The 72,089-nt window shown below is 40.0% G+C and overlaps 2 protein-coding genes across 2 annotated transcripts; both read right to left on the minus strand.

The window, feature by feature from the left end:
* Positions 1-11,124: 11,124 nt before the first annotated feature.
* On the minus strand, positions 11,125-44,523 carry LOC121959144 (formin-2-like). The gene is made up of 20 exons (XM_042508339.1): positions 42,593-44,523; positions 36,804-37,033; positions 34,594-34,772; positions 33,684-33,837; positions 32,262-32,273; positions 31,040-31,092; positions 26,915-27,891; positions 25,414-25,558; positions 23,991-24,078; positions 23,235-23,296; positions 22,773-22,864; positions 22,493-22,622; positions 21,481-21,627; positions 19,655-19,714; positions 18,342-18,462; positions 17,032-17,124; positions 16,017-16,068; positions 13,749-13,898; positions 13,487-13,568; positions 11,125-12,609 (listed from the first exon to the last, which is right to left on the minus strand). Exons 1-20 carry the CDS (start codon positions 44,212-44,214, stop codon positions 12,583-12,585), a joined length of 4,476 nt encoding a protein of 1,491 aa, XP_042364273.1. The 5' UTR covers positions 44,215-44,523; the 3' UTR covers positions 11,125-12,582.
* Positions 44,524-50,264: 5,741 nt separating this feature from the next.
* Positions 50,265-62,509, minus strand: LOC121959123 (muscarinic acetylcholine receptor M1-like). The gene is made up of 6 exons (XM_042508308.1): positions 62,481-62,509; positions 55,751-55,872; positions 55,273-55,445; positions 53,576-53,871; positions 52,026-52,753; positions 50,265-50,782 (listed from the first exon to the last, which is right to left on the minus strand). Exons 1-6 carry the CDS (start codon positions 62,507-62,509, stop codon positions 50,265-50,267), a joined length of 1,866 nt encoding a protein of 621 aa, XP_042364242.1.
* Positions 62,510-72,089: the final 9,580 nt, after the last annotated feature.

The following is a 72,089-nucleotide window of genomic DNA, read 5'->3' on the forward strand; positions in this document are numbered from 1 at the left end:
ATATTTTCCGAAAAGGTTTGAAAGCTTCGAAAATGTTTTTACTTTGTTGTCATGTAACATTGTGGGAATGTTTTATAAAAGAACATTCTATGATCTCTAACCTCTCAACATCACCAAAACATCCTCAGAATGTTGAAATGATGTAAGCATTTAACCTTATAGGAACACTATTTGAAATGATAAACATCCTTAAAAGGTTCTTTGAAGATTAGATTGAAATGTTTTGCCGTGGAAACATTCTCTGCTATCTAGTGAGTAACTTAAATTTAACTTAATACAGCAGCTTATTATGTTACAAGATAAATGTAATTGTAATCAGTTGCAGTTACAAAAGAAGATATTCAGATGTAACCCCCTTGTAATCACCAACATTTTGATTAGTACTAGTCACTATAACTGATCACAGTTAACTGATTTACATAATTAGATAATAATGTTAACAAATAATACATAATTTAGTTACATGTGACTATCATCACTGACCACAAGGTCCATTTTATAGTCATTCTAGTCTTGATAATGCCACGTAATCTTCATCAGCAGATGGACTTTGTTCAAGTGTTGTGGAATTGCAGATACTAATTTCCAATTGTAAGTTTGGGAACTATAAGGAAATCTGCCACATTGGTTTAAAAGCTGGAAGACAATTAGCATTGTACAATCCCTTGTGCTGATGAAGACCATGTGGTCAGTGGTGTGGTGGACAGTATACTCAGATATACCGAATACTCACTTCTTCTTCTGGCTGTTTACAGTATACCCACCTATCAATCAAAAAGCCACTGAAATATGTAGCAAAGTTCACCTACATCCCTCCTCAGTAACCTATCATCGACCTAGAAGTACACCCACCTCATCCACTACCATTACACCAGTGGTAGCAGTATTTTCTCAATAGCTGTTTCCAAAGTCAAGAAAAAACTTTGAACCTCTAAATATGAATGGTTGGAAACATACTTGCCAGTGGATGACTCATACAGCCTGTAGATGAGTTTAAGGCGTGGCACATATGAAGCAACTTCCACATAATACAGGGATTACGCTGAAATTCTGTTCTGTGTTCCCCAGAACAACTTAAGCAGTACAGGAGTAAGCAGTCCTTTTCTGTTTTCCCACTTCGAGAGATTTAGATGGTTCCTATACATTGTGTTGACACCATACTTGGTATATGATTACCCAAAATACCAGGGACAATGCTTCTGAAAATTCATGCTTATGTTGAATTCTTCAGAACTTTAAGCAGAAGAGAAAAATCGCATTCACACCTGTTGTACTGGGGTAGCGGCATGACTATGCCAGAAATGTGGGAATACTGAGGACTGAAATTCAGGTCCTCCCAATAATACCTCTTTAAAGGAAAATTTGACCAGACACTAACGTCCTTTATAATTATTATTATTATTTGGATTGTCATTTCATGATATTAATACTATTTTAGAGATGTTTTTTTGGTCCACACATACCAAAGATTTGAAACTTTTGCACCTCTCTTCATTGCAGAACATTGTGATCTGTGACCTGTATCACACACTATACATGCAGCGAAAGTTCAACATAGTTTATGATCAGCAACAGCAGTCATTGACTGGAATGCACAGCAAAGATTCCTGTCATGTTGAATTGCTGAGTTGCTGTTGCACACACCTAAGGATCTGAGTCGCCTCAGGAAGAACAGTCTGTTCACTACCTTCCTGTAGAATGTGTCAGTGTTGTGTGCTCAGTCCACTTTTTTTAATTTAAATCGGACCCCAAAGTCCTTGTATATGTCCAACCTATCCATTTCCTCTCGCTGGATGATAAGCAGGAGAGAGCTTCCTCTTCCTCCAGTGCTCCACCACTCGCTCTTTGGTCTTGCTGATTTTGAATTTCAGGTGATTGTTTTGCACTATGCGACAAAGCTCTTTATGAGCCTGTTTGCACCTGGTATTAACATGCATTTTAGTGATCCAAACACAAGTAGACTACGAGACAGATCTACAGAACAACTCCTGTCAGGGCAAAAAAATAGACCAGCCGGTCCCGCACTGATGGCACAGTCCCTCTTGAGGATGCATCAAGATGTACTAGCATTTACACTACGAAAGTGTAAAAATGCAATCCTGACCACTTTGACCATAGGTTTGAGTGATTGGATAACAATGTGTCTTGAGCCTCAATTCCACTGCACGAAAACAAACAACAATAAGAAAGACAACACAACAAAAAACAACAACAACAAAAAAACATGCTAATATCTGCTAACATCTGGCTTTCTAATACAATTGAAATATTTACAATCAGTACTTGGTCAAATGACTCTGTGGCAGACATGAGTATTTATTACTCTGTCATTAAATAATCTCCACCTTAGCAGCTCTAGTTGAATCAAGTAAAGTTAGTTTTATTTATAAAGCCCATTACCACAAAACACAGTTTGCCTCAGAGGGCTTTACAGCATAAGACATCTCTCTGTCCTTAGACCCTCACATTGCCTAAAGAAAAACTGCCCCCAAAAAAACCCGTAACGGGGGTAAAAAATTGGAAGAAACCTCAGGAAGAGCAGGAGGAGGAGGAGGAGTCTGTCCTGTAAGAGGGATCCTCTTACAGGACAGACAGACGTGAAATAGATGTTGTAAATAACAATTAAATTACAATAATGACAAAACAGAAAGAGAAAGAGAGGCAGGAAGAGAGAGAGGAAGAGAGAAGGGGAGATATGCACAGCAATAATGGTAACAATAGCATGTCATATTACAATAGCGATTTGTGTAAAATTTCTAAATGCACTCTATGATAGCATGTGATGATACGTGCAAGTATTGTGTCTGTTGATAAGAGTCCCATGTGTATATTAATAGTAGAGGCATGACGCATAACACTTGCAGTAGAAGGTTGCGTCAAGCAAGATCATGGCATCGGCGCAACCAGGACCCACAACACAGTCACAGCTTCAGACAGGACCACAGCAATGGCAAAACCAAGACCTCCATCAAAGTGAGCCGGAGGTATAGTATCAGTGCAGCCACAGCACGAGCACGACCAAAGGCAGGATCACAGCATCAGAGCAGCCATCACCACGATCAGGCGCAGCCAAGATTGTAGCCAGGATCTGGGAAAACTATGAAACAAGGGAGCACACATGCTCTGGAGAGGCAACAGAGTTAGCGAAATGCAGTTAACAGTGTTTGCAGATGGAGGGAGCAAAAGAAGGAAAAAGGAGATCAGTGTATCTTAGAAAGTCTCCCAACAGATTAAACCTGTGTCAGCCTAACTATGGGCTGGTCCAGGCAACCTGAGCCAGCCGTAATTATACGCTTTATCATAGAGGAAGGTCTCAAGTCTACCCTTAAAAGTGGAAACGGTGTCTGCCTCCTGTTCTTTGGGAATCACATATAACCCTGCGTTTTCGAGTGCAGTGAACTTGAGGGTTGGTAGGGAACTATGAGCTGGGACAGATAAGATGGAGTGTAACCATTTAGAGCTTTGTAAGTAAGGAGGAGGACTTTAAATTCAATTCTGGATTTTACAGGGAGCCAGTGCAGAGAAGTTAAAACAGGAGAAATATGATCCCTTTTCTTGGTTCCCATTAGAACACGTGCAGCAGCATGCTGTACCAGTTGGAGAGACTTCCGAGATTTGTTGGATTACTGTAATGGGGAGTTACAGTAATCCAGCCTAGAAGTAACAAATGCATGTACTAATTTTTCGGCGTCTGTTTGCATGGCATGGTGGAGGGTCTTTCTATATGTTTTCAGACTGACTCTAAAACACTGATCCAAATTTGTCTGCACCGAGTTTGAAAGAGAGACTGAATAAGTGGGAGAAATATAAAGAGAAGTCACCACCATAAAGGCTTTACAAAACTTTGTCCATGCTGTTTTCTGCAGTTTACTTGTTCCTCAGCCTGTCCTGAGGTCGAGCAGACTCACTAAAACAATGCACACACACGCAGACTCGTCTGCTGCAGAGCTGTGCATGCTTGGCTCTACTGGCAATGAGAAAGCAGTCTCTCGCCTATTGTTAGCTGGCTTACCTGTGTTTAAATAACCCTCGTGCATGCACTCATTTTGGTGAAAATAGGGTATTGGTGGTCATTTACACTTGTACTAGCACCGTCCACTTGTGATTGGATCACCCAAGATACATGTCAATACCAAGTATTAACAGGATCCTTCAGTCTTCTGTACTCACACTTTCAACAGGTGACAAAAACCTAAGTTGATCTAGAGGTCTGAGGTGTATGTTGACAAGAGACTAGTACAGCTCCTGGAGGGGTGCATTTGTTGTTAATTACTCCCTTAAAGCAGTAAGTTGAGAGAACTGTTTGGGTTGTGGTGCAACACTATCCAGTGTCATGGAAATGTTCTATTTGGGAGAGCTGGGGTTGAGGGGGTACTTTCCTTAAAGTTTTGGGGGGGCTTAGTTCTTGATGTTTTCCACTGACAGAAGGAGAGTCCCCAGCAGAGGTGTGAATGGGCATAGGATGATAAACACTAAAAGAAGCCAAGATTGCAGTTAAAATTGAAGTGTTGTAAGAAGTTTTCAGAGTGAAAGGACTGAATGGACCTGAAGTGTCAATTTACATGTTAAGGCTGTACATCACAGACTGCCAATATTTACAGAGTAAAATGTCATCATGCAGCTTAGTACAGGGGCTTGTACCTTATCAGGAATTAATTTCTGCTTTCCATTTTTGATGTTTTATATTGTGTTAAAATAAAAAACGTTCATATTGAATGTGGTCAGAGTTTCAAATAATGAGCCAAATGTTTATAAAAGTAATCCCTGTGTGCAAAACCTATGGCTTCAAATTAGTCTGAATACAGTTTTCAACTGTTTTCTTGACTTTACAGTATGACAAGTAGGACTGTACCCAAAACAGAATTATGTCAGTCGAATCAGATTCGGTTGTTCAATATGCATATCAGTGATTTGTGGGGTTTTTATTTCTGTGTATGCTAACTGTGCTATGAGCTGTAAATTCACCACTTCTAAGCAGAAGAGAGACGATAATGTTATTTCTCTCTTCCTCTATGCTGCTGCATTGTGTCTGCTGCTGCCTGAAATTTGGGGACCAGAATGTCCCCATAATTCACTGCACAGGACACTGACAAGCAAAACAAAAACAAAAACAAACAAACAAACAAACAAAAAAAAAAAAACCAAAACAGACTTCTCAACTTAAAGCAGTCTCAGTCGCCTTAGGGGTCTCTGAATGATGATTCAAATTTCTGACTTTCAGGGGGCAGCCCCATTGAGTGTGCCAGATTCCTTAATATGGTCATCTGCACCAGGCATGCTACTGCAGGTGTTTACATTACATAGCCTACATTACTGTAGATAAAAAAGATGCACTATTTGTGACATGAAAGTGCCACATAGCAGCAACATGTGTTACCTCTTTGAACGTTAAAAAGCAGTGCACCCTGAAAGTTATAAAGATACTGGACAATAACAATGAGATACTTATAATACATTTGTAATACATTTGTTATTGATGGTCAGTATGTGCCATGTGATTATCCTCTAAGTGTCATACTGTTAAACAGTAAGTAACATTGGGAAAAAAACAACAATCCCAAAACATTCACCAGTTGTGAATTGCAGGGTTCCCCCGGTCATGGAAAACCTGGAAAAGTCTCATTTTCCAGGCCTAGAAAAGGATGGAATTATTAAAAATTGTTAAAAGCGTTTCAGCATCATGATTTCAATGCACAATAGTCACGCTTAAGGACATGATATGTCAAGTGTGGCAAAGCAACTCAAGCAATTTATTTGTTGCTTGATACAATGGAAAACACACACAGTTATCATTTTCCATATCTAACACCTGCTTCCCCTTTGAGACAGGTTACATGTAAAAGTGACGTAGTGTGGCAGTTTTTGTTTTGGCAAGCAGGACTCTCTGTGTGTATGTGTGTGTGTGTGTATGTGTATGGTGTGTGTGTGTGTGTGTGTGTGTGTGTGTGTGTGTGTGTGTTGTGCTTCAGACACAATGAAGTGCATGCTTTTCCAAAAGGGATATGTTATTATGACTCCTTGAAAAATCATGGAAAAGTTTTAAAAATGTCTGGAAGCCCTTGAATCAATTTCAAAGACAACATTACCTTTTGCATGTGTCATCAGTTTTTTTCATACCTAAATCACAGTTGAAAATCACACTCACAGGCACTTCTGATAAATGATAAAGATAATGTTTTTATCAGAGATTACTGAACTTTCTACTGTGTCTAAGTCCTTCAGTGCCCTCGCTGTGCTAATCTCAACATCACTGACTGGTGGTCATGTTAATGTTTTCATTTTTGCATTCCTAGAATCGGGCTCATAGATTGTGATCAGCTAATGATTGTGTAGAGCCACTAATGAGAAGGGAAAGTTCTCAGAGAGTGCAGCAACCAGTTGGAAATATACAGCAACAAGGAACATTCTGTATAGTCTTTTTCCTTTTCTTTCTATCCTGACTGATTAAGTTAGCAGAACTTCCCTGCTACATTAACAAGCCACAGAATCTCAGCCCTGCTGGGCATCAGCATGGTAATTTTGCATTGTTACACTTATCTCTGTATTTTAAACATCCATGTAAGTGTTGAATTTTTCCAGAAGGCTAACGCTGTAGTGGAAGTATGAACTTGAATTAAATGAACTTGTATGAAATTTAAAGTGGCAGAGAATTCAAACACTCAAGTGCCAGTACCTCAAAATCATACTAGAGTACTGTACTTGAATAAATGTACTGTGTTACACTCCATCACTGAATGTTGTTCATTCAAAAGTCTGAGCATGCATGTCCCAGTGTTGTGGCAATTCAGAAGATTACTGTTTTGTCATAGAGGTGATTAGATTGCCTCCAGTAACTGAAATAAATTCAAACAAGTTTTTTGTTTGTTTGTTGTTTTTTCAGTTTCTCCATTGTGTCTGTTGATATGCATTGCTGTCTTGAGTGAGCTGTGATTGCAGTTTTTGTGTGGCATTTTTGCCCAAGACAAATTTTCCTCCAGGGACAATAAAGTTTATATATCTCATCTCATCTCATCTCATCTCATCTCATCTCATCTCATCTCATCTCATCTCATCTCATCTCATCTCATCTCATCTCATCTCATCTCATCTCATCTCACCTCATCTCATCTCATCTCACCTCACCTCACCTCACCTCACCTCACCTCACCTCACCTCACCTCACCTCACCTCACCTCACCTCACCTCATCTGAAGTAACCATTATCATGTTCACTTATACACGTTTATATCATAACAAGTATGAAAATCAGTTCATTGAGTTACAGTCGATTTTGAAGGGAAATCTGCATCTCTACACATAAATACATGTGTACTGGCAGATCTTGACCTCCCCAATATGGCGCCTGTGCAGATGCATATCAAACCGGTATCTACATTTCTATAGCTATATTTCTGCAAACCATGGATACATTACAATAAAGCTTATTATTTTTATTATTTGGACATTATTATGTAGCAGACAGATTGAAACTTAACGATTCAAAACTGTGGTGGCAAACATGTCGTTTGGTTTAGGTACAAAACCATATGGTTATCATTAGGTAATGATTACATTTTTAGATTAAATATCCAATTTGAGAGGCACAATCACAGCTGAAAAGCAGAAATGTCTCAGTAAAAAACAATAGCTTTTCATGGCTGTATCCCTGATGGAAACACAGCATTGGGTTGCTACAAAACACCCATGTCTCCTGGCTGGAAAAACAGCACGGACAAGCTAGAACCACCATTTTTTGTTTGCTGGTCTTGAACAGTGGTCTGCAGTTTGGCAGGCGGCTCACATACATGTCATGTCATCCACCATCCATTCCACATTTTGATGACAAAGTCAGCTCATATAATGCTTCAATCTGGAAATGCTGATATGGTACATATGAAACATAAAGATGTAACATATCTGTGGTTGCAGAAAACATTTCTACTTGCAAATGTTCAAAATGTCACAACTGGATGCTCTGTTTGACATGGTTGCTCAGTCAGATGTATCCTTTGGACAAAAAAAAGTCATTATTTATCCAGAATTCATGGGTATTTTTTTCTATTAAAGATGGTAAAAACACGAGGGGTTTGATATTAGTGGCAGGGGCTGTGGTTGACTGACATTTATCTCAGACAATAGAAGGTAAATCCCAGGAACACAACTAACTGTCTCATAAAGACAGATGAAAGAAAGGCTCAAATGGAGGTTATATGGATACACCAGGAGCCAGATACATGAAACTCTGTGTAAACTCACGACTAAAACTGTAAACCCACAGACAGAAATATGCATATGCATTCTTTTTTTCAGATTTTAAGATGGGTACATCTAGCCCCAGCAACCCACATGAATGCTGTGTAGGTCAACGGCTCACAGTTGGCCTTAATGATTCTGAAACCCAGAGTCCACATGTGACCTTAATGACTGTTGCACAGACCTGTACCCCTTTCCCATCAAAATTAGTATCTGCACGTTTTTTTTTTAAATGTGGGTTAACCTGCTAAATATGAGCGATTTACTCAATTCCCACCGCCACTGAACTCACCGCTGGAGAGTAAGTCTGGCTTTCTGTCAGCTGGGGTGTGTGTGTTAGGTGTTATTTTGTTGGTGTGTCCATGTGACGTCACAGACAGTTAGGAGAACAGGTAAACAGTAGATGGTAGCAGGATCAGAGGTCTGTGAAAACTTTTCAGTTGTTTCTTCTTTTTAAATATCTCTTGCTTATTTAGTTTCCCTTTCAAACTTGTTGCACTCTGGTGCCTATGAAAACTGTAATCTGTAATTTCAATTTACTCCAACACTGTATAATTCACTAACACGTCTCTTTTTTTGTTTTCCCTTTTGTTTTTTTTCTTCTTTCTTCTTTCTTTCTTTTTTTGGGGGGTGGGGGGTAATTGTAAAGGAAAATGTCTGTTATTTGTAATTACTTGAAAATGATGTACTTGTCCTGCTTTCATGAATAAAAACAATTGGCAAACTCGATGCAGGTGTTTTTGGATCAGTGTTTTGGCTGCTTAGGAGGAAACGTATGGTAACCCGGGTGTTGTATTACCATCAATGCCGATCAGAGCCGGAGATGATAAAAACCCGTGTCTACTGTAGAGTCATGTGACTCGGGTGTCAATGCCAATCGTATGTATTCTCATTGCACTAAAAGCCAGTTGTTAGTGGGTGCTAGCAGTTTTTTTGTGCAGTAGGAATGAGGCTCTACACAGGGTTTAATGCCTATAACTCCCTTCCAGTTTGTTAGGACCGAAGAAGCTTCTTGGATGAGAGGTAAAACGTCTTCCATGAGCTGAAACAAGTTAAGTTGCAAAAGAAATAGCACTCATGGATACTATGACCTGGGTGACTGAGAACCTTCATCAACATACACGAGCAGGACCATTCCCATCTAAAGATGGCCTTAGTCACATCCCTAACTGCTTCAAAATGAAATACTGCATAAAAACATACTAATGCAGAATTCATTCTCTTTATTTTACATAAATTACACCGCTCCCAGACCCCATGCATCCTCCTCATACATATGTTTACACATGAACATTTATTGCACATGAAACTGTCCAAACTCGGTCAAGTTCCAGTTGAGTCCAGTATCATGCTGGCCAGCATAGAAGGACATCAATGAAAGAAACACAAAACATGTCTGACTGTACTTTTTTTGTTGAACAATTTATTACCTTACATTGATAAAGTCATTAATTCTGCAACAAAATTCAATAGCTGTAATTTAATGCACTATACACATCCTTCATCACAGCTTTCAACCACAGAGATGTAATCAGCCAGTGGATGAGAACAGTCATACACACAAACGCATGCACGCCCGCACACACACACACACACACACACACACACACACACACACACACACACACACTTTCTATGGTATATCTGATATGATATGGTATATCATTGAAGATACATTAAAATTACACATGTAAGTTTACAGTGACATTCTTCTCCTGCACATCAACACTGCTGTACAAACAAATACTGAGACTGATTTTCTACCGAGAGGCTAAATCTGATTGGACAATCAGGATGTTGAATCAAAAACAGCATTGTGGTAGTTTGTAAAAGTCTATGTGGCGGGTAGTGAAATCGAGGTGAGGCGGACAACTGAATTTAAAAGGATGTGTTAGTTCATGGCTGTTGTCTGGGATAATCAAGATTTGTGTCACTTTTCAACATAGTATTTTGAAGTTTTCAGTAATAGTCGCACAACATAACCAGATATCAGCGAGTGTCTACAAGTGCTGCTCATCAATGTGTCACACTAACAGTCACTCTCGTCCTCTCTCACTTCAGTTGCTGCTGAGGCCCGGCTCTGTGGATTTGCTGGGATTGTATCACACTCCCAGGTCAAGCTCCAAAGAAAAAATACTTAAACCTTTTACCGTCATGATTTCACCAAAGCTGCAAAATCTTCTAAAATAGATTTTAGTAATAAAAATGTGTGCAGAAATGTTTAGTTTTTCAAAATGTGACAGCCAAAAAAACAGTAATAAACATCATGCTGTTATCTGATGCTGACCTAATATCTTGGGGAGCAGCTAATTATTAGGACTTCATTTGACAATTTAACATGCGTCAGTATCATGGCAATTGAGATATATGCTACTGTAATGCCCACTTTTGATTGTTCTAGTCCATTCTCATTCTAACTCGTCACATGTTGCCACTTTGCAGTGGATCTCTGTGTCTACACATTACACTCTAGGCATCATTCTGCATCTTTTACATCCCGGAACGCTGCTGCAGTGATGTCAACACAAGCACATGTTGGGATGACGCTGCATTTGGTTATATTTGGACAACACAGGCACATGATAACCAACACTGAGATGTCAACAAATACACAAGCTGGCACAGATGGTTAGGATTAGGGAAGGAGGCACATGATAAGGTGTAGAAAAAAAGATCACATTCAAACGAGAAGCAAACACCAGACTCCCACATGAAAGTCTGGGGTTTGTAATACCCATCCACCACCTTTCCTGCCCGCCCTATAGGCGCCCTCATGCTCCTTATATTACGACATTTCAACCTGATGCCATTCTGGATGCAACAGGTGCCATCCGCCAGCATAAAATAACACGTCCTCATCCCAACTCGTCACATGGTGCTGCTCTGCCAGTGACCTTCTGTGTCTACTTATGACTTTTTAGGTATTCTTCTGCGTCAGCTGTTTATGTTCCGGGATGCTGTTACCGTGGTTGGATGATGCCGCACAGATCTTATGTTAACACAACTGCACCAACGCGACTGTCACGATGGTTAGGATTAGGCAACAAAGTCACAGATGGTTAGCTTTTAGCTTTAGGCAAAGAGGCGCATAGTAAGATGTGGGGAAAAAAACCCACACATCCACATAGGGAGCAAACTCTGGACAGTTGTTCCATCTGGCCGTGTTCTCAAGTGACGCCACCCATGCACGTTGCATGTGGACGCAACTAGTGCCAACTGGCCATCCCCTGGTGTGTAATAACGCCACCTGTTCTGTCCAAGCACATTCTCATCAGACGCTGTCCAGCCGCATTCTGGTTGTACACGAAAGGTGGCTTTCGGCGCCACGCTCAAACACTGAAAGCACAAAAGAGCAGAAATATTTGACGAGTTTGGAGTGAGAACGGGCTGAATATCACCACAACCACATCTGTCCGTCTTTGTTCTCACCTGAAGCCATCCAGCGGCTGGATGTGGCTTTTAGCATTGTGATCTTATGCCAAAAGCATTGTCAAAGCGGCGGTATTCTACAAGTTCAGAATGAGAACAGGCTGTTATTTCACCTATTTCTGTGACATTATGTTGGCCAAGAATTATCTATCAAGTTTATTACTAATGTTCCATGATGATGTACATAAAACAATCATTTTTGAAAGTATGTTAAATAGAAAAGTAAAATCAAAAGTGTGTTGCCTCAATTTAACATACAAGTGTAATGTAAAGACACAGTCAAGTGCATATTTATGCTCGGTTCCATCAGTGTTATTGCAGATGAAGACTGCTCCTGTACCTGCTGAGCTTTGCCTTGCAGCCTTACATCCTTCTGAGCCTTGTGCTGTTCCACTGTTCCCAAGCTGTTTTCACAAAAACAAGCTCTCACTTCTAGTGGATCTCAAAGCTTCGCAGTGTGAAGTTATGATCCTAAAGATTTTAATCATTGTTGGTGCTATTTATAACATGGTTTGTGAGGAACTGTTTATCTTAACCATTCCACTAAGAAATCTTAATCAGTGAGACATGTGGACTGTACAGACAGTATGTTATTATTCTAGCTGATGTATACTGCATTGTTTCTGAGCTGTGGTAATCCCAACAATGCATGATTCCAGGTGCCTGATAGCCGTGCAGCAGCATCCATCCATGACTGTGTTGGATTCAGTTATCAGACAGAAGAGCAACATAAGGCATCAAGCTGACAGAGCACGCAGAACGGATTCAAGTGGAAGAAGTAAATCAATGAAACAAGACGTCCAGAGTCGGCTCAGCTGCACATCGCCTCCTTTTTCTCCTCTTTCTTCTTCACATAGTTTTTTTCTATGACTCGCTGCTGGTGCCCAAAGTCAGGAAAACAAGCATTCCAAGTCCACTGACTCAAATCTTCATGCCAAGCTTGGCTTTCTGTGGAGAGGAGATGGGATCATAGAGGTTAGGTGCACTATCTTAAGTGTCCATCATCTTTCTAGAAGTAGTAGAAACAAGAGTAGTAAACTTAAAATGAAGATCTGTTTTACTCTATCAATTGATCAAACACATTTAAAAAAATAATAATAAAACACAGCACTGCTTTGTTTCCAGGCCATATGAGGTACTCTGTAGGCTAAAGTTGGCAACTGGTGCTCCTACCCTGCAAGTCTGCATATTAGAGAAGTATTAACAAGGGCAGAAACTTTTTACTGGAATTTCAAGCGTCATATGCTACCATAGCCACTACATTATATACATAGAGTACACTACATTTAGAATATTTTCAATCAATCAATCAATTAAAATATTTAATCGCGATTAATGGCAAGATTGTCCATAGTTAACCCGTGATTAATCACACATTTTGTATCTGTTCTAAATGTACCTTAAAAGGTTGTCTTTGAAGTTTTTGTACTCTTACCAATATGGGAGTGTACAAACATGCTTGCTTTATGCAAATGTACATATATTATTATTGCAACAATCCAGAACAATGATGGTTACACTCCAGAATATTCCCCAGAATAACCCCAAAGGTTCTGCATGCTAAAAATACATTGAAAGACTTATCAAAACTTTCTCTTTTTTAAGATTTTTTTGGGGATTTTTCCCTTTATGGATAGGACAGCTGTGGAATGACAGGCAATGTGGGAGAGAGAGGGGGAATGACATACAGCAAAGGACTACAGGCTGGAATCGAACCCAAGCCTCTGCAAAGGCCACTCTAGCAGGTGAGCTAGAGGCTGCCCCATGTATACGAGCACTTTTTCTAAACAGAGATAACAAAACTGAAGATGACAGATGAACTTACAATGCCAGAGGCGTGTTTGGGTTTGACGCTGTAGGAGGCCTTTTCCTTGGCCTGTCGGAAACACTCCTCTGCTGCTTTTAGCCTGCAGAAAAACAACATTAATGCAGTCCATATGTATATGCAAGAACCATCTCTGAAAAGTTCCACCAATGGTCCTAAAGAAGCTGTATATCTCAGACATCTTAAACGTTCTACTTTAATTTAAATTTTGAAAGACAGACAGAGCAAAGAGCAGGTTGTAGAGCAGCGTGTGTTGCCGTACCTCTCCTTCAGAATTACTTTGTTCTCCTTTTTCCACTGGTCCTTAAAGTCAGAGGAGAACTCGTGCCAGATGCAGAAGAAGGTGTTGGGTGAAGTCTCTTTCTCTCCTGCCTTGGCCTTCACTGAGAAGAACACGGTGAGCTCCAGGAACCTGAATGGACACATCACAACTTGAACCATTGACAGCCTTACAGCGATGATTTTTACTGACTGTGGAAATGTGTCACCTCTGTCATGTCCCAAACACACCTGAAAAGACTTTTGAGGCTGGAATCTGAGTTTATACTTGCAAGCATATTTAACTCTTACTGGAGCCAAAACATTCAAATCTATTTGGAGATTCTTTATTAGGAACAACCCTGTAAGATCTCATTTTCAAGGGTGTCCTAGTAAAGCGATGGAACTGAAGTGGGCAAGCAGCCACCACTGCAGATATGGTTCTAAAATACACTAATTACAGAGAGGTGGATATAGATAAGTAGTACTGCACTTAAGCACATTTTTTTGGAACTTATATTTCCATTTAATGCTGATTTACAGTATATCTTTTAGTCCATGTCATCTATCTGACAGCTGGAGTTACTGAGTATTTTCCAGATTAAGATTTTTCATAAAGAAATACATTTGCATGCACAGGAATGAATAGCCGCAATGTTTAGTCGGCTCTTTGGATATTATTAGGGTATTTTTTTTAGAGTCTATGCCATCAAATGGGGGAAATGTGACATGGAAATATGTCAAAATGTGAGACTTTCATGCAATCAGCAATAACGAACAAACTATGATGGTTAATTTAGTTTTTAAATAAGATTTTACATAAAGACATGTTTAAAATGCAGAGTTAAAGATAAACTTGTGGTTTCCAATCTTTAATGTGAGATTTACGTAAGTCCTAAAATCAACCATCTGTTGCAGCCACAGGTCCACCAAAAAGGTATTCCTCTCAAAACACTAAAAATGTATCTGTAATCATTTTCATTTGGCTTTTTGAAACCTGAGAAAACTGGCTTGATTTTTTTCAAACACATGAAAACAAGGTTATGAGCAATGAGCATCCTAATTGTGCCTGGTCAGAACTGATTATCTGCCCAAGTAACTGTTAGTGTAAGTGTGACGGGTTATCTACCTAATCTTAATGTTACCGACTGTGTCCGAGCTCCTCTGATCTCGAATCAGAAATGTCAAATATGTTTGATATTTATGATTGTTGGCTCCGACAGAATACTGATCAGACACCTGCAATAGTCAATGAGAGCGAGGAGACCAGGAAGCGTCACCAAACGGATATTGCGTACAAAAAACATGGTGGGCAACAACAGGACTTCTGTCTCCCGAGCCAGCCACTCACCTCTAACTCACACTGCAAAAAGTCTAATCCACGCTCACTCCATCTTCTCAGCCATGACTTGATCCATAACTTTTTTCTGTTTTGTTTTTCGCTGCAAAACAAGGTGTACAAAACTGCAGCCAGCTGACAGTGGCGATCCTCCTCCATATTTGTTTTTCTTCTAAAGTCATGTTTGATCACGCGAGATTCTATGAGATCCCAATTCTGTTGGATCACCACTGTGAAATCTTAACTACAAACGGCAAGTGTGTGGTCTCACGATCTGGCTGAATCATCTAGTGTGTGCGTTCTGACAATCTGTTATGATTGATTAAATGATTTTTAATTCTGTCCTTATGTCAGTGATCTCCCACGTTAAAATAATCAGTTAAGATTTGAAAATCCTCTAGTCTGTACCAGCCCTAACAGGAAGGATTCATTTAGATGAGTGATGAGAAGATTGCCACAGAGCTGCACTGTGAACAGGAAACTGTTCACCCTTTGGCCAATTAGAGCTGAGTTTCTCTGTTATCTTTGTCTTACATGTTTTACTACAACGTTACTGGTTAGGTACTGGTCATAAATCTTCTCAGGTCAAAGTACAAAGATGCAATCGTGTCCCAGGCCTCTTTGTTAAACTATGATGGCCAGAGAAGTGTTTTTGCAGAACAGTATGTTGTCACAGCAAGGGTGAGCTTTTGGATAATGTCATCAATTCATCATTTTATTCATTTGACATTTGTCCATTTGGACTTATATATATATAGTCAGAGACCCCTGGGTATCAGGGTCAGTAATTTCAGCATCCGTGTGGCTGCTGTGGGTTGGACTCTGTTGGGTTCAGGTAGAGAATCAGAGCTCTAACTGACCGGTACAAACACAGTGCTCTCTGTGATGGAGACAGATACAGGCTGCAGGTATGGTATTCAGTGTGTTTCTTACAGTTTGTGGGTGCTGCTGAGTTGAGCCTCCAACGTTTCCAGTTCACTTTTAGCTAAAAAAGAAAGAAGAATGCAAGAGGTCAATACAAAAACAAGAAAACTGAGAGGGTACTTTGGGTTAAGTTTCTGCAACTAAAGCACTTGGTTGTAGTTAGTTTAACCCTTAGGGACTATTTCGCGCTTTTCATTCTTCATATTTTGGCTGCGTTCATGCATATGGAATACATTTTGGTAAGATTGTGTAATTTTGTTTAATCTGTGAATTTCCAGCTCAGCTGCTACAGTAAGTCTAAAATACACAGTGGAAACTAAATCCTTACATTAACATGTTAAGTGCAAAAACTGCATCATTGAAACCCATTCAAACTGCAATTTTTGATCCCACAGCCATCAAAGCATAAAAAAACATGTATATGTAAACATCATATTTGGTATATGGAGAAAATACGTGCTATTTCCACTAGGTACTCTGTCACAATCAATGTTGCTGCTAATTATTGACATATCCCAGACTGTGACCTTAAAAAAACCTCTACTTTGCATGTAGTATATTAAAAAATAATTTATTTTTTTTGTTTTTATTTTTCATTTAAAAACATTGTGGCATCATGGCAAAAAAGGGTTAAAGTTCTGAAAATGAATGAATATTTTATATTTATGATTAGGACTGATGTTGGTTAAAAAAACTCAACGAAAGTAGAAAAAATATACTATGTAAAATACTTTTTTAAAGCTTGATTTTTAAAAGCACATTTTGTGGGCAGAGCGATACAAATGCGTGTGATATAAAGGCGGGCCCTGAGGATTAAAATTGTGCTTAGGATTTTAAAAAAAAGAAGCAAATATTAATTGCAAGTTTGTGGTGGAACATGAACCTCCTTAACCTCACTTTCTGTCTTGCTACATAAAGGACACAGTTTCCTCCATTGGCACTGAATCTGGCACTTGACATATCAGTCAGTACACGTGTTTAAACTGACAGTAATTCCTCAGGACAGTAGAGTTTTGTCAGTCACCTTGTGCCAGGAACTCCTCCATCTTGTCTTTAAAAGGCTGTAGGTTGTCCTCGTCTGAAACCTTGCACACCTTCTCCACTTCTGAAGTACACGCTGATTAAAAGACACAGACACAAATTACAGTCGAGCCAAAAGCATATTTCATGTAAAATACAAGCAGACAGATATAACAGTATGGTTAGTACTTAGGTACCAAGCGGGTTAGACGGTGAAAGTAAAATAGGCTTTTTTCAGTAGGCGGGTTTCCATTAACCCTCATTATGCCCTATATAAAATACGGCTGTTGGGAACACGGCAATTTTGAAAAAAAAAAAGTATTTATTTATTTATTTATTGCAAAAAAGTTTTTATGCTTGGATGAGGTGTTATTTCAGGTCATTTGCAAAAACCTATTTGCAATGAAAACACTTTTGTCTTTTCTAGGTCACATGATGGTATCGCTATGTGCTTGTCAATAGGAACTGTCTCCCTCATGATGCAGCAGGAGCTACAAGAGATGTTATTGCATCGCATAACTCTTCAAAAGTTGAGCAGATCATCTGGAGGTTTTGAATCCACAATTTCTCTATGAAATCGTGAACTATCACCTCCCAGAAATCCCTCAAACGTGGCTGCTCCCACGTACAAGAGACTCGCTCCATAATATGCCTACGTGTCCTTGGATTGGAAATAATGACGGCTAATGTGATGGCTGCAATAGAAATAAAGCTGTTAATGTTTTGAACATCCCTCACCATGCTTCTTGGAATGTTATCACCAGAGAAGTTGCAGAACATGTATGAAATTTAAGCTGCCCAAATAACAATAAACATTAATTTACAAGGACTGTTGTTTTTTTCACTCAAAGGAAACTGAGGATTGCCATGAGAAGTTATATTGAAGAGAAACCTTGTAGTTCACTCAGTTTGTGGAGGTAGGTTTAGCAAAAGTAATAGCTCCATGATTTGTCATGCAGGATGGGAGAATCCTTGCAGCTCATGTCAGTTTGTGGAAATAGTTTGTCAAAGGAAATTTGAATAGCCAGTGTCACATAAGAAGTCGTTCAAGACATAGAGTTGCTCAGAATATGGCAAAAATGAAATAACTTATATCTATTTTATTTTTCACAGCTTTACACATCATGTCACTTCAATTTCTGTACCAAATTACAGACAGTGGTATCAATGACAGCATAGATAACTACTGGTATCGATAAAATCTCCCAATCATACCTATCCTTAGACTGGATACTGTGTGTGTGTGTGTGTGTGTGTGTGTGTGTGTGTGTGTGTGTGTGTGTGTGTGTGTGTGTGTGCACGCATATGTGTTACCTCGCAGGTCCTTCCTGAGTCGAGCCAGGTCTTTCTGAAAGTCTTCAAACTTCATCTGTGAAGCCTGGAACAGGTCATGAGGCTCAGGGAGAGGGTACACACACGTCTCTCTACCAGCGTCCTGGGCACGGACAGACAGACAGAAAGATACACACACGCATATTAATATTGTGACATGAACATTTGGGGCATTTACTCATAAATGTTATTCTGTTTAAGAAACACCGTATACATTGTTTTTGATTTACTGGCAACTAATAAATCTGGGGCTGTATTCACAAAGTTTCCTTGTACAAAGAGTTGCTTCAGTGATTAAATGCTAAGAAAATTCTAAGAATTTCCCTTTAAAGTTAAGACTAGATCCTGGTAAAGGAGGTTAAAGTTATTGATAAACCAGTTTAGCCATTAAGAGAGCCCCTAAGGTGAAAAACCGTTAGGAGGAATGAGGAGGACTTTTAAGAATTTCTTCAGCAGAGGAGAAAATGGTTAAAGGACAAAGCGGTTGGAGAAATATTCTCCAAATGCTGAATGACAGTGAGTTTATGTGATGCCACAGATTGGATGATGATTAGAGGTGCAGGGAGAATGTTTGTGATTGATCTTACTAAATATGCACTCACATTTTCCACTCAATGCAATAACACTATAATGCCAGGAAAAAGATATTTGGCCTCTGGAAAAATGCTACAGTGCATCTGTGGCACAGAGGATATTTATTCTCTATTTACCCACCTGCTTTTATGTTATTATATATGTATGTGTACGTTTTTAATGTTAATAGTCCCCCCCCCCCCCCCGTCAGTTTAAATAATTGATATTTTTAAAAAATATGTTTACCCTGAGTCTGCTGTGATTCAAAGGTACAACACAGTGTGATCAAGACAAACAGCGCTTTCACAGTCTACTATGATGACTCAGTTCATTTCATTTCCACTGGGTAGGGTTCAGGGCAGGCTCACAAAAGGACATGTTGTCTGTGACCAGTCACACCTGTGAAAAGAATGCATCATACCTAGCAACATGGTGGACCACACCTCCTCACTAATATAAAGGTTTCTGTCCCTTCCTGCTCAGAGCTGCTCTAAGAATTTTCCTAAATCGCTCCTAAACTAGGACTCTATGCTAAAACATTTTTAGTCTAAAGTTGAAACTCAGAGTATTGTCAGAGGCTTTGAGAATACGCCCCTGAACTTTACAATCTATAATTTCCTTTATCGGGCCTCACAGCTCTGATAGGAGAGCATACAAAAAAAGCAATGTGCAAAAAGAAAGAAGAGAAAGTTAAAGTATGGGAGAAAGTATAATACACTTACCTCATCAAAGTGTCTGAGGTAGTATGAAACAATGTAAGACAGAAGACTTTTCATGCTGTCCTGCAGGTAGAGAAAATAAAAAACATTGTAAATATTCAGGAGTGGAGAAGTCAGATTTTTCTAGTGTTTCTCTGGGACTTTTCACTGTTTCTTTGGTTTGACAAAGTTAATAACACAGTGACTATCACCTGAGTTTAACAAAGGTGTTTGAGTTCTTTTTATACATAGATGGCGCTATAGAGCTGCTTGTTAGTAGGAGGGACTTAGTGGCAAAAAAACAGCAACACTGGCACTTGGATTTTGTTTTGCTGCATTCAGTTCCCTTTCACAGGTGTTTTGAGGACTCAAAAACATGAAAAAAGGTAAAATGCAGCTTTTATAAGTTGCTCATTGCCTTCTTCCCATTTTTCAAAGACATAAAGCTAATTTGTTATGGTTTCAAAGGGTTAACACAACAGCATCTGCCTCTAGTATGGCATGTGACACGTACATCTACAATGCTTTATAAAAAAATTATATTGCATTAGCATTGCAGTAAGAATTATTTCCCTATTTATGGGGAATTATCTCATCCTCTGCTTGGAGATGCTCCTGCATGTCATTTTTTCCCCAATTTTCAGACATTTACAGCTGCTGTTGTTCTCCTTTGAATTAGCCATGATCGTGCCTTTTACAGAACGTCCAGGCAATATAACTACACAATATTTCAGCCCATTCTCATTTCAAACTCGGAAAAGTACTGCTGCTTTGACAGTGCTTTTGGTGAGTGGGAGTCACGGTGGATTGGTCCAACAAACCCTAGATTTTCATGAGGGAGTCCAGTGTTCACCTCCCTTCTGAATGTGATGTTTATTTTCCACACCTTATTCTAATCATCGATGCCAACATGTGCATTTGTTGACATCTTTGCATTAGTTGCCATGTGCTGTTGTTGTCTAAACATAACCACGTGCAGCGTCATCCCACCATGTACTTGTGTTGACATCACGGTAATAATAATAATAATCATTATAATAACTTTATTTATATAGCACCTTTAAAAACAGTTGTTTACAAAGTGCTTTGATAGACAAAGCAAAAGCATAAACTCAGGGAATAATAAAAATAGACATTAGCAATCACGCCAAACACAGAAAGCAAAAAGGCCAGAACAAAATACACATACAAAGGTCAACAAGAGTAAAGCAAATTTTTTTTCTTTTTTAGAAAATATAAAAATAATTGCAGTAAAAGACGATAAAAATTATAAAAGAGGAAATCTAACAAGACGACAAGACAAGACGACAAGACCAGACAACATCAAGATCAGCATCCTGGAATATGAAGAACAGACACAGAAGGATGCCTAAAACGTAATATGTAGACGTGGAAGTCCACTGCAAGTGGCAATTTGTGACAAGTTAGGATGAGAATGTGTTGAATATTTCCACCTTGAACAGGCAGTGTGAATGGGGCTTGTGGTTTTGTCCCATGTGAGCAAATCCAGTCCCTAAGCAACTGACTCATCTTAGTACCACCCTTCAAGGAACATTCATGGAACTGCAGGTTTTGGCACTTCTGTGTTGGCTTCATTTTTTCCAGCCCGTGACATTGCTCCTTAGTGTGCATGTGTGCGTGTCAGGCCTACGTGTGTGTGTGTGTGTGTGTGTGTGTCTGTGTGTGTGTGTGTGTGTGTGTGTGTGTGTGTGTGTGTTTTTGCAAAATAACAAGGAGGTGAAAAAACAGATTTTTTAAATTTTTTTATCATGCAAGGCTGTAAGTAACGATGTCCAGAAAGCAGCATTTTAACACTTCTTATTGCAGTTTTTTTTAGCATCTTTACTCACGCTGCTCTTGACATCTTTGAGTTTGGGCAGGATGTCGAGGGTGAAGCCATCAGCTTGGCCTCTGGTTCGATTACCGCCATTCATGAAGTTACCAAAAGCCAGAACCAGACCTAGAACCTGCTTCACTGACTCACTGTCCTGCAGGGCCTGCAGAGACACAGAGAGAGAGACTGACATACACCTAATCTCTAGATTCTCTAGATTTTCATTTTAAACCTTTGAGCTCAGAGAAAATTGGTGTGATTTCTTTCAAAAACATTGTGAAAAACTTTTTTAAAGCTAGGTTAAAATGTCAGGGGTAAAAAAGGAAAAAAGCTAGGGAAAAAACTTCATTTAGAGGTAATTATCCATATCATAATATTATATATAATATAATTGTTATCATAATTACACATTTCAAATTATGTTACAGAATGAATATAATTTTCCATGTCATTTGCATTTTTAAAATTAATTTTATTCATTTATTTTTGACATATTTTCATGTAATTTTCTTGTACTTTTTTATCAAGCAGATCTTTGAGTTGGTTCTTCTTTTGTTGCTCATTGCTCTCCTCCAGTGTTTTTTAAATACTTAATTATTATCATTTAACAACTGAAAATTGCAAGGAGTGAAAATAGACTTTCTGATACCAATTTGTAGAAAACATTGTTTGACAAAATAAAATGCCCTAAAGGGAGAATTGTCATACATATTGAGCATCACAAACAGGTTTACAAAATATATTTTTTAAGAGAAAAACTTACATTATTTTTTTTCTAAGAAAAATAAAATAAAGAAAGAAAACAAAGAAAGAAAGAAATCATTTTTTCTTAAAAAAAGGAAAACAATTTTGTAATAGGAATCAAGCCAATTTGCTCAGGTGTTGAAGGGTTAACATGAAGCAATAATCTTTTTAGAGAGAGCACCGTGTGCTGCATTCAGCTAAAGAGCAGCTGGCTCAGAGCCAGCGCTGAGAGCTCGGCGTAACGCCAGTACTTCAGATTTGGTTAAAGTGAGAGTTGGACTTACCTTGCATACCCTCTGCAGTGTGTCCAGCTTCCTGGTGATGGACGACATGCACTCTGAGAAGGTGGACTGGAAGAGGATGCAGAAGACTCTGCTGGAGAAGTTTGGGATCAGGGAGAGCTGGTGGAGAAATCTGCAACACAAGAGGAGATGCCAGAGGCTTTGGATCCAGCTCATGTCTCCTGCCATCTTTCAGTTTCTCTTGTGCACTTTGCAATTTTTACACACTGAATCAACCGCGGCTCATTAGTGTCAAAGATTCAGAGGAACAACTCCAACTCACTGCTCGGGTTTGTCCAGAGGTTTGGCATTCTCCTTGTCTTTTGAGGACTTGATGTGCTTTTCGATCTTGTCCAGCTCCTCCTGTTGTGCCCTCTAAAGGGAGACATACAAGAGACTCACTCCAGCTGTGTCCACAGTTTAATACAATACAACAGTCTGACAATGTGAGGCCCTTCTTGGACAAAATTCAGCATGTGTGTTTGGTTGCAGTGTGCTTTAGTTGTCTAAACATTTTAGAAATTGTCTAAACATTCATCTTTATTTTCTCTCATAACCACATGCAGCAACCACATGATGCTGCATGTGGTTGCTGCATGTGGTTATGAGAGAAAATAAAGAACAGCATTTTAGGTCCCCCCCAAGGGTCCCAAACCTGTAAGGCCCCAAAAGCCCTCTGATTATTCAGATTCTCTTATAGTTGGAAAACAAAATAAACTGACTGAGGAGAATGAGTGTTGCTCACATTTTCATACAGAGCCTGCAGGGTCTCCAGGTCAACCACCGTGTTGTCCAGGTTCAGGACAGCTTAAAGAAAGACAGGAGAAGAGAGGTCTATTCAGCAGGAGTCAAGGATCAGCTCAGTTATAAGGTCATGAGTTAAGTCTATTTTTCCTTTAAAATATATAAATTTCTTAATTCATTAATAAAGATAATAAAATAAAACAAAAGAAAAGAAAAGAAAAGTAGACATGTCATCTCTCTGCTACAGTGATGTGATTACATGAAAAACAAAATATCAGAAAAGGCAGGAAATAATAATAAATACGTTTTGGAGGATCTTAAAAAATCCCGTCAGGTTGTGTTTGGGTTTAGTGCAGAGACTCATACTGCAAAATGTACAGTCATCAGATTTACGGCAATTCATATACATCTATTTACAAAACCAAATAACCTTAAAGTCAGTAGACGCACATGTGCACCAGATGTTACAACAACTGGTTTGGAAAAATGTAATTAATAGCTAAAACAAAATATCTATCAAAATATCATATCTATATTGGAAGGAAGATGGGTAAATTATAGCAAGATTATAGCTCCTGAGAGTTTCTCATATTTTTATCAGAATCATTCTCTCCACTGGCAATAATCGTCTGAATATGAGACTAAATGACTTGTTGAGATGGATCTTTTCCTCAGCGTACCATCTGTTTCTGTTTCATCAGGAATAAGCGCATGACTGTACATATATATCAAGCTAATACAGAAGTGACAGACTCACCGTGCTGGATGTCTTTCATGTCCAGATGCAGGGAGGACATGAGGATTCCTACTGCCTGAGAACGCTTATTACTGAGGAGTTTCATAACCTGAAAACACACAGATATGAGGTCAGTTTAAGGCTCAGCTGTGCTGGAGATCTGCCTCTGTCACATGAGCTGCTGCTGTGTTTGATGTTGCTGCATTTTGACCCAGTGGTTATGCTGTAAAAATGGCTGTCACACAAATAAAATTTGGCAGCAGGTGGTAAAGGATAAGTAATGCACACTAATGACAGCGCGGTATGAGGACGGGAAGTTACACTACACAATATTAAAGAGCAGGAAGGAAGTAATATGTTGAAACTTCTGCAAAAGAAAATGTCAGAGGTCACTGAAATGGTTAGAAATTATTCTCCTGGGAGTAAACGTATTTTTCTTAGCATGGTGAAGCTACGACTCGCCCTTCTCTCCCTCTGATTGGCTAGTACTCTTCCCTTCATTGATCGATTGATTAAAGAGCTAACGTTACCACCAGCCAGACAGCACCTGCAGCAGCCAGGTGAGAAGCAAATGAACATTGTCTTTTGAAAACGCAGCTGGACAGATCATGTTGCATCCATATGAAACGCAGCAGGACAGCATCAGGTTGAAATACTGCTGGTAATGACATAATATAAGAAGTGAAAGGGCACCTACAGGGTGGATGGGTCCAACAAACCCCAGACTTTCATGTAGGAGTCTGGTGCACACTTCCCATCTAAATGTGATGGTTTTTTTCTGCGCCTAATAATCCCTGTATGTGCCTCTCGGTGCACACACGGATGACATGGGGTGACAAAATGTGATGTTAAAATAGGGGTTAACACTCTGATCCTAAAAAATATCTCTGATTATGATCAAATACAAACTTTAACTGATGTTCATTCGAGGTGCTTTGTAGCAAGTAGTGGACACATAAAAGGCTTTGATGATGTAACTAAGGTAACGTTAAGCAAATGAACAACACTTCCATGGCGACTCGGCAATATATTTGCATGTTTGAATATGCACAGCAAATTTCATGACAATCTAGCCAATAGATGTTCATCATTTTAATATTTAAATGCATAATTTTATTCTTTGAACATGAAAATACTGCATGGTTAAATGTCTTTATGTTGTCTTACCTGGTTTAGGGCATTCTTTATACAAAATGATACAGCATGCGTGTATGTATGGGTTTTATACGCGGACATCCGCCATATATCATTCATCTTTTTATTTATAGAACTGAGTTTAGTGATTAAGACTTATTATAATGAGAGTTGCTAAGCAAAAGCAACATCATAAGCCATATCAAACTTAAATGTTTTAAAAAAGACATTAAAATCAACATGTTAAAAATCTATGATTGGCTGCTTTTGACTCTATAACTGTGATTACATGTAATATAAACACACAGACCTGTTTGGCCTTGGACTTGGTGATGGTGTCAGAGAGCGGCTGCTTCTTCTCCTTCACAGCTGTTTTGGAGAACAATTCTACAAACTCCTCAAAGTCCAAGTCGGGCTCCTCGATCGTCTCCCACACCGACGAAGAAGAAACCTCCCTGAGAAACACAAAAGCGAGCTTACAGATTTCAACAGTTAAGCATTGTTATCCCCCTGCTCTTACTGGCCTTAAAAAGTTTTGCTTAGATTTGCATTAAGTGTGAAGTGTGATCCGTAACATGACGTTGCATTTGTTAAAATCCATTCTAAGCATCTTTGGGTGTTGCACACTTTCACACAGCTTTAAAATTAACTTTGTATGTAGACTTTAACCCTTTAACCTACCAAAGAAGTAAAATAAAGTTCCAGAAAACTTATCATTCTAATTTAAAATATAATTTATTTTTACTATTAACAACGTCATGTTACGGATCACACTTCAATATAGGTCATTTCCTTTTTTTAATTAATTTGATTTTTTCTTTTTATGTGCTGAATTTCAGGACATTTTCTTGTATCTTTCATTTATTCCATGCTGATTTTTTGGGTCATTACTTTAAAAGTTGTTTAACGCCTTTTTCTTATGTTCTTGAAAGAAATCTGTCAATATGCTTGGGTCTCAAAGCGTTAATACCACTCTCTGTTCTGCCTATAACATTTATTATGGAACATTTCGAGAGCAGGGCTCGTATTTCGACAGGCCAGTGGTGAGCGGTGGCTTGAGGCTGTGTTGCTCATACATGCTGATCCCTCCTGGATGTTCCATTAAAGCCAGTCATTCATTATTTCACTTCATTAATTATGCATTAGTGCAAATATGTACATGTTTCTTCTGTTCATTATTATTGGTGTTGGACCCTCTGAAAAAACATAGTACCTCTGAGAAAACATCACTTTTGCTCTTCTCCTTATGACTGAATATGGTCTGGCATATTCAAATGATCTTTCATGGGTTAAATCATGGAGGAGAAAACAAAACAAAAAAAGAAATGCATCCATTAGTTGGGCAGTTTAAATGAAGTCTAGCAGACTCATTCAAAAGTCTACCACTGAACACACTAGCCTTTGACTTCCAAAACAGGACAACAACTCTGAAGTTCTCAGTAGAGCATCAAATGTGGATTGATCTGCTGCTGAAAATAGTCCCCAACAAATATTCAGTTTTCTCCTGGTTGAGTAATGTTTCGTTAAAGAATACAGCATTAAGCTGTTTTAAGGACTTACAGAGATTATTTTAATGAAAATTTAAACTATATGTTTGTGCTGAGAGCCACAGACAGGAAGGGAAGTGTAAACATCCTGAGAGACACATTGCTGGCTTTGGTCTGACCCTGCACATATGATTGGTTGAAAACAGGAAAAATATAGAATTGTGCCAATACTATCTTTTTGGTTCTTTCGGAGAACAAAAACAAAAATTTGAAGATTCAAACTGATGCATCATCTTGAGACTGTTTGTATTCAACCATATTTACTTTTTGGTGTTGAGCTGGATCCGGGTCCAGTAGAGGGGCTTCATGGGTCTGGGAGGCTCCACCAAGGCCTTCCTGGGCGGCTTCTCCTGGGTCAGACCCAGAGCATACAGCCCCAACGGCAGAGGAGGAGGCAGGGAGCCCAGAGCTCCTGGAGGAGCAGGTGGCACACAGATGGCTCCTGGTGGAGGAGGTGGTGGAGGAGGCCCACAGCCTGGAGGTGGTGGTGGAGGAGGTGGAACTCCTGTTCCTGGTAATGGAGGAGGTGGTGGAGCAATGCCGCCAGGAAGAGGAGGAGGAGGAGGTGGAGGTGGTGGCGGGGCAATGCCACCAGGAAGTGGAGGTGGAGGAGGTGGGGGTGGAGCAATGCCACCAGGGAGAGGAGGAGGTGGGGGTGGGGGTGGAGGTGGAGGAACTGCTGAACCAGGAGCTAATGGAGGTGGAGGTGGAGGTGGCGGTGGAGGCGCTGGCATTGAGCCTCCTGGTAATGGTGGAGGTGGAGGTGGTGGTGGAGGAGGTGCCACAATCTGTCCTTGTAAAGATTGAGGAGGTGCTGCTCCTCCTGGAAGAAGAGATGCAGGCGGAGGAGGAGGAGGCTGCAGCTGACATGAGCACTGGAAGGCGTCCTGTCTGGGAGGAGGCTGCAGGAGACTGCTGACTCCTCCCGGCTCGCTACAAGGCACTTTGAACTTAAAGCTGTCGTCCATGGGGGAGGTCTGCACAGACTTGGCCTCCAGGGGGCCCGCAGCAGGAGCTGCCTCAGTCTGCAGGTGAGCATCACACAGCACCCTCAGCAGGCCCTCCTCCCCTCCACACTCCCTGTCCGTGGTGGAGGTGGCGGGTTTCATGCTGTCCAGCAGAGGGGGCTGTCGCTCCAGCTCCGCTATCTTAGTCCTGAGATCCTCGATGGTTTGCTCCAGCTGCTGGATGACATTGACGTGTTTCTCCTTCAATTTGGCTGAAGGCAGCACACATTCCTCCTGCAGAGAGGAGAGCAAAGAGGTCAGACAAAAAAAAAAATAGCTCTCTCTTTAGTGACATCTGCAGCGGTGTAATGTAACAAAGCTTCATGCTGAAGTTGAACAAGCAAAGACTCTGCTATGCTGCATCATATTTGTTACCTGCTTTCTGGGACAGTCTATGTGTCCACCCCAGCCCAGGATTCCCTACAAATTTTATAGGCCGTTTGGACCAATTCCACTACACTTAATCATGTGAAAAAATGGAGTGGTGCAACGATTTGGCTTGAAAATATGACAAACACATTATGCTCACAATGCTTGCAAAAAGTTTTGTCAGACTTAATTCCCCTGGACATTGCAGAGAAAACTCTACAAATTCACAAAATGCATTAATGGAAACTCTGGCACAAACTGGACTATGAGTAAACTCAGAGCACTGTTGGAATGTATGGTTCAGTTATCCAAAACATTGTACTCTCAGAGTGGCAGAGTGCACTCTGGGCGCTCTGTCTCGTGAGACAAAGCAGCAGAACGTAGAATGGAGTGAATGCGTGATTTACGATACTGTTCGTTAATTCATGGAGAAATAGAACACTGTTTCTTGGAACAACAGCTCTCTCATTTTAGTGCAGAGCGTCAGATTAGATTTACAAACCATATGATTCATCATGCTGTACTATGGCACCACTGACATCAAAGCATTCTATGATATCAAAGCATTCTGTCACATTACAGCGCTCTATGAAAGCTGCGCCTCTGAACTCATGTTACGGCGTTAATCAAAACAGAATATGGGTCTCTTTCTTTGCCCTAATTACAATCTAACTGGAAATGCAACTACAGATTCATATACATATGTCCATTAGTGCCACAAGAAAATGCTGTGAAAATATTCCCAATCCAATTTCAGATAAAATATTGAATTATATAGAATATGTTCAGCTCAACAAAGTTCTATATCACCAGGATAGATTTCTGTTGAATGAGGCTGGAATAAATTTTGAGAAAAAATTGCTCCATAAAGTGTAAGAAGATTTTTTTCAGACAGCTGTTGGCTGACACAAACATGATTATTTTTGAAAATTTAGTTTTTTCCTCCTTTATTTACAAAAAAAATATTGTCCACACTCAAGCAGTTATTAAAAACTCTCCAAAATCAAGCAAACAGGTAGACTAAGGACACCATCAGTTTGGCTCTCAATACAGCCCTCTCCCACCTCAAAAGACACAACACCTACATCAGGATGCTCTTTGTGGACTACAGCAGAGGTGGAAGAAGCATTCAGATCCTTTACTTAAGTAAACGTACTAATACCACTCTCTTAAAATACTGTGACAAGTAGAAGTCCTGCATTAAAAATGTGACGTAAGTAAAAGTATCATCCCAAAACCTTAAATTCATAAAAAACACAAAAAACCCCCAAAACTTAAAAATGGAAGAAAAAAACATTAAAATTATAAAAAAAAATTGAAATACCCCCAAACTCATAATTATTAAAAAAAGAAGAAATAATCTATAAACTCAAAGTCATTAAAAGTGTTAGAGAAACTCAACTCCAAACCCAAACTCAAACGTACATATTAAAAATAAATAAATATAAAAAAAACCCCTAAATGTTTATCAAAAGAGTTGGCAATTATTTTTTGAGAGTCAAATGATTGATCAAACAACTCATCACTGCAGCTGTGCTTGTGTAAACTGTTTGGTAATTCAATAAAAAACAAAACAAAACACTATATTATAAAACTCCTGATTTTAATGCAAAAATCTTAATTTCTAAAGTAACCAAAGCTGTTTGATGTATGTGTGTATGTCGTGAAGTAACTATCTTAAATTTGTACTTAAATACAGTACTTGATATAATATACTTTATTGCATTTCACCACAGGTCTACAGTTGTGCATTTAATGTCATCATCCTGCATCCCCCATATCCAGTTGGATTCTAGATTTTCTCATCAACCACCCCTCACTGTCAGACTGGGCAAGCACATGTCCTCCGCCCTCACCCTGAGTCCTGGTGTCCCCCAGGGCTGTGTGTTGGGCCCCCTTTCTCTATGCACTCTTCACACACGACTGCCGACCCATTCACAGTTCAAACATCATAGTTAAGTTTGCAGACAACATGCAGCAACAACAACATGGTCTGAAAGACCCAAAAAAACCCCAAAACAAAACAGGAGATCATTGCGGATTTTAGCATAACGATGAAGCCCCTCCTCACAGCCAAAATAAAGCCAATTTGCATTGTTTAACATTGATTGTCAGAACAGTTAGCACCCACATGTGGGTTTTTGGAATTCTGAGGGTATTAAAAGAAATCAAAATACAACCATTTAAGGTTGAATGTCCCTCTCCTAAGCAAAAACAAAAAACATAACATAAACAAGACTAAGAATATCATTGTGGAATTCAGGAGCACGTGAAGATGAAACATGTCAACACAGAGGCACTGGAGAGTCACCAGCGTCAAGTTCCTGGGCTGGTCGATCACAGAGGATCTCTGTTGAACACCTCAGCAGTAGTGAGTAATGCACAACCTTTATTTTCTTAGAAGACTAAAGAGAACCAACCTACCCCAAAAACTGGTTGTCAGCTTCAGCATAGAGAATATCCTCACCAACTGCATGACAGCCTGATACATGATCTGCACTAAAGCTGGCAGAAAAGCCCCCCAGCATGTTGTGAAAACAGCACAGAACATTGTTGGCATTGAGGTTCCATCACTACAACATCTTTATAACACTCGCTGTGTGAGACGGGCAAAAATCAACCTCAAAGACATTATTACACACCCTGAACTCCATCTGTTCCAGCTCCTCCCATCAGGCAGCCACTACAGATCAATTTGCACATGCACAAACAGACTGGAAAAAAAGCTGTGACTTTACTAACCTCAGCCATTTCCTCAGTCCATCAGGAACAACCACCACTGGCCATGTGCAAAATTCATATCCATATTCACTTTCTATCAATCCACTCAATGATCATATGATGCTATTATTGCACTTTTATATATTTTTTACACTTAGTACTGGGAATATTTTGTATAGTATTGCTTGTATTTTGTACCTAGGATTTTAGATTTTAACCCTTTGAAGCCAAAGGTTTGATTTCTCTCTCAGCTTTAGCTGGAGGTAAACTCGAGAAGATGAAAGTGACTGACCTCATAGCTCTCCTTCTGTGGTTGTGTCAAACCCAAAATGGCTGCATGGTGTTCTGTACAAACAGACATATCAACAGTTAGTACTACACAGAACAACAGAGATAAATTAATATGATTGTCTGCCTTCTTTGAGTTAAGGTACAAGGTAGATTTGTCATTTTTTTAAACTATGTTTTAAAAAAAAGAAATCAAATAATTAATTAAATAGTTAATTAACAAACATCAGTCCTAATCGTAAATATCAAATATTCATCAATTTTCAGAATGTTAACCCTTTAAATACCAGTTTTTTTGCCATGATGCCACTATGTTTTACATTAAATGTATGGGTGTATGGGTGGGTTTTATTTTCAATATACTACAGGCAGAGTAATTTTTTCTTTTGATGATAACAGTCTGGGGTATATCAGTCATTAGCAGCATCAGTGCACCTAGTAGAAATAGCATGTATTTTCTTCATATGCCAAATGTGATAAAAAAAATCACATCATCAGGTGGAAAACAGTCAAAATGACAAATTCCAAGGCAAAAGCCCAGAATGACACCCAAAAATAATACAATGCATGTTTTTATGCTTTGACAACTGTGGGATCAAAAACTGCAAGTTAAATGGGTTTCAGTGGGGCATTTTTTGCACTTAACAGTCTGAATGTAACAATTTAGTTTCCACAGTGTATGTTAAAGTTATTGTAGAAGCTGTGTTGGAAATTCCAAGATTGAACAAAAATGCACAATCTTGCCAAAATGTATACCATGCGCATGAACATAGCCAAAATGATCAAAAGATTCAGAATTAAAAGTGTGTAAAATATGCCAAACTGTCCCTAATGGTTAAGTAATTAAAAAGTAAAAGAGCCAATATCAGCCTACATAAAAGGGATTTATATGATACTGGAGAAACCTAACCTTACTAACAAAAGAAAAGAAAAAAATTGAGCTTAGACTATTTGGACAAAGGCGAAAGCTCAAATACCAAAGTGGCCAAAGATGATACAAGTGTTATACTTTGTGAGCAGGTCAGTATTTATACATCCCCAACTGGGACTCTCCACCCACTATGGAGGGGTAGGCTTATTTCTAGTCGTGATATTATCAAACAGGCTGACAAATCTTCATCCGAGACTAAACAACAATGCCAATGTGTAAGCATTCTCTCAAATTCTCTCACTTCTCTGAGTAAACACAAAAATGCAGCCCACAACATACAGAAATGATGACTCACCTTGATTGTCTTCTGAAAAGCCAAAGCATGAAGACCAAAAATCCCATTTAAATGCCGACAGGAAAATGGAAAAAAGGGGAAAAGAAACATGAAGGTCAGAGTCCGTGAATAAAGCTGAATGCAGATAAAATCATCAGTGAGTTTTAAACACTTGGATGTCTTGGTTTTGACAGGAGTAGCAATGCTGTCCTCCTCCTGCTGGCCAGCACCCTGCCACTTTCACCTCCCTACGTTCTACTTTCTCTGTTGGAGGGTGACACAATACTGAAAGCAAGGTGACAATGTCTGAAAAAAATATGGATGACATACATCTGCAGTATTATACAACAAAATACAGACTATCTGAGAAAGCCCCCACCAAAAATCCCATAGAAATCTTACGGGTGATATTACTTTAACACAATTGTGTCAGGGGAGATATTTGCACAGTGTGGTTTTGAGTTTGAAAAAAGTAAATGACATTATTACAGGAATATTGCAAACAGTTTTTCATAAATGACTTGTGTCAAGATGTGTATGAGAGAAGCATTCAGTATATGTCCATATTTAATAATTAGTTCATCTAAGAGTGGTCAAATCATGCTGATTATTAAGCATCTTTCAAGCATAGAGTCTGTGTAGCCCTTATTTAAGAGTAACTAAACCCCAAACCACTGTCTTCAGTTCAAAAGCCTGTGCTGTTGATGCATTCTGGTCCAATGCTTGACATTTGAGTGCAAAGTATTAAAATTCCAAATATAGTGTAAAAATGTATTTAAATGTGCATAGTAACTGCCCTCTAAAGGTTGAAACCTGCCTATTGCAAATGAATGTTGCTATTGGCTGATCCTGGTAGCAGGAGCTGCCCTCATCACAAACCAAGGCCCATGTCGCTGCTCTCTCACCAATATACTACTCTGTGTGTGTACAGGGGCAGGGAGGTGCTGTGGATCGAGAGGTGGCACAATTGGGTGACTGGGTGTGTTTTAAAGTGCTATATATATACAGTATATATGTATTCATATTTGTATATTCTTAAATATGTTAAGATAACAGAACTTGCAGATGTCCTGACTTCATCAATAGCAAAATCCTCTTTGTCATCATCAAGTTCAGTCATGCTGCATGGGCTTACAGAAGTTGCTAACAGTTGAAAAGAACAAGGTCATTTTACTTGACATTTTTTTAAGTTGTGACAACTTCACAAAATTAAGTAAATACAGCTAAATTTCAAGTAACCATAACACTTTGATATAAAGTAAACATACATTTAGATTTATAGTTATACTTTAGTTTTCAAGGCAATCGGTTTTCAAGATTATTTTTAATAAGAATAATTTGTCAGATTTTACATTGCAGCAAAAAGAAGAGCTACAACAGACAAAGCAGCCAATGTGTGATGTATTTGTATATGTGCATACCATGAGTGAGTGTTGATCTTACCTGCCTCTGTGGATTTGAGTCCAGTACTGTTGTCTCCGCCTGGCTTGGCTGGGGGCCAGGGGCCCTTCAGCTGCCCTGGTAGAATTTTGCCTTCGAGAGGATCCAGAGAGTGAGGTGGCTGGTTAACTGCTGCCCATGTGTACAGCTGGTCATGCTGAGGGAACAAAACTCTTGTTAAATGCTAAATTTTTGGTGTAGGTAAAGAATTACAAGTACATTTTTGCAGTGCTGTTGTAGTGAGTATCAGCATGACAGTGATTTGGTCGTAGGAGTTTGACCAGGTTGCTTTTGTGCCACCACACTTCTTTGCTAATGCATGGATGGATGAGAGACAATCTACATATTTGGTTGGGATCTTGCAAGGCTACAACTACTAGCGGCCAAGCAAGAGAGTAACGTCCCTGTGGTGGGCTCTGCAATACAACTGATCACAGTAGAAAGCGGCATGCAAAAAAGGGCAGACAAAATTCAAAACATACTGAACGATGATGATGACGATGATAATGACTGCTATGACGAAAGTGACGATGATGGCAATGATGATGGTTATGATGACATTGATGATTATGATTATGACAATGATGATGTTGATGACGATGACGATGATGACTGTGACGTTGATGATGATGATCATGATGATCACGATGATGATGACGACAGCGATTGTTGCACAGTGATGACAAAGATGATTATGCTGATGATTGTGACTATGCCATTGGTGATGATGACTGTGATGACGATGATTATGACAATGGTGATGAATATGACTGACAAAAATTTTGATGCTGACGATGATGATGATGATGATGATGATAACAGACAATAATGACGATGATGAGATTTTACACTGAAAAATGATCAAAGCAAATGAACAGATTTAGGTGAAGGTGTGTGAAGTGTGACTGCATACATCGAACTTGGCTGCAGCTGTGGGGGTGATGTGGGCACTGCTGCCTCCCAGCTGCTCTCTGAAGCAGTCAGTGAACGGCAGCAGAAGACCCATGGCCAAGATCCTGGAGCAGAGCCTCTCAGCCTCCTCCGGCTCCTCCTGCTGCTGCTGCAGGAACAGCTTCTCCAGGAGAGTTCGACCTGCACAGCCAGTGAAGAAAACAAGGCTCATGTAAAAAACAGTGGCAGTCCCAAATCTATTATGAACAGTCAGTTTTGCTTATTTTTAGGAAAAGAAAAAACACTTGATTACTATCAGAGAAAAAAAAACTTGGTCATGTGAACAAACAGAACTTTGCTTTCACACACTACAGAAACAGCGTTCCCACATCCATATTTATTTCAGTCATCCACTGTCCCTCTGGCCCGCCCTACGCAGACATCCCCACTCTTTATACTTTTGTGCAATTACCACAACAAAAGATCCCTAGCAACTTTGCATTGACATTGTTTTTGTGTTGCAAGCATGTAATTTTAACACATTTTATGCCCCCCACCACATAATGCAGGCTGTTCTCATGCACTGTTTGTACATATCCACACAAAAAGTAATGCACAGCAACTCATATATATAACCCACATTATAGGGAAGGCTCATTTGACCATGTAGTAGTAGTAGTAATAGTATAAATACCAAAAGTCTGTGTGGGCAGGCAGGTTAGAGTAGTGGATGGGTCAAACAACACTGTACTTACCACCAGGAGAACAGTTTTTGGAACTGTGTGAAACCAAGTGAACCCTGAACTATTTTGACATATGTCACCACCATGATTCTTTTCCTAAACTGAATCTATTTAACCTTAACTGAATCTATTTAACTTGACTTGTCTAAACTTAAAGATGGCGAAACATATTTGTTGCAACCTGTTCTCATTATGAACTTATATAATACTGCCGCTTTGACAGTACTTTTGTAATAGGTTCGCCAAGCCAAAAAACACACACAAAAGCCACACATTTTGCGTGTGCATAAAATGCAGCTGGAATGCGTCAGATAAGAACGCCACCGGACAAACCGGGTTGCGGTTTTATTGTGCACCGCCATGCTTGCTTAATTTTAAGTAATTGTCTTTTCATATTTTAATAATTTCTTACTTTTTTGGTCCAGTTCTTCTTAAGTTGTTCATTGCTTCTTCTTGTGCTTTTAAAATAAATCAAGCTAATTTGCTCCAGCGTGACCAAATTGTTAATTTCTGAGAAAGGTAGAAAAGACAAAGGGTATTACTGTGAATTTAAGGAGAAGCACATGAGCAGACATAGAGCAATGAAAAACGGGTTGAGCTTGTCTCCAGTTAAAAATATCTCTCTATGCATTTATTGATGTCCAACTCTCTGACACAAATGCTAGCACTGTATGCCAAAGGTCAACATCTATTTTTAGGGGATTAACTGCATGCTTTTAATGTTGGCATTGGAGAGGTTATGTTTCATGTATTGATCTTTGATTGAATGATGTTTTCACTGACCTGCAGGTAAAGAAACATCAAAGTTATTGTAAAATTAATCTACAGGAGATTTCTCAGCTGTTTCAGAGCTACTGGGTCGGAGTAGTGTGTAAATCCTGCTGGAGATAATGGTGACTGGGTTTCTTATGCTGCAATCAGGCACCTTTCACATGTTTTTACATGTTTGGTTTAGGTTTGATTTCTTTCAAAAACATGAAAAAATGCAAACATGCAACTGGGCAAGAAATGTCCTGTAAACTGCAAGAAATGAGTAGATTTAGAAAATAATTTATTTTAAAAAGCTAGGGAAATATGTCCATAGAACTCTATTTATTTTATCATAATTAAATATTTAAAATGATTTCAAAGGATTACTATTATTTTTAAGCACCTTTTTGGGATAATTTCCTTGTTTTTCTTAAATGTATTAATTAACTTATTATTTTTGCTTTCCTGTTTTTTTTTGTTTTTGTTTGTTTGTTTTCTTTTTGCTCATTTTCAAGTAATTTATTTTACTTTTTACAATTTTCTTGCTAATTCTAGGTCGCTTCACAAGTTGCTCATTGCCTTCTTCCGGAGTCTCTGAAAGACGTTTCAAAGGGTTAATAGAACACAATCAGTGCTTGTTTGTCCTCAGAGTCATTGATGCACATTTGTTACATTTCGTCTCCTGCTTTCTTTATGCCCTCAGGAAACAGAAACAATCATGTGAACGCTCTGTGCGTACCTGTGAAGACGTCCTGGAAGCCGCAGGTAGAAACTTGTCCACAAGAGGATCTTCTGGTCGCACACAGGGGTTGGCTGCCACCTCCTTTGTAGCCCACTAGATATTCTCCTGAACCTCCTCCATCCTCCTCTCTGCTCCTCATCCTCCTCTCCAGCTCCTCCGTCCAGTCGGCTGAGCGACTGAGAGGCCCAGCGAGGCTTCGGGAGCGCTGCCTGCGTGCAGCCATCGTCCTGTCAACATTCACATTTCAGGTTAGCTGTGCTGTGAAAACACATAACTCAAACTGATAACACAGGGGACATTACAATGACGACATAAGAACCCGTGTTCTTGCATTTTTCAGTCTATTCGGTATGTATCTTGTTCTTTGAAAGCAGACTATTTATTTATTTTTATTGATTTAACCCTTCAAAACCTGGTGCAACAGCACACTTCCTGCGCTGCTTTCAGACGCCTTTCACAAGTATTTCAACCTTTCTACTATGAGCAAATTAATGTGAAATGTAAATTTCTTTCAAAAACAGCGAAAATAATACAATGAGCGTTGGTTTGAAATGACCCACTAACTTCAAGAAATTGGTAGATTTAGAAAATTATTTTCTAAATGGCTAGGGACAAATTTCTAGGGGAAAAAAAAAAGAAAAAAAGTAGGGAAACTATAAACTATAAAACTATATTCATAATTATCATAATTACAATATAAACTGCAAGTTTATATTAAAACTATATTAAAGTTTATGTTATAGAATTATTATAATATTTTTAAGCACTTTCTTCAAGTGTTTTTTGCCTTGTTTTTTGTTTTGTTTTGTTTCTTTCAAGCGTATTTTTAGGTTACTTTCCTGTAGTTTTTACTGATTTCTTGCCAATTTTTGGGTCATTTTGTTGCTTATTGCCTTCTTCCTATGTTTTTAAAAGAAATCAAGCCAGTTTGCTTTTCTATTTTTTATACAAAAATCTTAATCTGTAAAGTAACTAAAGCTGTTGGATAAATGCAGTGAAGTAAATTATCCTCTGAAATATAGTGGAGTAGAAGTATAAAGTGGCATTAAAAGAAAACATTCTCATGTACAGTACAATGATGAGTAATCATCATAATTAAATATTTAAATTTTGTCACTTTTTCCAAATCTTGTTTGCCTTGTTTTGTTTGTTTGTTTGTTTTTATTAATTTTCAGGCAATTTTCTTGTTCTTTTTACCAATTTCTTGCACATTTTTGGATCATTTCTTCTTTCGCTGCCTTTTCCCCATGTTTTTAAAAGAAATCTAACCAAAACGTTACAAACATTTTGTTTTTGTAACTTTCAGGTAGCCTAAAGTTCCAATTCATTTCCTTGGATGAAAGTCAACTTTTAAAACTCAAATGTCTGCTTTAGTCAGGTGACTCGTCTGAGCATGAATACAACTGAAAGGGACACTGATGTGCACTGCATTTTCACACAGTGATGTTACTTCAACAACAACAAAAGCAGGCATGATGCTAACTGCACAGCTCTGTATATCACCAGGGTGTTCTGTCAGAGCTGACTTCAGTACTATGTGGAGATTATGGGAAAGGATAAGTGGAAAAAGCAGGTTTACTGTCCAGACATGAAATACATCAACATCGCTGGCTCATCGGTCTGTTTAAGTGATGACCTTTGGTCATTTAGACAAAGGTGACTTTCACACCGATGTTCCTCACAGCTCTGACATGAGAGAGTATTTATGGAAATGAAGTGAAGTGACCATCAAGTGAAAGGGTGCATGTCTATAAGGGTCTTAAAGGGACAGTTCACCCCAAAATCAACAATACATATTTACTTCTACCTGTAGTGTTATTTATCAGTCTAGATAGTTTTGGTGTCAGTGCCTGAGAGTTGGAGATATCGTCTGCCTCCTCTCCAGTATAATGAAACTAGATGGCACTTGACTTCTGGGGAGTTTACTACGAAGCAAGATTAGTGCCTTAGTGAGATCTGTTGAGTCTAAAGCCATGGTTTCCTGTACTATGAAGACTGCTATCTTTTACCCTTGCTAGATCGCCATGGTAACTTATGTGTGAAACTGAACCTGGTGGGGAGCAGGTTATATTCTGAGTTTCCGCTTGAAATCAGTTAAAAAGCATCTTTCACAGCTTCTCTGAGGAGCGTCACTCTATAATCAGTGTCAGCATATGAGCCATACAGACTGTCAGCTGAGAAAACGTTTTAATCACACTTTGTACAACTTGTTGAACCATAATGTGACATGAATATCAACAAACGAAGCCGTGCATTAACAGTATTGCTATATGCATCATTTTTTTTTCTTTACAGAGGAAAGAAAGAAAAGCCAAACCTGAGCAAGAATACTGTTTACCTTAATCTTATTGTTGTGCATGTGTGTGTGGTGTTTTCTGGTCAATTTGTAAAGGAAGCTTCTTTAAAACCACAGATCGCTTTATGCATGAACAGGTCACTATATATTTTTAATCAGGATGATTTTATATTAAATGCAATATTATCCCTTCCAATCATACCATACTGTATTACCCCTTGTGTTTATATGCTTTTCACTGCTACTGTAGAGCTGATAGATTAGTCTGTTAGTATTAAACAGATTGCCTATATTAATTTGTGCATTCACTATATGTTATTTTCTGTCAGTGTCACTGTGCTGTAATAGTAAATTTAAATATTCTTCAAAGGGCAGAAGTAGGCAGCCCGTGAATTATTATTTTTAAGTGTCAAATGACTTGCTGACAGTCTGAAACAGAAAGCCTGAGTTAACAAAGAAAGTTGATAGACACCTTCATGGTTCCTGTTAGCTCTGACCGAGGCTGCAGGGTTTATTGAGCCAGCTTAGTTAAAGAGAGCCGGGCTCTGTTCAACTTGCTTCGTAGTTTAACCCCTGATGCTTGGAGACTCAACAGTAATGTCTCTTTCCAGAAATCTTTACATGGTTAATTCAGATTAATCTACCGTAGTTGTTGCTTGCAGTTTCATGCAGGAACTACAAACGAATCACCGTGCAGAAGGAAGAGTGCATCTGTAACAGGTGTGTTCAAGTAATAGATTTGTAATTCAACAAAAGTCCCTACTCAGTATCTATTTTCACGTTGTCATATCGTTATGTTTATTTATTTTACATATATTTGTATTTTATTTTGAAATGTGTTTTATTTTCGTTACTTCCTGTTATGACGTCACTTCCCCTACCTTCGCGCTACTCTTCTCAGTCACATTTATAATACATTATAATACATCCATGCAGTCACATCATGCCCTGCTGAGGAGAGGAAAGAGTTTGTAGTTGCTCCTGCTCACAGAGAGCTAAAACATGGTTTAAACTTTATATAGTGATTCAAATTTGTGTTGTTAGGCTCACAGATATTTTATGAACATTTATGAACATAAACATTTTATGAACACATTTTTGCATGCTAATTTACCAATCTCAAGCTAGGCTACAAGAGCATGCAGGTGGTTTCTCAAGCAGTCTGCTGTATTTCTTCTCTTTCTTTTAAAGGTGTGTATGTTGAAACCTAGTCATATGAAGCTGTTGTCCTGAATTTATTGCATGTTGCACAAGTATGCAAGTTCTTTTGTTTGTTTTCGTGTGTATTTATATTATCAACACAAATGATTTTGTATTTTTGATAATACATAGTATGTTATTGTGACATGTTTAAATTCATATTGTTCATTATAAAACGTTAAAAAAATTGCCACTGTTGAGTATAAAAAAAGGGCGGCATGATGGCCTCGTAGTTAGCACTGTTGCCTCACAGCAAGAGGGTGCGTGGTTCGTAACCTGGTTGGAACGGGGTTCGGTCCGTGGGCGGGGGCCCTTCTGTGTGGAGTTTGCATGTTCTCCCCGTGTCTGCGTGGGTTCTCTCTGGATTCTCCGGCTTCCTCCCACAGTCCAAAGACATGCAGGTCAGGTTGCCCTAATTCTAAATTGCCCTTAGCTGTGACTGTAAATATGTGTCGGCACTGCGATAGTCTGGCGACCTGCCCAGGGTGTACCCCGCCTCCTGCCCCATTGACAGCTGGGATTGGCTCCAGCCTCAACGCGACCCTTACGAGGACAAGCGGTTACAGAAAATGAATGAATAAATGACTGAGAAAAAAAAGTCTTTTAAAGGAACTTTACAGTCAGAATTTGTCAAAAGGGAATTTTACACTATCCGATCAGACAAATATTGAAATGTATTTTTCATAATGTTTTTGTGACATTATTGTATGAATGTTTTTAAACATGCATTAGTTCAGACAGCTGAGGAGAAGTGTGCATGTTGAACCCCAGTCATATGAAGAAGCTGTACTGAATTTATTTCATTTTGCACAGAGCTGGCATGCAAATAAATCCTGCTCCAGTGGCAAGAGAGCTATGGTCCCTGTTTCATCCTTCTAGACAACACAACGCAGAGAATAATCTACAGCTACACATCTACTCATGGATGAGAGGTAACTACTTACTCACCTGAGCTGGCTAATGTTACACCTCGCGTCTATGAGAAAATGTACGTTTCCATAGGTGATGCGGTTAGAAGGTTCAAAGAATGAGTTTCTATATGAAACTGCAAGTCACAAGCTCATTATCTTAAGTAACTGCTCCAGCCTTTTTTGGAACAAGACATTGCTGTTGATATTTTTGGCACTCCAAGGCTGAGTGCCATCTAGTTCCATTATATTGGAGTAAAAGTAGACATCTCTACGGTGAATAACTCCAACATTCAGCAACTCACACCAAAACTATCTAAACTGATAAAAAGCACCACAGGTAAGAGGAAAAATATTAACTTTTGATTTTAGGGTGAACTTTCTCTTTAGGTTTTTTTTGGTGAATGGACTAACTCGTGCAAAAAACGCTGTTATGATATTTCCATTACTTTTACAGTGGTATTGTGGAATATTAAAGTGATGTGTGGAAAATGCATTCTTGATATAATTTTTTCATTATTTGAATCCAAAAACTGCAATGTACGAAACTCGGAGTTTAGGAAGTTAGATCCATTTAGACCTCTCCAATAAGAAGCAATCATCCAATCCCAGTTTTGCAACATTAAGTACACCCAGCAGGCCTGTCGGTCTTTCTTCACACTCTTCACTGAAGTGTGTGCAGCTGCCTCTATTAAAAGCCACACTCAGTGCCCAAGCATGCTCAGGATGAAGATTTTGGATGTTTTTTTTTCTAAATTAGCTTTCAAAAACCAAAAATACAAGAGCAAAACTGCAACAAATGGGTTTACCCTTTGAAACCTGGGAAAATTGGTTTGATTTCTTTCACAAATATGGGAAGAAGGCAAGAACAACTTAACACACGGCCCAAAAATTACCCAAAAAGTGCAGAAAGAAATATTTTTTTTTTTGGAATCTGTGGGACATATCTTGCCAAGTTGTGCCAAGCCCCCCCCCCCCCCCCATTTTTTTTCTTTTTAAAGAAATTAAACTAATTGGTATATTTAGAAAGTTATTTAAGAAAGGCTATGAAAAAATATAGGGGGGAAAAAGAAAGACTAAGGAAAAACTATATTTCTAATGATCATAATTACTTATTTAAATTTATGTTATTATTTAAAGTTTGTTGTAATTTTTAAGCCCCTTTCTTAGAACTTTTTTCTTCTTTATTAATTTTCAGGTAATTTTCTTGAACTTCTTACAAACTTTTTGCCAGTTTTGGGGTTATTTTTTCTTTCGTTGCTTGTTTTTGAAAAAAATGAAAAAAAAAAAATAAAAAAGCCAATTTTCCCAGGGTTCAAAGGGTTAAAGAATAACAATCAATAACAATCATTACAATGAAGGTGTTGCAGGACCTAAGGTACCTGTGGAGGTGATGGTGGGCTCTGCGCGGGGACAGAGGGCTGTGGGACGGGGAGAGGGCTGGGGACTGTCCTGGGGAGCTGAGCTGTCTCGTGGTGGTCTTGATGTAGGAGGGGAAGATGGGGGGGTAGGGTTTCACCACAGGGCTAGAGGAGGTGGAGGAGTGGTTGGACCTGAGGAGTCGTTTGGCCAGTGTGGGACTCTCTTGGGGAGGCAGAAAGCTCACGCTGCTCCTCCTGACCTCCTCCTGGCTGGAGGGGGAGGCGCTTATGCCGGCAGCAGAAGAGTGGTGAGATCCAGTGCTCAGGCAGTCCTCTAGGGACTCTGCACTGGTACCTGAGCCCAAGTGACCCTCACCTTCTCCGAACATGGTCCCTGAACTGGGCCCCTCAGTGGCTTCAGGACTCCTACTGAGGCCATCTGCAGCTTGAGGACTGAAATTCACCTCCTCCTTCTCCTCTTCTCCTTCATCTCCTGCTTCCTCCTTGTCCCCTGGGCATTTCCCCAAACTGTCAAATGTGAGGTCAGGGAAGCTGTTACCACTGGTTGTCATGGCGATCGGGCTGCCTGCTGCCCCCCCTGCAGTAGCCATGACGACGGCTGCGTGAGGGGGCTGCTGCACCCAAGCATGCTGGTCTTTTGTGCCTGTGGCAACACAAAGAGAGGCTTCTCTCTCCCTCGGCTCCTTCCCATTTAGCTCCGGATGCTCCACCCCCTCCTCCTCCTTCTCTTCCCTCCTCTCCTGCACCTCTGTGTGGATGGGGAGGTGTGCTGCTGGAGGCTGCTCCGTGTGCTTCACAGAGCCGCACAGAGTTCCCGTCTCCAGGAACGACAGGGCGTCAGAGCCCAGCTCCAACTCTGGAGTCAGGTCAAGCTCCTCAGGAGGGGTTAATTTAACTCCCCCATTACTCTGCTTCCTCCTCCCCTCCCCTCCTGCCCAGCTGAGATCCCTTTCACCTCCCTGTGCTTCCACAATCGAGTTAACCCCCCCATGCTGCTGCTGGTGCTGCAGCCTGATAGCAAGCTGGATGTCTGCGAGTAAATCCTCGTGGTCGGCTGCTGAGTGGAAGCTGTAGATGTCCGTGTCCGACCCTGAGCTCCCTCCCTTCTGCCCTCCATCCTCTGCGGGAGATGTTGCTGCTGTGGAGGCTTTCCGCTGCACCTCCTGCTTCTGCTCTCCATCCTTTCTCCCTGGCTCTGCTCTCTTTTTCTTCTCGGCCTCGGTGTCCGACTGTCCCAGCTCATCTGCAGACATCTCAGGTGTTTTAGTGTCCAGTTCGTCATGTTGAGACACTAAAACGTCCTCCTTTGAGCCTGTCACTGAGGAGCACGCGTCTCCTTTCCCTTTCAGATTGCCCTTTCTCTTCCGGATGGAGAAAACGGAGGACTTGGACTCAGATTTGTTTTTCTTCTTTCCTGGTCCTGTGCCATGCATCCCCCCTCCTCCTCCTCCTCCTCCTCCACCGCTGCCTGCTCCTTTACCTCCATGCTTACCATGGAGTTTCTTTCCTCCTTTTTTTGTGGTGTCCCCTCCTCCCTCTCTCCATCCTTCATCCAGTGAAGGGTAGCTTCCATTACCCGACGCCGCTGCAGCTTTCCTCTGCTTCGCCTCCTGGTTGCCCATGTTGACAGAGAGCGTGCGATGGCCTTTCCTCTCAGGTCATGCCTGTCAGGGCTCCTCCTGGCTGGGGGAGCTGTAGATGCCTGTGCCTGGGGAGCGTAGAGGCGTTTCGGCCTAATCCGTGGATGCAAGTCTGGCAGAGGAGGAGGAGGAGGAGCTGCTGGTGCTGATGGTGCTTTTTTTCATTGCTGTGTTGTGCGACGATCTTCCTTGTTGTTTTGTGGTGACGAAGGCTGGCGTGGCAGTGATGTTGACGCTGATGCAGGAGAGACACACAGCTCCCTCTTCCTCCTCCCCTCCCTCTCTCTCACTCTGTCTTACCCTCCCCCTCCTCCTCCTCTCCATCTGCTGAGAGGAGTGACGCAGGCACTGCGTGCTCCATGGAGCAGACTGAGAGGCAGACTGGGAGAGATGCAGAGACACTGGGATGGGGACACAGAACTAGGCCTGCTGGGAAAAAAAGAAGAAAAAGACCTGTATGGAATAAAGATGCTGCTGGCAACTGGGACACTGTGCTGGGGCGGGGGGGGGGGGGGGGGGGGGTGGGGTGGAAATGCACACCCTCCTCTTGGCTGAGCATTCTCACAGTCTGTCACTGCAGCTAATCACACAGTTGCTCACTACATCTCCCATAATTCCCTGATTCCTGCCTACATTACCCACAGTGCTCCATGTGAGCTGGACTCCAGCACCAGGAGCTGGCACACAGCTCTCTGTCACTGAAGGATGCTGGTTCTCATGTCAATGATGAGCCTTCATACACAAACGACAATACTTGTACGTGTATAACGAGCGTGTATAACGCTCCCTATTCATTAATTTCCATTCTAAATCTTATTCAAGATTTATTTACTTTACTTTGATCAGTTTAGTTGAAAAAAAAGCAAAACAAAACTATGTTACCTCAAAATACCTGCAGCAGCTCTTGGAGGTTTTCATCTCATCACATCAGGAAAAGGATGCAGGTGTAATGATTGACACTTTTCTTTAATTTCACACGTACATTTCCAGAAAAATTAAAAAGGCAGACTCTATAATTGCAATATTCAGTCAGAGCTCCCTTCACTGAGAATGCTGCCTCTCAAATTTTAACAGGCACAAAAACATTTGAACACACTACTCCTGTTTTAGCAAATTTACACCATTATTTTCTTGCACTGATGTTACATTTTTGTTAATGATCACTTTTAAAGACATGCCCAAGCAACCACATGGAAATTTCATAGCAGCTGCTGATTTTGATCAACTCTGAAGATTTAGCAGGATCAAGGACAAATTACAATTTCATTTTTTAAACTATGTTTGAAAATTACTAATAAATCTACCCTCTACCTAATAAAGCATTATGCGGCCTTTCTCCAAATTAAATCAAGGATTTATTTAAAAAACAAACTCAAAACTACTTAAAAACAAAGGAAAAAAGAAAATTACTTGAATGTTTATTAATATACTTGACAAAGTATCCAATGCAGTTAAAAAGAGAACCCTCAAAACTATTTAAAAATAGAAAGAAAAAAAGACATGTTTATCAAAATATTTACCAATTAATTTTCTGTCAATCAGCTTTTTTTATGCGAAAAATCTTTATTTATAAATGAACTAACTAACTAACTTAAGATGTCAAATGAGTGTAGTGAAGTTAACAGTATTTCCCTTTGAAATGTAATGGAGTAAAAGTATTAAGTGGGATGAAAATAAAAGACTAAAGTGTAGTACTTGAGTAAATGTACTTAGTTATATTCCACCACTATATATGTTGCAAGATCTTCTATAAATGTCACATGCACAGCAGCTCCAGACAAAAAACAATTCAGCACTTCAAACTAGACGCCACATGATGGCGCTGTCGCACCATTGTTTTAGTGACACTGATCCACAGTTGCTGTCGGGAAACATGTCAGAATCTTTTTATCTTTACAAAATATTTTCAGCAATTATGGCTAAATTTACCAAAGGTTACATATTTCATCTTATTACTATTCAGCTTTTATATTCATGTGAACATTAGTGCAAAATTAAAATTGTGCAGAGAGTTGAGCTGCACACATTAAAAGGGTCCCTGTGGTAAACAAATTACAGTTATATTTACATATAGTGTGACTCACCAGAACTCATTTTGTAGCTTGTGCTCACATCACATGCCCAGCGCACTTACTTCCTAATGGCAAATTTGTAAAGCAGCATTTTAAACTACTTTAAATCAAACATGGTTAACATCCATTGTTCACTAGCTTGCAGTCTTCCTCTTCTCTTTTCCCTGACTTCTGTGGCACATGGCAGCACATCTCAGCATGTTACGGCTACGTGTTGCTCAGCAGAATAGTAACTATGTCCTTGTGTGTGTGTGTGTGTGTGTGTGTGTGTGTGTGTGTCTGTGTTAAGAGAAGAGGAAAAAAACTCCATAGACAACCTTCAACACACAAATAAACACAAGAGCATATTATTAACTTAACTGTTTATAAAAGTGTGTGTATAGCATCTCACAACAGCATTTCACTTGACAATATTTGTACATTTTTGTCACTGTGCAAATGGCAGAGGTGGATCAAAAAGGATGGTGTGTTCTGTAGTGTTTGATGTCAGCTGCTAAAACAAGGCTCATGGGTGTAGTTAGTGAGTGTGTAAGAGAGGGCTTGGGGGCTTTTAAATTAAACATGTGTTTAATCATCCAATAAATCTCAACAGAGCAATGAAGCTGAAAGGACTTCTTTTCTCTCAAAAGAAATGAAAACTGTGGATGGATCTGTGAATGTAAAAAACCTCAACTAACAGCTACTGCTACCACCACTACCACTATTTCTGAACACAGCTTAGACAGTCTTGTTTATCATTTTTTTGTAAATGTTTTGTCATAGTCAATTTGAAAAGCACATTCTCATTCCAAACTCGTAAAATATTGCTTCTTTTACAGTGCCTTTGGTGTAAGATCATGATGCCAAAAGCCAGCTTGAAGCACATGAAATGCCACTGGACAGCGTCAGGTAAAGCACGATCATTCAGAACCTGTCGCAGTGTTATTATATGCCGCCGGAAAGCAGGATGGCACCTGCCACGTCTGCATATTACTCATAAGGACCGTGTTATTTAAAACGCAGCTGGACGGAACCTGTCATGTCTGTATGAAATTTGACAGGACAGCATCAGGTTGAAATGCTGCCGATAACAACAAAATATAAAAACATGAGGGCGCCTTGAGGCTGGGCAGGAGGGGTGGTGGATGGGTCCAACAAACCCTGGACTTTCATGCAGGAGTCTGGTGTTTGCTTCCCATGCATGTATATTTGTTGTGGTCCTGGCATTGGTTGCCATGTGCTGTTGTTGCCAAAACATAACCACGTGCAGCATAATCCAGTCATGTGCTTGTGTACGTCACTGTAGCAGCATCTCAGAATGTAAAGAGCAAATGCAGAAGGATACCTGTGTAACATGTAGATGCAGAAGTCCACTGCAAAGTGGCAATATGTGACAACTTAGGATGAGAACATGTTGGTAATACATAATACAATGTCCCTTTTATAGACATCTAACAGTATTGAGTACATTCACAAAAGAAAGTAACAAGATATATTAAAAAAAAAGGCTCTCATGCAAAATTATCCAGCATTTCTGAATGTGCTGTATATGGAAAATGAAAATAAAGAAACTAATAATGGCAATTTTTGACTCACTATTTTTGAAGTTTTCCAATTTCAAAACAATAGTGGTCCGAGCATTACAAGTGGACCAACATATCTCTGCACCAAACATTTCATGTATGCTATGTCCCATATTTGTACCAACAGAACAGGGCACTGTCAGCTGTAGTTGTGCCCACATAAACCCCCTCTCAAAATGCACTTTGGTACACAGCTCTTCCAAAATCCATGGCAATTTTGCATGCTGGCATATGCTACAGTTGCTTTTCAAAATGTACAGTGGCCATGTATCTTTACATTATTACACTATTCTTTAGTATTTAGTATATACAATCAATCAAATGGAACAAGGATCAGTGTCACAGAGGGATATGTTTTTTAAGCAGGCAATACATTGCTGTGAGCAGCTTCATTCAGACACTACAAAACTGAAAAATAAGCAAACTGTTCCCCTGACTAAACAAAGGTATCAACAGGAATCCACTGTGTCGTTACTGGTGGCTCTATACTCAAAAAAATCTAATTCTGATTTTTAAAATTTCAGTAAGTGTCGAAACTATAGTCTCTGAAGAGGGTTCTGCAAAACAGATTTCTAAATGATGGCGGTGAAAACTAAATAAGTGTGCATTTGACAATTTTTTACCAGTTTATTTAGCCCATTCTCATTCTAAATTCTTAAAATAATGCTGCTCTGATAGTACTTTTGCTTCTACATGAAATGCTGCAGCAGCATCAGGTGAGAACACGGACGGTCAGAGCCATTTGCAATGATATTATATGCCAGCGGACATTAACTGCCACGTTGGCAGGATACTTGGACGGACTTTGTCACATGAGAATGCTGCCTGACAGAACCATCCACATGAAGCGTGGCAGGACGGCGTCAGGTTGAAACCCGTAATGATATATTTTAAGGAGCAGGAGGGTACATATAGGCTGTGTGGGAAGGGTGGTGGATGGGTTCAGTAAACTCATTTGGGAGTCCAGTGTTTGCTTCCCATCTGCATGTGATGTTTTTTTTTCTTCAGCTTATTTTGTGCGTCCTTCCTCTAATCCTTACCATCCATGCCAGCATGTATGCTTGTTGTGGTTCTGGCGTTGGTTGCCATGTGCTTTTGTTGATGAAACATAACCACAGGAATTGTAATCCCACCATGAGTTTATGTTGCCATTACAGTATTAGCATCCCAGAACATAAACAGTAGATGCAGAAGGATACTTAGAGTTTAATATATAGAAACATAAGTCCACCGCAAAGCAGCAATATGTGACAACTTGGAATGAGAACTTGTTGAGTTTATTAAGTACACCTGTCTAAAACTAATGAAGTTTTAAATCAAATCTGATGCACACCACTTCTACCAGTAAGGTTTGGGTGAATATTAGCAAAACCTCTCAAATAACACAATACATTTCAAAGAAGCACAAACTACAGCCTCTAAAATCACAATAAAGATGAAGGAACACTTCTTAGAAACAGTTTAAATAAATTAGCTGTGTGAACCAAATAAACTGGCAACTGACAATGCAGTCTGGCTAGTCATAGCGCACCATTGGCCAGATCCAAGGTCCAATAGCTACATGACCCATAGACTCCGATACAGTTGTTTCAGATTTTCTTTGTTTTTTCAGGCTGGTTTGCAAATTTCAAGTCAAATGTTGTGTCTAGGGCATGTGAAATAATACATTAGCAAGCTAATGATAAACTACAGCTACTAAAGGCGAATGTGGACGTTAACTTCTACATTGTGATCTGTGTGTTAGGCTTTAGCTGCTATCTTTTTAATCTGTTTTTGGTGAGGTTGACAGCCCGGATATATCCTTTTAAAACATATTTTAGACCTTTTAGACCTTTTTTCAGCTTCTCTGTGAAATTTCCTTTTCATTTTCCCCCTAAATTAGATAGCTTTCTTCAGGGAGTGCCATCAGTTATAGTGTGAGCTCCATGCTAGCTCAGACAGCTTGACGGGCCATCACAAAGGGGCAGGGCTTAACAAAGTGTCAGTTCTATTGGAATATTTCCATTTAGTATTGATAGCCTCAAAAGTTCATGGGTCCACCAAAAACATTGTAAATTATCCTCTGGGAACCAGGAATAGTATACATAATGAAATTCATGAATTAGTTTTCTGAGTAATGGGTAAAAATGCCAGTAAAAGTGAAAAAAATAGTTGAAGTGGTTACCAAATTATTGCCAATTATGCTCAAGGACCATGCAAAGTACCAAATATGGACAGACTAACAGAGCAGCCTTTGGCCCCACTTTTAGCTTGGCAAGACTTCCTGTAGAATCAGTTTTGGTTAGCAAAATTCTATTCAGCATCTGAAATAGAAGGCTTGTACGCAGCAATCCAAATCTGAATATAGATCTGGAAATACATCTTAAACACAAATGTATCAATTATTTGCTACTGGACCCTACATTGGGTCTTTTTTCTTGAAAGCCACAGCCTTCCTCTGATGAAAGTGAGGCTTGTTCTTCTTTTGATTCCACTGGCACATCAAAATGTCCCTGAAAGTTGTCCGGAAGGTCTTGTTACACAGGGCATAGCACATGGGGTTGACTGTGCTGTTAACATAACACAACCAGTAGCCCAGTGCCCAAAGAGTTGTTGGAATACAGTCCTGACAAAAAGTGTTGACCAACACCATGATATTGTACGGTAACCATGTTGTGATGAAGGCAAAGAGGATGGCACTAAGTGTCCGCGCTGCCTTCTTCTCGTTTGCCTTTTTTTCATTCTTGCGCTTGTTGATCTCTGTCTTGGCCTTGGAGGCGAAGCGTTTGGCCATCGCTGCGTCTTTCATGGTGATGGCTGCAGGTGATTGGTCAGTGGGCGATGAGGTGACAGGGCTGGATTGTGACCCTTTTCGACTTTTGTTGGATGATGATTGTTTGTCTTTGTTGTTTTTCCCCTTTTTAGATTTCTTTCCATCTAAACATAGATAGAAAGATAGATAGATAAATAGATAGATGGATAGATGATAGATAGATAGATAGATAGATAGATAGACAGACATTATCATCATCATTATTTGTATTACTTTTTTACATGCATATATATATATATATATATATATATATATATATATATATATCACGAACAGCCGTCAATCTGAACATGTAAAATACTGCCATTTTGACAGTGCTTTCTGGATAAGATTGTGACACCAAAAGCAACCTTTTGCACGCCCATGAAATGCCGTTGGATAGCGTCAGGTCTGAACGCAGCCAGACAGAATCGTTTGTGGTGGTATTATTTGCCAGCGGACGGCCAGATGGAACCTGTCGTGTCTGCATGAAATGCACCAGGATGGGTTGAAATGCTGCCAATAACATCGTTATAAAGGAGCACAAGGGTGCCTAGGAGTGGGCGGGGTCGTGGATGGATCCAACAAACCCTAGTCTTTCATGCGGTAGTCAGGTGTTTGTTTCTTTTCTATATGAGATTTTTTTTTTCCTGTACCTTACCATCTGTCTCTTTCCCCTAATACTAACCACCTTTGCCAGCATATGCAGTAGTTGACTTTCCACTGTTGGTTGCCATGTTCTGTTGTTGTCTGAACATAATCACGTACAGTGTAATCCCACCATGTGCTTGTGCTGACATCATGGTAGTGCCATCTCAAAACATAAACAGCAGACACAGAAGAATACCTAAAATGTAGACACGGAAGCAGCAACATGTGACAAGTTGGGAGGAGAACAAGTTGCATGTCCCCCTGTTTCATCTCCCTCAACATCATCATAGAGTGTAATTAATAATTTCACACCTTACCATTTTTGTAATATGACATGCATCTGTTCTATTATTGCCATGTCTCTCTCCCCCTCTCTCCCTCTCTCCCCCTCTCTCTTTCTCTTTCCTTTTTTGCCATGATTGTATTTCATTTGTTATTTACGACATCTATTACTCGTCTGTCCGTCCTGGAAGAGGGATCCCTCATCATCCTCTACCGCTCTTCCTGAGGTTTCTTCCTTTTTTTCCCCCTTCAGGGGTTCTTTTTTGTGAGTTTTTCCTTGGGTGATGTGAGGGTCTAAGGGCAGAGGGATGTCATACACTGTAAAGCCCTCTGAGGCAAACAATGTTTTGTGATAATGGGCTCTATAAATAAAACTGCATGCCAAGTCAAGTCAAGTCAAGTCAAACAAGACCACTTAGTATGGTTATGTCTAACCTGTTGGAGGCCTTGCTGGGTCTGCACCATCAGCTTCGTCCTCTGAACCTGACTGGTCCCCGGAGGCACCAACTTCGTTGTTGTTAAAGCTGTCACAGCTGCTCTGCTCTGCATCACCCATCGTGGTTGTTGTGGTGTTGACAGACCTCTTTGAGGCATGGCGACCTGGCAGCAGTGAAGCAAACCGGAAGCAGAATGTGCCACACCCCCCTCTGCTTCCCGTTCCAACAGCAATGCTGGCGTTGTCTTTGTTGTCTGTAGGTTGATTTAATTCATAGCTGCTGCAGCTTTGAGAACTCATCTGGCGCAGCATGGCTGACGAATCCTTTGGGCTGCTAGTTGCACTCTCTCCACCAGTTTTTCCACTACCACTGCCTTGGTTCTGAGCCTGGTTTGGGCTGTTGCCTGCACCAGAACCCTTGAGACCTTGTATATCTTTAGCACGCTTTTCTGTCTCCTGATAGATCTTCCAAAACAGGAATGACATAATAGTTACTGGCAAGTAGAACGCAGCAATAGCAGTGCAGAATGTTATGATGGGCTCGGACAGGAACTGGATGTAGCACTCGTTGGGCTGGACTGTCCGCTCACCCACAATGTACTGCCAGAACAGGATGGCTGGGGCCCACAGAATGAAAGAGATTGACCAGGCTAATCCGATCATGGTCATGGCTCGCTTGGTTGTACGCTTAGCCCGATAAGTCAAAGGTCTGGTAACAGAGAAATACCTAAGACAACACAGAAAAAAATTGGCAACTGTTCATATTTAGAGAAATTGTAACCGCTCTGTGCATCAGTGTCTACTGCATTGTCTTTCTTAATAGTATTAGTTAGAGTCACCAGCAAACATTTTTTTTTAATTCTTACACAACAGACTTTCAATATCCTTTTTAAGTCCTCATGAAGTCCTCACAAAGAAAGAAAAATATTCTAAAAATCTTTTCTTTGCATTATTTATGTCCTTGAGGTAATAATAACAAAAATCAATGCTTTGTTTGTCTGTTTGTTTGTTTGTTTGTTTTTAACAGACCCCATAGTTTTTTAAATGTGGGCCTCTTCCAAATTTTTGAGATGGGCTTTCATGGTAATAGTAAAACAGAAGGAAAAAATCTAAATTACACATCATATGCCACAATGCTGTTATTATGTTAGTATGGCTTTATTTAGCCTATGAATTTGTGATTGTGGCGTTAGTCATATTATTTATATATATATATACATAGCTACATAAATCCATTAAGACCTCAGTGATTTTTCTTGTTACTAACTTCTTGTCTTAGGCAAACTTTTTAAAGACATGGGGACATCTAGTGGATTTTTTAAAGCATAACAAGTCTAAACAGTTAAGCAGGATGTCAAAGGGATATGTCCTGTTTCCAGCAGCTTTCAGCATAACCCCATCATTATACGATATGAAAATATGTGCTTTTTAACACTTGGATACAGTGATCCGTTTAATAGAAGAACAGTGTATATCCATGTGATGGTGGATATGAGCTCTGTTTTATTTTAATTTATTAGTAAAAATATAATAAACACTGTCCTGTTACCTGTCAAAGCTGATAACAAGCAGGTTCATGACTGAGGCATTACTGGCCACATAGTCTATGGCAAGCCACAGGTCACAGACCACCGGCCCCAGAGCCCACTGATCCATGATGATGTAGGTGGTATACAGGTTCATTGAGAGTGTGCCAATGGTCAGGTCAGCAAATGCTAGGCTAAGCAGGTAGTAGTTGTTTACTGTTTTGAGTGCCTTATTGATCTTGAATGACACCAACACGAGGATATTGCCAACGACAGTGACAAGAGAAAGTGATCCAGTGAGGAAGACGATTATGATGACCTGGAGATGAAGAGGTAAGAAAAAAGGACAAAAATTGAAGTGTGAATGGGTTTCAGTAGAGCGAAGACTTATTGTCTGTTGTCAAAAATACACAATCTTGCCAAATTTTTGCCACACAAAATTATCGAAACATGAAGAAACAGCCCAAGGATGCTGTTTTTTAGACACACTCTGTCAGTGTGAATTACAACCTTAACTTGCACTGTTGCAATTAAAACGGCACACTTTATATATAACATCAGACAATGTCCACTTTTGGTTTGATGCCTCAGGACATGTTTTCCTCATCAAAAAACCTTTCAGTTGTTTTTGATTGCAGGCACATGTAGGTTGTTTGCCTGAAAGTATTTTATATCTAAATATAAAAACAATCTCTGAGTAAAAGAGTCATAAGAGAAAAATTCCCATTATGGTGACTTTTCCCTACTTAAATGTCAGCAGTCATAATTTAAACCATGTCCAAGCACAACAACTGCTGCTGTTCTGGTAAATGACATTGGCAATGCCTTGGACAATTAGTAACATACTGTCACACTTTTATTCCTAAAGCTATTCTTTTTAGGTTTAAGTTAATGGTACCTTCAATGATTTTATGCCTACTGGACAGGAAGAACTTAAGAGGGAGTTTTGAGTCAAGTGCTGTCTAAGTTAATATAGGTGTCCCACAAGGTCCAATTCTGGGTCATCTTCTATTAACCATACAGTAACTATTATAAAGTTAGTTTCATTCACTCTAAATTGAGCATTTTTTTTGCAGATGACGCTGTCTTGCTATTGTTGCTGTCTATGCTATTGATGCACCTCTTAATATGACTATTAACCCTACAATCAGCTTTTGATGATTTTCAACTTTCTCGTGTCATAAGCTTGTTTTGAAGAAGCTGATAAGCGGATGACTAAAATTTGACCAGACTTATGGAGGTTCCCTTTTTTAACATGGAAAGAATGAAGTAATTAATTAATTTGGACGAGTCTCATAGCTTTCTGTGGATGCAAAGTTTATCTTGGAACACCAACTATAAGCAACTATACTTCAAATGAGCCGTAAACTCCCTAGAGCTTTGGTGCAGCCATGTGAAGAGCACAGCTGAATGTTTGTCTGGCGGTTAGAATTCCTCGCTACTGAAGCCATGGAATTTACACAGTGAGACCACAAAATACTCTGCTTGCTTTGTTCTGGAGTGCTCTCAACCTGCAGTGTACATATCTCATGTCTACACATTTAGGTGCCAGAGAAGTAGTAAGCCATATAAGGAATCAGTTACTAACATGTATATGTGGTGAAAACACGTATACATTGATGGTGTATTCAACATTGCAGTGTCACCAAAGCTGTAACTTAAACTGATGCAATAAGAGAGGAGTTGGTAGAACTGCAGTAACATCACAGCTGATTGTTACCTGCCAGATAGTATGTCCTCCTAATGGGTCAAATTCCTCTGTTGGCAGCATTAATGTGCTGTTAACTGGAGAGTCAGTGAAGTTGCCTCCGTACCTTGAGACATGACTGACATTGTGCTGCTTCCACCCACCAACACTGTCAGATAATATGGCCAATTCCTGGTAAGAGCCACCTGAAGATGTAGAGAAACATCAACCCAAAAAAGCCTTTATTTAAGACATTTAAATTGGCAACCTGATTTTCATTCCAACCAAAATTTAAAGTCTGTTGGAAGCAAGAGTCCAACCTCTTTCTGGTATCACTTTGACACCTGATGCCAGCTGGGATTGACTGTATGGTTAATTTTCTTCCATTTTATGTATTTTTACATATCCTTTTGAATGATTTTATATATAATCTAAAACATGCACAAAAATCACAATATCTGTGTTACTTAGTTGTATTAAAGATATTAAGTGATGTCGTGTAGAGCAGTACCTAAGATGGCAGTCTCGGCTATGATGGTGGTATCAGGCTGGTCTCTCATACCAGGAGAACTATTAGTAAGGAAGTGGATAGAATCAGAGCTGGAGGTCAGGTTCATGATGACCAATGGACATCTTGAGGAAAAGAAAAAGAAAAAGGATTTAAGATTAAAAAATGAAGGATGCATTTTGTTTAACTAACATTTGTACAAAAGGATCTTATTTAATTCAAAGATTAAGTTGCTACATATTTCAATCAGTGCAACCCACAGGTTTGAAGACAGCACATCTTACCATCATGAGGCAGATTGTATTACATTGGATCCAAATATGCTGTAGCCCAGCCAGTTCTCATTCCAAAGTCATCCAATATTGCCAATTTGACAGTGCTTTGAGCATACGATCCCTATGCCAAAAGGCACCTTTAGCATCCGCTTAATACGGGATGCCAAATGGGCAGACAGCACCTGCTGCATCAGCCTAATCCACAGATGGGCGGCATCTCTTCACAACGCGACCAGACGGAAATTGTTGTGTGTGTATGATATGCCATGGAACAGTGACAGGTTGAAAATCTGCCTGTAGTGATTTAATATAAGGAGTGTGAGTCACCTATAGGGCACATGGGAGGAATGGTGGATGGGTCCAACAAACCCCAGAACTTCATGTGTGAGCCCGGTGTTCACTTCCTGTCTGAATGTTTGTGTGTGTGTGTGTGTGTGTGTGTGTGTGTGTGTGTGTGTGTGTGTTAGCGTGTGCATCTAAATATAACCCTGTGCTGCGTCATCCCAACATGTGCATTTATTAACATCACAGAAGTGGCATCCCAAAACATAATTAGCGGAAGCAGAGGGATACCTAGGACATAATATGTAGATACAGAAGTCCACTGCAAAGCTGCAATATGTGATCACTTGGGATTAGAACATGTTGCAGCGTGTTGGCATACTATAGCTTCCTTAATCTTTTCTTCCCTCACAATTTGCATCCTTAGTACCGGAGAAAGACATGCTCAAGAACTAGTGAAAGCAACCCATCAAGAATTCTTAGGGGTCTTTCTTCTTGAAAGGTAAAAAGACAGCAGAAGCAAGCATGTGGAAAAGTGCGTGAGGAATTAGTGTGTGCATCAAGGCTGTGAAGATCATATGTAGCCAGGATGGTCTGCAGATTATGACCACACTGCATTGTGTTCTGGTGCACAGTCAGATGCTGGACACCGGCATATTTTGTCGAACTCAAGTTTATTCCTGTCATGACTCCACTGAAAGCAAAACGCTGTTATGTGCATTCTATCTTTACAACAACACGCCTTAAGCAGCCAAACCACTGCGGACTGAAGAGGCGAGAAGTTTGAGAGAAGTTTGTCTACTCACGGTCAGTAGAGGGCATAATTACACAAAACAAATACATTACTGCCAATACCAAGAGGGATAACTTTGAAGCTACAGAACAAATGAAAGATTTGGGTAAAATGACTACATATTACAACATATTCCATATTGAACACATACCATAGAATAAATTAATATGTCTATTGTCTATTCTGCTACACCTGTATCAAGTCAGCATCAGCATCAAGGCCATGGATGACAGACCAAAACACACATGCATAGATGGGGTCAATAACAAGTCGGCATACAAAGTCTGTGAAAAACAAACAAGAGCTGAGTTTAGGCAACTGAAAAAAAAATCCGAAAAAAAGCAGATGGGTCTGAAAAACAGGTAGCGGAAAAAGCCTGGCACAGTGAGACAGGGAAACACAATGGACATCTGGTGGGGAATGAGTGGGAAGTGGGCCAGAATGTGTGCTGCAGGGTAGTGAGAGGATGGGGAACAGATGTGGGAGACAGGTGATCTGAGAGATGGTGGGTAGAACAGGGTTACTGCAGGGCAGATTTTGGAATGAGAGGAGAGTATAAGACAAAAGGTGAGAAACATTGGGAATGTTTTTATCAGGTTATGAGATACTGTGACTGGAGGTCCTGATTCAAAATGATTAAATTATGAATGAATGTTTAACTGGGAGGACGTGATATCTGAAACCGACATGGCACAATCGCTTTTAGAGAAGACTTATCACTTAGAGTTGGTCCTTTCAAATGATCTTTGACAGAGTACAGACACCGGCTTCCAGAGAGCTATTTAAAGATATACTGTGCAGGATTTTCCTAAATAACAACGTATAGACTTATACAGAAGTAATCCCTCTCATTCATCATCATCACTAAAGTGTGTGTAGTGTGTTTTTTCTTGCAAACATTCATGTCCTATTACTGCATATCACTAACTTGGCTTCTTCTCTGGACTCTGTGCTCCCTTTTCTTGTAGATTTCTAAGGGGGAGTTTTCCCTTAACCCTTTAAAAACTGGACTGACATCAGTTTTCTTGTGTTGTGCTCAGACGCCCTTCACAAGTATATAAACCTTTGAGGCAAATTGGTTTGACGTGTTTTTAAAAAATATAGGAAAAAACATATGATGAGCAAATTGGCAAGAATTAGTAGCTTTAAAAAGCTACAGCTAGGGAAAATTGCTGAGAAAACGATTTTTATAATTCTCAAAATTATATATTTAAAGTTATATTACAGGCTTATTTATGTTACTTTTACTATGGATTCATTCATTTTGGGTTTTTTAAATTTTCTTGTACTTCTTTTCTTTAACTAATTTTATGCTATTTGGGGGCAGTTTCTTCTTAAGCTGCTTATTGTCTTCTTACTATTTTTGAAAGAAGTCAATCATCAATCATTTGCTAAGGTTTCAAAGAGTTAACTGCTGTGAGGGTCTAAGGACAGAGGGATGTTGTATGCTGTAAACTCCTCTGAGGCAAATTGTGATTTGTGATAATGAGCTTTATAAATAAAATTGACTTGACTTGACAATCATGAACTACATTTATTCATATTTCCATTACTATTAGTATATGTTATTTCACTTTTGTTATTGTTGTTCCTGTGCATCTCTCCTTCTATTTCCTATGTATCATTTTGTCATATATTGCCGTCATTTTATTTATCTATGAACACAACATCTGTTTCATGTCTGTCTGTCCTTCAAGAGGGATCCCTCCTCAGTTGCTCTGGAGGTTTCTACAGTTTTTTCCCAGTTAAAGGGTTTTTTGGGGGAAATTTTCCTTATCTGCTGTGAGGGTCCAAGGACAGAGGGATGTTATACGCTGTAAAGCCCTCTGAGGCAAACTGTGATTTGTCATAATGGGCCTGATAAATAAAACTAACTTGACTTGACTTAAAATACAGTGAGGCGAAACACCAAACAAGTCAGTGTTGGGTTGGCTGTTACTTTCACTTTCGCTGGCTTTACAAACAGAAATTGTCATTCCTCCATGGTAAACCTTGAACCAGACAATGGCCAAGTGTCATTTTGGCCATTTGGTCATCGAGCTACAAATTTTTGCTAACTGGAAACAGCTAATGATCTGCACTAGCTGAGAATGAGAAGCTGCACACGTTCTGCTGTTACTTCTTTGATATGATGCAATTTGTCAAAATGACGGACTGCCCTGTCAACGATGGGATACCTCAAGGATCAGCATTTGGTAGTCTCTCTGTTGGTTTGTGCACTGCTTTTACACATGGAAAAACTACAGACGAGTCTAAACAAACAATTGTACTTCTGTCTTTCCTTTTTCCTTCAGGATGAAAATGATCTAAACATGATTATTGTTTAGAGCTGAATCCTCAGATTCCATTGCATTGCTGATTCTGGCATAGATTAGCATAGCCTGTAAAGAATAGATGACATTACTAATACAGGCTGTACTAATTAAAGCCAGAACCATCATATCTCCTCAGAAAATGTCTTCAGTCCATGCCTTTAGCTTTTATGTGTGAGAAGAAAAAGGTTTGTTAAAGAGCTACATCCCTAAACAAATAAATGAACATACGTTTAACAACATGGAACCCCAAAGTCTTCAATATTACATATTTTAAAACTTCTTTAATAAATTAGCATATGACTAAATTGTGTTAAATAACTAAAAAGCTAAAAAGCTCTAAAATGCTGTATTATCATCCATTTTCACAATAACAGTTTCATCATGACATGTTTTTGTTGTTTCTGAATGCTGCTAAATGGCTGTTTGTTTTAAGTTGGTTGCCTGTTGCTTGTGTGGGAATTTTTAAATTTGTTTTAACTTTTGCTGTTGTGTTTTTGGTCTGTTTGCTCTTTTGTGTGAAATTATTCATACTGCTGTCTTGGCCAGGACAGTATAAATCTCAATTGGACTATTCCTGGTTAAATAAAGATTAAATAGATATAAAACAAATTTTTCTATTTATGATTTTTTTTTCATGATGACACTGCAGATATAAGAGCCATTTTCATGGCAGTCATTTTGACATGTCATAGTAGGAAAAGCACAGATGTATTCAACAGCATTAATGGTAGCTGCATTCCACTTAGGGGAGGTCCTTGTACTGTTAGCCCGTTCTCATTCCGAACTCGTTAAATTGTAGAGTTTTGACAGTACTTAAAGCCACCTTTTGCGTGTGTATGAAATGCAGCTGGACGGCGTCAGGTGACAATGCAGCCTGACAAACTGTTTGTAGTGTTATTATAAGCTGGCAGAGGGCCGGACAACACCTGCTGCATCTGCATGAAACACAGCAGGATTAAAATGTTGCTGGTACTGACGAAATATAAGGACAGCAAGGGCGCCTATGGGGCAGGGTGGGTCCAACAAACCCTGGAATTTTATGCAGGAGTAGGGAGTTCACTTTCCGTCTGCATGTGATATTTTTTTTCTACACCTTACTATCTGCGCCCTTCACCTAATCCTAACCATCGGTGCCAGCATGCGCATTTATTGACATCTATTGGTTGCCATGTGCTTGTGTTGTCTAAACATAACTACATGCAGCTTCATCCTACCATGTGTTTATGTTGACATCACGGTAGCACCATACCGAAAAGTAAACAAAGGACGCAGAAGAATATCTAAAATGTCATAAGTAGATGCGGAAGTCCATTGTAAAGCCGCAATATGTGACACCTTGAGATGAGTACATGTTGTTGTACATTATGCATGTTTGCCCACTAGAAAAACTTACTGGGGCACTAAATGGGACTCAGCCATCGATAATGTTATCAGTTTAACTCTTGCTTCTCCTACGAAGCTAATGGCACTTTGTACACCACTTTTTCATGCTCCAGAGACCACGAGTATCAACATAAATGAGGATGCTAGTTTTTGTTTCTGTGTAGGTCTGCTGTTGTTATTTATAGCAGCTAAGAAGTTGATTCTGAATTACTTTGACATTGTTGATGCTCTAGCGAATTGCGAGTGATTGGCTTAAAGGAGAGAGGGTTGTGACAACAGCACTGGAATGACAGACATAATGAAATAATGACTTTAAAAATGACCATTTTGATTTACTGTAAGACAATTCAATTTTATAATGAATTGGCTTAACGACTTCTTTAATCAGGCAATTTCACACTATTACTTCATTTACCCTATATTTTATACATTATCATTCATATGACTATTTATCTTATAATAACATAAATACTAAAAGAAATGTCTATTGAACACTTTGGGGTTTCATAAAACAATACATAGAAAAATCCTCTAAAAACATTAAAAAAAAAATAAAAAATTTAAAAAATGAATGCAGATTTAACAAATTAAATCAATTTCATGAACATTAAATGTGGCTTATCCACTCTCTTATATGTTTTACAATTCCATGTCATCCTTGTAACCTCCAGTGTAGAAAGTCATTTAACCAAGAAGGTGACAGAAAAAGTTCTGACCAGTGACGGAATGTAATTAAGTGCATTTACTCAAGTATTTTACTTGAGTATGAATTGAGGTACTTGTACTTTACTTGAGTATTTCCTTTTCATGCTACTTCTACTCCCCATTTCAGAGATAAATGTAGTGAAATATAGTATATTTATCTCTGAAATGTCTTACTTAACAGATTAAGATTTTTGTATGAAGAATAGAAGAGTTTAAAAAATCGAATTTATTTTGTTGTAAATTAAAAAACAAACAGTCTATAAAATCACAGCTGCAAAAAATAGTTGATTAACAAGTGAATCACTGAAACTATTATGAGAAACACTGAAGTCTTTTGAAAATAAAAAAATTTTGACTTCTTTGGATGGGTTTTTTAAAATTGATTTTCTTTTGTGAGTTTTGCGTTTTAAATTATTTTTAATTTTTTGTCTGTTGTTTTCATTTATTTATTTATAAATGTATTTATATGTATTAATATATATTTTATTAATATGTATTTTTAATGTATTTAAGATTTTTCTGCTTAGGGTACTTTTACTTTTAATACTTTAAATACATGTTCCTGAATATACTTGCTTACTTGTACTTCATTAACATTTTCAGTACAGGACTTTTACTTGTAAGAGAGTATTTCTACAGCGTGGTAATAGTATTTTTACTTAAGTACAAGATCTGAATACATCTTCCACCACTGGTTTAGACCAAGCCATTTGATTGGACAGCTGATGTGACAACATCACCGGGACTGGGACTTGATACTATGAATGTATCACTCCGCTTCACAGGTGTTCTGAGCCAAATTACGTCAGCCGTTGATCAGCATACATTAATGGTCATCGCAACAAACTTTGATGACTGATGACCAGTCGTCAAAGGAGGACGAAGGGAAGAAAAGAAGACTGGAAACATCACTGCATACCTCCAGGTGAGCTCATATGACATTAGAAGATAGCATACTGTCTGAGCAGCTGTTAACTCACACGTCTGCCACCAGACTGAGGCTATTCATGGGTTCGCAAAAAAAAAAAAAAACAGGAAACAAAGGCTGCAGATAAATGTAGGCCTACATGATACAAACTAGCATGTAGACCTAAGCTGTGTTCGCCATTTTGTAATTTTGTAGTGGTGTTTGAATTCTCTGCTGTTAATTCCACTATATAGTGCACAATAAAATGCCCACAATGCACAGCGAATTTGAGTGTACATACGATGTACCCTACATTTAACTCCCGTCTTCCACAGTGCAATGCGGTCGTGTATTTCTGGGGGGAAAAAATTCCAATGTAGTGTCTGAGATCTCGTTTGGTTATTCTCTATTTAGTGCACTATTTAATACACACTACATAGTGAATAGTGAGTGAGTGAATGAGGGGACGGTTTCGAACACAGTTTACACAAAGTAACGAGCTGGTGCTGGAATGTTCCTGTGTTGCTTGGCAACAGTCCAGTTTCAGTCCAGTGGCAGAACTATTTGTGTTGGCAAAGCTGAAAAAATGATTAAATAAACAAACAAACCACAATGCATCACTGCTTCTCATTGTTAACTAAAAATGACCATTGTAGAACTATTCTGACTCCAGGTTAGTCTTGTTGAATTTCAGCACAGCTGTGATTGTCAACCGAAATGTCAGGGGTGTTTTTAGTTTCAGTTTTTTAATGCACTTATAAAGCATCTTATTTAGCATTTTTAGGCATCTTATTTAGCCTGGAAACCTTTTAAAAAAGTAAGAATTGTGACGTTAAAATATTAGGGTTAGGTTAATTGTTAATACTAATTAGTACTTAGTAGGAACAGATTACTTTGCAACTGCAGTTATTAAAAATGTATCATGCATGTATTTTTGTTAAAAGTGTAAGAATCTAAGTACAAATATGGACAGACTATTACATCTGCGCTTTTTATAATGTAAGTAAATAACTCTTTAAGCACTGTGGAGGGATTTATGTTTTTATTTTGGCTTGTTTTATATTTATTTGACTGACTATTTTTAAAGAAAATGTGTGTTTGAAAGGCATATTTTCTTTAAAAACAATGGACCTTTTTTCTCTTAAAATTTTTACTAATTTTTCTTCTTCTAGATTTTTTTATGATCAAAAAACAACAACAACATGCCTTTAAAACCTAAGGGCTGATCAAAATAGAATTTACCAAATTCACATTATTTATCATAGTCAAAAACTATAAAAATATTGTTGGATTTTCAAATTTCATACAGCCCTTGAATATATCATGTGGGACAAACGCTGCATGCATTTTCCCCAAGTCACTCAGGGAGGCTCAAGAAAAAGTATTTGTAGCTTTGGGGAGGATAAAAAAAAGAAACAGCAACCTTCCTGGTTTGATAAATAAAGAACAGTCCCTAACCAGATTTAGAGTGGTGGATGAAGTACCTGAAAACCATACTTGAGTAAAGGTATAGATATCAGATATATAAAACAATTGATGCTGAAGTCTTGGAAGCCCAGGCCTGATGACGCTGAACCACTCTAATACGATATTGCTTCAGTAACATAAATAATAAAAATCAATAGTCTCTTGAACATTAAAACGGCATTAAGAGGGGTTTAGGAATGGCATCACTTCATAGTCACCATAGAAACGAAAAGCTGAAGTTACGGAAATATCTATCCTAGGTTGTCAAATTGGTATTTCTTTGAAATTGCGTACTGAAACAGAAATAAGTTCACTGGTTGTTTTTTTCTGTGTCATGAAAGCTGTGTGAGATGAGTGATATTATTATGCAGGTGCAAGAAAAATGTGAGTAGTATGTACTCTATGTGGGACACACTATAATCAAATACTGAAACAGACATTACTTCCCTAGAGTCTTAACCCTTTGAACCTTGGCAAATTGGTTTGATTTCTTTCAAAAACATATAGAGAATGCAATGAGCAACCTGACAAGACATAGCCCAGAAATTTGCAAAAAAAAAATGTGGAAAAGTTACAAGAAATTTACCTGAAATAAGCATTAAAAAAGCTTTTTAATTTTAAATACGGAGAAACCCATGGGCAGCTGATCCAGTCTTACTAGTCTTCTATTGTCAGGTTTTATACTAGAAAAGTATAGTACAATATACTGCTACTATAAAGAAGTATTCTGCAATTGCAATAGGTTATACTGTAAAAGACACATACCCCCCCTTTTTTTAATCAACATAAGTATCCATAATAATCATATTTCTGTTTTGCCTGATAACTGTAAGAATTATGAAATGGGAATTTTATTTACATTTGTTGGAACAGGTGGACACTCTTTTCGATATTATTCTATTGATAATGTGTTTTGTTATTTGTGTTTTTTTTAGTGGTGGATGAAGTACCTGAAAGCCGTACTTGAGAAAAGGTGCAGATGTCTTACCATAAAAGGACGTAAGCAGAGGTTTAAGTCACCTTAAAAGTGCAAGTAAATCCTGTTGACAAAAAAGCAAGCAGTCAGAATTTAGAAGAATTTAGAATTATGAAGTTAATTTCTTTGTAAAATGTACACCACCTTAAAAATGGAGTGTACATTACACCTGAAGAAAACCTTTTTTTTTTTTTTTTTACTACTTAAAGGATTTAAAGAACAAAATCTGGTTCTCCCTTCCCTCTCATTCTTTCATTCATCTGTCCATCCCCTCCTCCCTTCCTTCCTTATTTTGTATTCTTAGGGGAAATGTTCTGGAGTAAAAGTGTATATTTTATTTGGGAAATGTGGTAAAAAGTGGGAGTTGACAAAAATATAAAAACTCAAATAAAACACAGATACTGCCAAAAAAAACCCCAAAAAACACTGTAACAAAGAATTATTACTTCATTACATTGCATGATTGGTTGTTTTAGAGGATCCAAAAGGTATAGCTGAAAAGATGAAAATCAAAGTAAAGGATGTTAATGCATTTCATGTTTTTTGTAATTTTGGATGTTAAATCCTGAATTGTTTTTGACTGAAGACCCTGAATGTATGTGTCTTTCTCTGTAGGACAATGTGTGACCCTGCTACACCTGTCATATCAAAGAATTTAAGAACGCAAAAACCAAATGGTGAGTTAGTATAATTGATGCACTTACCAGTCCACTCTGGCTCCCAGTATCCAAAATGATAACCTGCTGAGTCGCTCAGCTGTGCTCATGCAGCATACTTCTCTGTGCCAGGGCTCAGACTGCTCTGTTGCTGTGTGACTGGAGCCTCCAGCTCCGCCTCTGACCACTGCTCTGCCTCTGTGTGTGGTGCAAGCGCTCAGATCTGGGATGTTACAGGACAGAGATGATTGTAAGATTTCCTACAAAGGGGCCCCTAGGGGCTGTGACAAGCCTGACCAACCTGTGACATAGTACAACATTTGGTCAAATTGATAAAGCTGTACATGTACACATACATATACTATCAGCCTATATAGGCTGATAGTGTATGTATGTGTTTCAGCTCTAAATAAAGTACTGCAGCAAAGGATCTGAGACCAAATAAATCATGATAACTATCAACAACTAATTACATCTACTCATGGTACCGTAGCATAGTTGGATTTTTGTGTACATGTACATTTTGAATACATTTAAAAGTATGTCATTTTACTTGTACTTAAGTTGTACTTTGCTGCATTTGAAGTCACATTCATTACTGAGCAGCCTAAAAACAATGTCACACATGTCTCACAACTGTGAGAAAATGAAAAAACAAAGATTAAATCAGCATCTGTATCTGTGGTCATGGGAGAGCATACCAACAAAGAAGAGACGCTGCTACATGTTGTGCATATTTACATTCACCGGCTGAGTGAAAGGGGGTGGGAGGGGTTAAACACTGCACCTAGTATTGAAACTATTGAACATTACAAATACTCAGCATTGCAATGACATTACATTTACATCCTTATGGGTTATGGTTGCATCTACCTTGATTAATGACTCATTAATGATCCACCTGCTGAGCATGTCATTGACATAAATCAAACACAGCTTTCCATGTTGTGTGACACAGGTGCAGACCATAGACTGTATAGAAAATTAAATGACGTGATAGCTCCCCAAAAGTGTAACTTTTCAATCTGGACCGCCCCCCGGTGTCTGTCTGCAGTATAGGTCATAAAGCCCACCCCTCTATGTTAGTGAATGGGACATAGGCCAAACTAAAAACTCAAACACACCAAACACATTTTCCCAAAGATGATTTCTGACACTAAAGGTAGCTCTCATCACCCTGACAGCCTATCTGTGCATTCAGTGGAGCTGCTCACAAATGGTCGGATGGGTGTTTCAGGGGGAACTCCGTCACTGTGGATAGCACAACTGCCCAGGCTAAAATGACAAAGTGCTCACATGGATCCATTAGAAGTTACTTGTAATTAATAATGCTCCATTTTATTTGTTGTTACGGCTGTGGCTCAGAGGTAGAGCCAGTCGTCCTCTAATTGGAAGGTCAACGGTTTGATCCCCAGCTCCTCCGGGCAACATGTCGAAGTATCGTTGGGCAAGATACTGAACCCCAAATTGCTCCTGATGCTGCGTCATTGGAGTGTGAGTGTGTGTGAATGATTACTGAGTAGCAGGTGGCACCTTGAAGAGTAGCCTTCGCCACTAGTGTGTAAATGTGTGTGTGAATGGGTGAATGGGACATGTAGTGTTAAAGTGCTTTGAGTGGTCAATAAGATATATATAAAAACGCTATACAAGTACAGTCCATTTACCATTTGATCCATACAATAACCATTTGCACTTAAATACCATTTTGTGAAAACTGACAGTTGGCACCTCTTACCTTCATGTGCATGAGCTGCATTCATTGTATTGGGATTTGTCGGGTGCCTGGTGTCTCAGTGGATAGAGCGGGTGCCCCATATATAGAAGCTGTGTCCTTGCTGCTGCGGGTTCGATTCTGGCCCCGGCCCTTTTCTGCATGTTGCCCCCTCTCTCTCTCCTTCTTTCGCGGTCCAACTGTCCTATCCATTAAAGGCAATAAAGTGGGTGTAACTTTTAAACCTCAGAACCAACCTGACAAGAGTGACTGTAGAAATGTTTCGACTCTCTGCTGGCTTCATTTTTAACAGAGTGTTAGAAAGCCCATGTTGTTTATGTGTTGCTAACTTGTTCATTGACCTAAATATCATTCAGTTATATGGTGTTTCTCTGTAAGTTTTCATATGTCCGACGTTCATGAATGCACCACTGCCGTTCCGACGCTCTTGAACGCACTGCACCTGTGTGTGGATACCGTGCTGTGAACATTCAGTTCTCCTCCTGCTGCAGCTGCAGATAGCCATGATTCTCCCTTCCAAATATTCACCTGTACATCCGGGGTTTATTGCTGTGTGTGAATGCCAGAAGGTGAGCTTATTGACGTTTCACTGTACCAGTTAGATGCTATATTGTTAATGTGTGTTAGCTGCCTGTGCATTAGCTAATGCTAATTCTCGCCATGTGTGTGCTGCGTGCCTCAGGAGGTGATATGTTTTCATTATACAATTTCTATCATATACCGAATACAGTCCTTTACATTCAGAGTTACTTTATTACGTGTGTATCATTCATGTGTGTGTGATACTGATCGTTATGTTGTATTGTTATTACAGACCGCAGCCAATAAATCCACCTCTAAACTGGACATCTGTATCCGTGTTCTTTAACAGGGGACACACACCATACTCCTTGCCACTCTACACCAGTTAACTTCTTGGAGACAACAACTTCTCTCCTTTTCATGGTCCTTCGAGCCGATTAGGGTAACAATCAGGTATGGATCCTACAGATGCCCAGATTGAGCCAGCACCCCAACGTGCTTCACAGAGAGAGCGACACCCGCCAGCTTACCTGAGTGACTATGTGGTTGCAACTCTCCCTTCAGAGGGACAAACCCACACACAACAACAGCTCCCCCTCCACCCAGAGCTCCCATAGCCGAAAGAGAGGCTCATCCGGGAGGAGCTCCAGCTCCAGGTCTGCACGCTCATCTCGCTCATCTCGCTCATCCACCAGCAGATTCCCCTCTCACATATTATCAGAGCTAGAAACAGCTCAGCTTGAAGAACGAGTGAAAGAAATGGAGCTTGAGGAATTACAGCAGTGCATAGAGGAGGACCAACAATTGACCACGAGTGTCAGCGACTTCAAACTCAAGCTAGAGAAGCCCAGCAGCTACAAGAGGAAGCCATTTCGAGCAAAGGAATTGCTAACCAGACAGATGGAGAAACGACGTCAGCTAAAGAAGAGAGTTAATGAGCTGGAAATAGCTAAGAGGGTCACTTCTCTCCTCAAAGAGAAATCACAGGACCCAGGTGGAGCAGGATCCTCACTACGTCCATCAGATCAGCACAAGGCAAATAGCCCTACACCTCCGCCTCTAGTGTTAAACATGGCTTCACCCCCGGCGACTTTAGCTCCACCTCCTATGACTGTGGCTCCATCTGCAACGTACCAACCGCTGGCTCCACCTTTCGTGGCTCCAGCTCCCACTCCAGCAATTGTTGCTCCATCTCCTGCAGCCCCGGCTCCACCGCCAGCTATAGTGGCTCATCCTCCAGCAGTCCATACAGCTCAGCCTGTTGCGGGCCTGCCCCTTCCTCTAGTCAGTATGGCCCCGCCTTTTGCTGTCCCCGCTCCGCCTCCAACAAGAGTGGCTCCGCCTCTCATGGGCCCAGCTCCGATTCCAGCTATCGTTGCTCCATCTCCTGCAGCTGCGGCTCCGCCACCGGTGACAGTGGCTCTTCTCCTCCAGTGAGTATGACTCCGTCTCCAGCGTTGTATCCACCCCCCACCCTATTGCTACGGTCTGCTCCTCCTCCTATATCCTTGCCTCCTAATGTAGCGCCCCTAAGTTACAACCTGGCCCCTACTCCATATTCAGCTCATCCAGCACAGCATCAGCTAAATCAGTCAGCCTTCACACGCCCTGTCCAAGCAGCGTCATACTGCACCTCAGCTTTGCCTCAACCCAGTTCACCACACAGCAGCTGATGTGTCTCCATTCTTCCCCTCATCCTATGGCATTCCCAAACCTATGATCCCTTGCTTTGAGAGTGGCAGAGAAAGTGACTTTGCCTTATTGAAGATGGCGCTCGACAACCTGCTGGACAACCATGTGCACCTGAACGAGCAGTACAAATACCAAGTGCTTCTTGGACATCTGAAACTACAGAGTGCGCTCCAATTGGCCAAAGCGTACATGCACGATCCAAGGCCATATACAGCGGCCATGCAGGCTTTACAGGAAAAGTATGGTCAACTTCGTCAGCTAGTCCAAAGTGAACTAGGTGCCATCCTCAACACTCCAGCCATCAAGTTTGGTGACTCCGAAGCCTTTGATGCATTCGCCTTATCTATCCAATCACTGGAAGGCATGCTTAGGACCCTGGAGGGACAGAACGGCTATGAACTGCGATGTGGATCTCATGTCGACCGACTGCTGAGCAAGATGCCGCCAAGCTATCGTGATGGGTTTGTGGAATACTGCCTGAACCAAGGTATTCTTAGGACAGGTACTGACCAAACTTACACTCTACCTGATCTTAGTTCCTGGCTACAGATGAAATCTCAAGCCAAGCGCATAGCAGGACGAGCAGCTTCACTTTATAACTATGAAGCACCCAAGACCCCGAAGAAGGACCAACGTCCCTCCAACCGTTCAAAGGAGAAGTCGACAGCATTCTTCCTTACTGGAGACCAAAGCCCCACAGGACAGTCTTCACAATCAAAGTCCTCATCCAAACCCAAACCCTATTGTCCCCACTGCGACAAGAAAGAAACACTTCCTGAATGCCTGCACAGAGTTCAAGAAATTGAGCACAAACCAGATTGTGAGGTGGATAAAGGAAGGACATCGGTGTTGGAAGTGTGGACGATCTCACAAGCCCGAGGTTTGCACCCTCAAGTGACCATGCAATACCTGCAAAGAACAGCATCTCACAGTGTTACACGATGCAGTGCAGCAAACCCAGGAGAGTGTGCTCATGGTGACCGCTCCAACCGCAAAGGTGTACTTGGACAGACCAAACAGATCCCCCAAAGTGATGTTGAAGGTTGTGAAGGTCTTACTTCATAATCAAGACAGAGTACTGGAGACTTATGCAGTACTAGATGACGGCTCGGAGCGAAGCATCATCCTGCCACACGCTGTTCAACGCCTGAACCTCACCACACAGCCTGAAACACTTACCCTCCGAACTGTCCATCAAGATGTAGTGCAGCTTCATGGCGCATCAGTCGCCCTCTATGTGTCTTCACTGCCCAAACCTGGAGAGAAGTATTACATACGTCAGGCATTCACTGCTGACAACCTGGGACTCTCAGAACATTCTTATCCTGTGAGAACCCTGCAGCGGAGATATAAGCACCTCCGCCACCTACCTTTGCCTCCTGTGGACCAGGCTCAACCCCTGTTGCTCATCGGATCAGACATGGCTCATCTCCTGACACCCATAGAGCCAGTGCAGTTGGGACCTCCGGGGGGACCCATTGCAGTCCACACCAAGCTTGGCTGGTCACTTCAAGGTCCCACCAGCGTTGATCAAGTTCCTGCATCAACCAGCAGTGCTTGTTTACAACAACAGTCAAACCTACCTCTGAGCTCTTCGAAAATGTTGAACGTCTTTGGCAGATCGACACGCTGCTGTACACAAGCGAGAAGCAGGTGACCCGGTCGAAGCTAGATCAGCAAGCCTTAAACCTGCTCCAGACATCCACGATCAGGGTCAATGTCGAAGGGATCCAAAGATATGCTACACCACTGCTTCGCCGAGCCAACCCCACCACCCTTCAAGCTCCTATGGAAGCAGTGTTGCCGAATCTCCGTAGTACCGAGAGGAGACTTGCCAAAGACCCACAGCGGGCCGAGATCTATTGTCAGGAGATCCACAAACTGGAGAAGATGGGCTACGTCGCAGTGGTGCCTCCGGAGGCAGTGACATCCACTCCAGAATCCTGGTTTATACCTCACCATATGGTGCGGCACAACAACAAAGACAGGATTGTATATAACTGTTCCTTTAAGTACGAAGGAAAGTCTCTCAACGACTTTCTTCTTCCTGGACCTGCCCTAGGCCCATCGCTACTAGGAGTCCTCCTTCGGTTTCGGCAGTACCCAGTTGCGGTGAGCGGGGATATCAAAAGTATGTTCCACCAGATACGCCTTCTGCCACCCGACAAACCTGTTTTGCGTTTCATCTGGAGGGACACGAAGCGTACTGAAGAGCCGAAGATCTATGAATGGCAAGTCCTTCCATTTGGCACTACGTGCAGCCCTTGCTGTGCCATCTACGCCTTGCAGCGACACGTCCAAGACATGGGTGAGTCCAACAGCCATCTCATTGATTGTGTTGAGCAGTCATTCTACGTGGATAACTGTCTCCGCAGCACCCCACTCAGAGGAGGAAGCGAAGGATCTTGTTGACGGTCTGCGCCAGTTACTCCACACTGGGGGCTTTGAGATACGTCAGTGGGCTAGCAACATCCCTGAGGTTATTGAACATCTTCCATCCGACGTCAGATCCGAGAGCAGTGAGCTATGGCTTTCCCAATCCAGCATGGACCTGCAGGAGCCAACTCTTGGACTACGTTGGGATTGCCTCCGTGACTCCCTGAAGTACAAACATAGACCAACGGAGAGACCCGAACC

The sequence above is a fragment of the Plectropomus leopardus genome, chromosome 19 (genome assembly GCF_008729295.1).
Source record: "Plectropomus leopardus isolate mb chromosome 19, YSFRI_Pleo_2.0, whole genome shotgun sequence".
NCBI lineage: Eukaryota > Metazoa > Chordata > Actinopteri > Perciformes > Serranidae > Plectropomus > Plectropomus leopardus.

Excerpts from the sequence above, each read along its gene's own strand:
- LOC121959144 (XM_042508339.1), bottom strand. The coding sequence starts at position 44,214 with ATGGGCAACCAGGAGGCGAAGCAGAGGAAAGCTGCAGCGGCGTCGGGT. Across the intron at positions 21,628-22,492 it reads CACTGCAGAGGGTATGCAAG|GCCCTGCAGGACAGTGAGTC; the intron begins GTAAGTCCAACT and ends GTGTCTCTGCAG. Across the intron at positions 16,069-17,031 it reads GGAGGAGTTCCTGGCACAAG|CTAAAAGTGAACTGGAAACG; the intron begins GTGACTGACAAA and ends TTTCTTTTTTAG.
- LOC121959123 (XM_042508308.1), bottom strand. The coding sequence starts at position 62,509 with ATGAATAGCCTCAGTCTGGTGGCAGACGT. Across the intron at positions 55,873-62,480 it reads CTCAGTCTGGTGGCAGACGT|ATGTCCATTGGTCATCATGA; the intron begins GTGAGTTAACAG and ends CTTTTCCTCAAG. Across the intron at positions 55,446-55,750 it reads AGCCGAGACTGCCATCTTAG|GTGGCTCTTACCAGGAATTG; the intron begins GTACTGCTCTAC and ends CTACATCTTCAG.